The sequence below is a fragment of the Hemiscyllium ocellatum genome, chromosome 7 (genome assembly GCF_020745735.1).
Source record: "Hemiscyllium ocellatum isolate sHemOce1 chromosome 7, sHemOce1.pat.X.cur, whole genome shotgun sequence".
NCBI lineage: Eukaryota > Metazoa > Chordata > Chondrichthyes > Orectolobiformes > Hemiscylliidae > Hemiscyllium > Hemiscyllium ocellatum.
In genome coordinates, this window is record NC_083407.1 from 8,712,888 (window position 1) to 8,784,976 (window position 72,089).

General features: G+C 50.9%; 2 protein-coding genes across 3 annotated transcripts in view; one reads left to right on the forward strand and one right to left on the reverse strand.

Annotated features, from left to right (window-relative positions):
- The first annotated feature begins 37,196 nt into the window (after window positions 1-37,196).
- On the forward strand, window positions 37,197-52,708 carry LOC132817715 (tubulin alpha-4A chain-like). The gene is made up of 4 exons (XM_060828245.1): window positions 37,197-37,217; window positions 39,742-39,964; window positions 45,701-45,849; window positions 51,752-52,708. Exons 1-4 carry the CDS (start codon window positions 37,197-37,199, stop codon window positions 52,706-52,708), a joined length of 1,350 nt encoding a protein of 449 aa, XP_060684228.1.
- Window positions 52,709-62,631: 9,923 nt separating this feature from the next.
- LOC132817716 (tubulin alpha-4A chain-like) overlaps window positions 62,632-72,089 on the reverse strand; it is an 11,498-nt gene continuing 2,040 nt past the window's right edge. For both annotated transcript variants that reach the window (XM_060828246.1, XM_060828247.1), the window contains exons 2-4: window positions 66,115-66,337; window positions 64,847-64,995; window positions 62,632-63,674 (exon numbers count right to left, since the gene is read on the reverse strand). In XM_060828246.1, coding sequence (XP_060684229.1) covers window positions 62,700-63,674; window positions 64,847-64,995; window positions 66,115-66,337 — 1,347 coding nt within the window. In that variant the 3' untranslated portion in view covers window positions 62,632-62,699. The remainder of the gene's footprint in view (window positions 63,675-64,846; window positions 64,996-66,114; window positions 66,338-72,089) is intronic.

Consider the following 72,089-nt stretch of genomic DNA (forward strand, 5'->3'; position numbering starts at 1 on the left):
AAAGCGCAGCAGGTCAGGCAGCATCCAAGGAGCAGGAGAATCGACGTTTCTGGCATAAGCCCTTCTTCAGGAATCTGACAGACTGAGGCCAAGTCTCTTTCTGAAGGAGTGTTGGGTCAGCAAGCAGGACGTGATAAAGCTAAGTTCCTTTGATGATTCAGCAATCCTTTCAAAGCACAACAGGGACCAATATTCAATACACTTTTGGGAGTGACCGTACTCTCTGTGGGATTTGTAAATTCATAGAATGGCAGAAGAAAGCCATTCAGATGATTGTGACAGTACTGACCCTCTGAAATAATTATTCGATACCCCATCAATCCTTTCCTGATAGTCCTGTAATTTTTTTTTCCCCAGTTTAGGTACATATCCAGTTCCCTTCTGAAAATTACAGTTAGATCTGCTTCCACTGCCCCACTCACCAACATGCATTCCACATCCAGGCAAAAGATAAAGTCACCATAGTTCCACCAGGGCTAAGCTCTCATTAGAGAGATGATGGGTGGTGTTTCAGAAGAAGAGTCCTTTGTGGTAACCTCAGCTGGTGCAGGAATTGAGGCCATGCTGTTGGCATCACTTAGCATTACAAACCAGCTGTCCAGCCAACTGAGCTAACCGAATCCATTGGAATGACATATAAAACTTTACCCCATAAAAATATTTCTCCCTGCACTTTTTGCCAATTATCTTACATCTGTGTCCTCTGGTTACAGATAATTCTAACAATTTCTTAGAATCCCTACTGTGTGGAAACAGGCCGTTTGGCCCTTTGAGTCCACACGGACCCCTCTGGAGAACATCCCACCAAGACCAACTCTGTTACCAAGCCCTGCATTTCCTGTGGCTAATCCATCTAGCCTACACATCCCTGTGCACAACAGGCAATTTAACGTGGCCAATCCACCTAACCTGAGCATCTTTGGACTATGGGAGGGTATCAGAGCACCTGGAGGAAATGCATCCAGACACAGGAAAAATGTGCAACTCCACAACAGATGGTTGCCTGAGGCTGGAATTGAACCCAGGTCCCTGATGCTGAGAGGCAGCAGTGCTAACCATTGAGGCACTGTGACACCCTAGTTGACTTCCTACTGACTCTATTGAAACCCTCAGTTTTGAACTACTCTCAGTCTCCTCTGTTTCAAGAACAACAGTCCCAACTTTCAGAAATGTTTGACATTCTGATAACCTTTGGAATATTGTGTGCAATCCTGGTCTCCCTCCTATAGGAAGGATGTTGTGAAACTTGAAAGGGTTCAGAAAAGATTTATGATTAGATTAGATTCCCTACAGTGTGGAAACAGGCCCTTCAGCCCAACAAGTCCACACCGACCCTCCGAAGAGTAACCCATCCAGACCCATTTCCCTCTGATTAATGCACCTAACACTATGGCCAATTCACCTAACCTACACATCTTTGGACTGTGGGAGGAAACCAGAGCACCCGGAGGAAACCCGCGCAGACACAGGGAGAATGTGCAAACTCCACACAGACAGTCACCTGAGGCTGGAAGCAAACCTGGGACCCTTGTGCTGTGAGGCAGCAGTGCTAACCACTGAGCCACCACACCGCCAGAGTTGCCAGGGATGGAGGATTTCAGCTGTAGGGAGAGGCTGAACAGGCTGGGGCTGTTTTCCCTGGAATGTTGGAGGCTGAGGGGTGACCTTATAGAGGTTTATAAAATCATGAGGGGCACCGATAGGGTAAGTAGACAAGGTCTTTTCCCTGGGGTGGGGGAGTCCAGAACAAGAGGGCATAGGTTTAGGGTGAGAGGGGAAAGATATAAAAGGGACCTAAGAGGAAACTTTTTCACACAGAGGGTGGTATGTGTGTGGAATGAACTGCCAGAGGATGTGGTGGAGGCTGGTACAATTGCAACATTTATAGGGCATTAAAAGTTGCTAGCTGTAACGGGCTGCTCCTTTTTTGAGGTATTTTAGGTGTTGGGGGTGATTTTCTGGAATTTCAGGAGCAGTAATCACTGTTTTATTTGCTGCTGCATTGTCTTGGAACTTTGGAGCAAAAGAAGTCAAAACAACAGCAGTTTTAAAAGGGAAAAGGACAGACAAAGGAAGCCCATGGTGAGGTGGGTGTAGGAGAGAGAGAGAGAGAGAGAGAGAAACCCACATTGCTAACTGACACAGCAGTGAATCTGTGCAGTTACTGCCTTTGCTGCTTGAATTCACGTATCACTGGACATCGGAGTGTGTCTAGCAAAACTTAACAAACAGCAAAATTCACAACTGATCTCGGAGGAACCTGTTTGGGAGAAGTCACAGCACAGAAACAGATAAGTAAGTAGTTTTAAGTATAGCCTTGCTGTAAATCTTCAAGAGTGAGTATAGAGTCATAGAGATGTATAGCACGGAAACAGACCCTTTAGTCCACCCCGTCCATGCCAACCAGATATCCCAACCCAATCTAGTCCCACCTGCCAGCACCCGGCCCATATCCCTCCAAACCCTTCCTATTCATATACCCATCCAAATGCCTCTTAAACGTTGCAATTGTACCAGCCTCCACCACTTCCTCTAGCAGCTCATTCCACACACGTACCACCCTCTGTTTGAAAAAGTTGCCCTGTAGGTCTCTTTTATATCTTTCCCCTCTCACCCTAAACCTATGCCCTCTAGTTCTGGACTTCCCAACCCCAGGGAAAAGACTTTGCCTATTTACCCTATCCATGCCCCTCATAATTTTGTAAACCTCAATAAGGTCCTCAGCCAGCGATGCTCCAGGGAAATCAGCCCAGTCTGTTCAGCATTTATCTGAATTAAACTCCATCTGCCACTTCTCAGCCCATTGGCCCATCTGGTCAAGATCCTGCTGGAATGTGAGGTAACCCTCTTCGCTATCCACTACACCTCCAACTTTAGTGTCATCTGCAAACTTACTAACTGTCCCTCTTATGCTCACATCCAAATCATTTATGTAAATGACAAAAAGTAGTGGACCCAGCACAGATCCTTGTGGCACTCCACTGGTCACAGGCCTCCAGTCTGAAAAACAACCCTCCACCACCACCCTCTGACAGGCTCTTGAGGTACATTGGGTTCCAATCGATCGATTGTGTTAGGGGCCTTTAGTCATGGGTACAGACAGATGTTTCTGCAGCCAGCAACGAAAAATCAGAATGATGAGTTGCCTCCCTGGTGCCAGGGTCAAGGGTGTCTCAGAGAGGGTGCAGAATGTTCTCACGGTGGAGAGGGGCCACACATTGGAACCAACGACATAGAAAGGGAAAAGGTTGAGATTCTGAAGGGAGAGTGTAGAAAGTTAGACAGGAATTTAAAAAGGAGGTCCTCGAGGGTACTAATATCTGGATTACTCCCAATGCTACGAGCTAGTGAGGGTAGGAATAAGAAGGTAGAGAGATGAATGCATGGCTGAGGAGCTGGGGTATGGGAAAAGGATTTACACTTTTGGATCAATGGATTGCACCTAAATTGGAAGGTGACTAATATACTGGCAGGGAGATGTGCTACAGCTCCTCAGGAGGATTCAAATTAGTTGGGAGGAGTTGGGGGAGGTGGGGTTGTGGGGGGGTTGGGACCCAGGGGCATACTGAGGAAAGAGATAAATCTGAGACTGGTACAGTTGAGAAAAGAAACAAGTCGAACAGTCAGGGCAGGCAGGGACAAAGCAGAGAACAAGGTAGGACTGAAAAATTAAACTGCATTTACTTCAATGCAAGAGGCCTAACAGGGAAGGCAGATGAACTCAGGGCATGGTTAGGAACATGGGACTGAGATCTCATAGCAATTACGGAAACATGGCTCAGGGATGGACAGGACTGGCAACTTAATGTTCAAGGACACAAATACTACAGGAAGGATAGAAAGGGAGGCAAGAGGGGAGGGGGAGAGGCATTTTTGATAAGGAATAGCATTACAGCTGTGCAGAGGGAGGATATTCCTGGAAATACATCCAGGGAAGTTACTTGGGTTGAACTGAGAAATAAGAAAGGGAAGATCACCTTATTGGGATTGTATTATAGTCCGTAATTACACCGGCACCATTCCCCACTTCTTCCTCCGCTACATTGATGACTGCATTGGCGCCACCTCATGCTCCCGCGAGGAGGTTGAGCAATTCATCAACTTCACCAATACATTCCACCCTGACCTTAAATTTACCTGGACCATCTCTGACACCTCCCTCCCCTTTCTGGACCTCTCCATCTCCATTAATGATGACCGACTTGACATTGACATTTTTTACGAACCCACCGACTCCCACAGCTACCTGGATTACACCTCTTCCCACCCTACCTCCTGCAAAAATGCCATCCCGTATTCCCAATTCCTTCGCCTCCACCGTATCTGCTCCCAGGAGGACCAGTTCCATCGCAGAACTCCTTCTTTAGAGACCGCAATTTCCCTTTCCACGTGATTAAAGATGCCCTCCAACGCATCTGGATCAGTGGTGCTGGAAGAGCACAGCAGTTCAGACAGCATGCTGCCTGACCTGCTGTGCTCTTCCAGCACCACTGATCCAGAATCTGGTTTCCAGCATCTGCAGTCATTGTTTTTACCTCCAACGCATCTTGTCCACATCCCGCACCTCCGCCCTCAGACCCCACCCCTCCAACCGTAACAAGGACAGAACGCCCCTGGTGCTCACCTTCCACCCTACCAACCTTCGCATAAACCAAGTCATCAGCCGACATTTCCGCCACCTCCAAACGGACACCACCACCAGGGATATATTTCCCTCCCCACCACTTTCCACCTTCCGCAAAGACCGTTCCTTCCGTGACTACCTGGTCAGGTTCACGCCCCTCTACAACCCACCCTCCCATCCTGGCACTTTCCCCTGCCACCGCAGGAACTGTAAAACCTGTGTCCACACCTCCTCCCTCACCTCTATCCAAGGCCCTAAAGAAGCCTTCCACATCCATCAAAGTTTTACCTGCACATCCACTAATATCATTTATTGTATCTGTTGCTCCCGATGTAGTCTCCTCTTCATTGGGGAGACTGGGCGCCTCCTAGCAGAGCGTTTCAGGGAACATCTCTGGGACATCCGCACCATCAACCACACCGCCCCGTGGCCCAACATTTCAACTCCCCCTCCCACTCTGCCGAGGACATGGAGGTCCTGGGCCTCCTTCACCGCTGCTCCCTCACCACCAGACGCCTGGAGGAAGAACGCCTCATCTTCCACCTCGGAACACTTCAACCCCAGGGCATCAATGTGGACTTCAACAGTTTCCTCATTTCCCCTTCCCCCACCTCACCCTGGTTCCAAACTTCCAGTTCAGCACTGTCCCCATGACATGTCCAGACTTGTCCGACCTGCCTAGCTCCTTTTCCACCTATCCACTCCACCCTCTCCTCCCTGACCTATCACCTTCATCCCCTCCCCCACTCACCCATTGTACTCTATGCTACTTTCTCCCCACCCACACCCTCCTCTACCTTATCTCTCCACGCTTCAGGCTCTCTGCCTTTATTCGTGATGAAGGGCTTTTGCCTGAAACGTCGATTTCGCTGCTTGTTGCATGCTGCCTGAACTGCTGTGCTCTTCCAGCACCACTAATCCAAAATATATTATAGACCCCCCAATAGTCAGCAGAAAATTGAGAAACAAATTTGTAAGGAGATCTCAGCTATCTGTATGAATAATAGGGTGGTTATAATAGGGGATTTTAAGTTTCTAAACATAGACTGGGGCTGCCATCGTGTTAAGGGTTTAGACGGAGAGGAATTTATTAAGTGTGTACAAGAAAAGTTTCTGATTCAGTCCGCGGATGTATCTACTAATGAAGGTGCAAAACTTGTCCTATTCTTGGGAAATAAGGCAGGGCAGGTGACGGAGGTGTCAGTGGGGGAGAACTTTCGGGCCAGCGACCATAATTTTATAAGTTTTAAGATAGTGATGGAAAAGGTTACACCAGATCTAAAAGTTGAAGTTCTAAATTGGAGAAAGGCCAATTTTGACAGTATTAGGCAAGAACTTTCGAAAGCTGATTGGAGGCAGATGTTCACGGGTAAAGGGACGGCTGGAAAATGGGAAGCCTTCAGAAATGAGATAACGAGAATCCAGAGACAGTATATTCCTGTCAGGGTGAAAGGGAAGGCTGGTAGGTGCAGAAAATGTTGGATGACGAGATAAATTGAGTGTTTGGTTAAGAAAAAGAAGGAAACATATGTCAAGTATAGACAAGATAGATTGATTGAATTCTTAGAAGAGTATAATGGCAGTAGGAAGGAAATCAGGAGGGCACAAAGGGGACATGAGATAGCTTTGCTAAATAGGGTTAAGGAGAATCAGGTGTACCACAGAACTCTGTGGGAAGCTAGAGAAGTGATTGCTGGGCCCCTTACTGAGATATTTGTATCACAGGTGAGGTGCCAGAAGATTGGAGTTGGCGATCGTGGTGCCATTATTTAAGAAAGGTAGTAAAGACAAGCCAGGGAACTATAGACCAGTGAGCCTGACCTCGGTGGTGGGCAAGTTGTTGGAGAGAATCCTGAGGGACAGGATGTAGGTGTATTTGGAAAGGCAAGGACTGATTCGAGGTAGTCAACATGGCTTTGTGCGTGGGAAATCATGTCTCACAAGCTTGACTGAGTTTTTTAAAAAGTAACAAAGAGGATTGATGAGGGCAGAGCAGTGTGTATGTTATATATGGACTTAAATAAGGCGTTCAACAAGGTTCCCCATGGGAGACTGGGTAGCAAGGGTAGGACTCATGAAATGCAGCGAGAACTTACCATTTGGATACAGAACTGGCTCAAAGGTAGAAGACAGAGGATGGTTGTGGAGGGTTGTTTTTCAGATTGGAGGCCTGTGACCAGTGGAGTGCCACAAGGATTGGTGCTGGGTCCACTACTTTACGTCATTTATATAAATGATTTGGATATGATCATTGGAAGTATAGCTAGTAAGTTTGCAAATGACACCAAAGTTGGAGATGTAGTGGACAGCGAAGAAGATTACCTCAGATTACAACAGGATCTTGATCATATGGGTCAATGGGCTGAGGAGTGGCAGATGGAATTTAATTCAGATAAATGCGAGGTGCTGCGTTTTGGGAAAGCAAATTTTAGCAGGACTTATACACTTAATGGTAAGGTCCTAGGGAGTGTTGCTGAACAAAGAGACCTTGGAGTGCAGGTTCATAGCTCCTTGAAAGTGGAGTCGCAGGTAAATAGGATAGTGAAGAAGGCGTTTGGTATGCTTTCCATTATTGGTCAGAGTATTGAGTTCGGGAGTTGGGAGGTCATGTTACAGCTGGACAGGATGTTGGTTAGACCAGTTTTGGAATATTGCATGCAATTTTGATCTCTTTCCTATTGGAAGGATGTTGTGAAACTTGAAAAGATTTACGAGGATGTTGCCAGGGTTGGAGGATTTGAGCTACAGGGAGAGGCTGAACAGGCTGGGGCTGTTTTCCCTGAAGTGTCGAAGGCTGAGGGGTGACCTTATAGAGGTTTACAAAATCAAGAGGGGCATGGAGAGGGTAAATTGACATGGTCTTTTCCCTGGGGTGGCGGAACCCAGAATGAGAGGGCAACTTTTTCACACAGAGGATGGTGTGTGTATGGAATGAGCTGCCAGAGGAAGTGGTGGAGGGCGGTATAATTACAACATTTAAAAGGCATCTGGATGGGTATATAAATAGGAAGGGTTGAGAGGGATATGAGCCAAGTGCTGGCAAATGGGACTCAATTAGGTTAGGATATCTGGTCGGCATGGACGATTTGGACTGAAGGGTCTGTTTCTGTGGCTGTACATTTCTATGACCGTACGACTCTATGTAATTTCTCCTCAGCTCTGTTTTAAATCTGCTGCCCTTTATCCTAAAACTGTGACCTCTCGTTCTAGATAACCCCACAAGTGGAAACATCCTCTCTACATCTACTTTGTCAATCCCCTTTTGCATCATATTGCCCTCAATTAGATCTTCTCTCATTCTTCTTACCCTCCTGCAATGATTGGCTGAAACTGCTCAATTTCCTTTTGTAAGACAAGCCTTTCCTCTCTGGAATTAATTAGTGATCTTATTGATTGTTGTAAAAACTCTGTAAAGTTCACTTATCTGCCATCTGTACCAAGTGTGACCCACAGCAATGCGGATGACTCTCAACTCGCCTCAATTCCATTTCCTACCCTTTCCCCATTAACCCCTGGTTCCCTTATTAATTAAAATTACGTCTGTCTCACACTTGAAAGTACTGAATGAACCAACCTCGACAGTCCTCTGCGGTGAAGAATTCCACAGATTCCCTGTCCTTGGAGACAGGAAATTCCAACTTATCTCTGCCTTAAATGTGTGACTTCTTACTCTGAGATGATGTCCCTCTGCTCCTCGACTCTCCAACGCTGGGGTTGGCACATTGACTCACAGCACCAGGGACCCGGGTTCAATTCTCGCCTCAGGCGACTGTCTGTGTGGAGTTTGTACTTTCTCCCCGTGATGCGTGGGTTTCCTCCGGATGTTCCAGTTTCTTCTCACTGTCCAAAGATGTGCAGGTTAGGTGGATTGGCCTGGCTAAATTATCCATAGTATGCAAGCTGGTGAATTGGTTGTGGGTGGGCATAGAATGCTCTTTGGAGGGCCAATGTGGACTCGATGGGCTGAATGGCCTGCTTCTGCAATGTTGAGATTCCGTGGTTATACGACATGGGCAAATAATCTCTGTGCATCTACTGTCAAGTGCCCTAAGAATCTTGGATGTATCAATACCATCTCCTCTCATTCCTTTATATCACTGGGATGTGCTGACTGTTAGTCTCATTAAATTCTCCAGTGCTCTTCTTTTAGAACACAAAACTCTTCAGTTTTCTCATTCTGGCCACGTCCTTGATTTCTCTCAATTTCAGACATTTCTGAAACTTAACAGACTCATTCAGCAGAGAGGGAGACCATTCAGCCCCTCCTTCCTGTGCTGGTTATTTGAAACAGTTATCCAGTTAGCTTCCACCCCTGCTCTTCCCCTGCTTATAGAGTCACCCAATCATAGAGATGCACAGCATGGAAACAGACCTTTCGGTCCAACTCATCCAAGATGACCAGATATCCCAACCCAATCAAGTCCCACCTGCCAGCACCCGGCCCATGTCCCTCCAAACCCTTCCTATTCATATACCCATCCAGATGCCTTTTAAATGTTGCAGTTGTACCAGCCTCCACCACTCATTCCATACCCGTACCACCCTCTGTGTGAAAACGTTGCCCCTTAGGTCTCTTTTATATCTTTCCCCTCTCATCCTAAACCTATGTCCTCTTGTTCTGGACTCCCCCACCCCAGGGAAGAAACCTTGTCTATTTACCCTACCCATGCTCCTTATGATTCTATAATCCTCTATAAGGTCACCCCTCAGCCTCTGATGCTTCAAAGAGAAAAGGTCTCAATGTGGGAGCAGGACCTTCCTCCAGCCTTGCACATCACAGTAGGGCACATCTCGGGCACTCTGCCACCTGCTGGAAGCCAGCATTGAGTGTGCCACACTACAAGAACCTGCATTTATGTAGCCTTCACCGTGGTAAACACTCCAAAAACCTGGAATGAAACTGATTATCAAACAAAACTCGATGTGTAAGAAGAGCTTTAGACAGATTAGTGTAGGGAGTGACAAAGCAGTAATTAGGAGGCAGAGGCTAATGCTCCTGTGTTCAAGGTTCAAATCCCACCCCAGTAGCTGGTGGAATTTAAATACAATTCATGTATTTGGAATTTGAAGTTAGTGTCATGAATGGTGACCTTGAATCTATCACTGATTATCATAAGGCATCATCTGGATTGCCAATGACCATTCAGAAGAAAATCTGCTGCAATTAATAGATTGGAAGTAAAAGAACGAGGAGCAGGAGGAGGCCATTCGGCCCTTTGAGCCTCCACCGCCATTTCATATGATCATGGCTAATTCCATCTCGAACACAACTCTACTTTCCTACCTGCTGTGCAAAACCCTTTAGTCTATTCCTAATTAAAAACCACCCCCATCAGTTTACCCAATGGCCCGGTGTCCACCACATTCTGGGACAGTGAATTACACAGATCTACAAGCCTTTTACAGAAGTAATTTCTCATCAACTGCTACCACTTATTGTAAAACTATGATCTCTTAATCTAGATTGGTGGGACTCAAACCCACATCCACAGAACACCAGCCTGGGCTTCTGTCTAATACATCCACTGACATTCCATTAGACTATAAGAAATAGGAACAAAATCTGGCCATTCTGGTGACTGGCACCCTCCCACCGGCCACTGCCATCCCCACTCCGGCCACGGCCATTCCCACTCCGGCCACTGACATCCTCGCTCCGGCCAATGCCATCCTCACTCCGGCCACTAACATCCCCGCTCGGGCCACTGCCACCCCGGCTCTGGCCACTGACCTCCCCACTCCAGCCACTGCTATCCCCACTCCGGCCACTAACATTCCTACTCCGACCACTGACATCGCCACTCCGGCCACTGACGACCCCTGTCCGGCCACTGACATCCTCGCTCTGGCCACTGACCTCCCCACTCCGGCCACTGATGACCCCAGTCCGGCCACTGTCACCCCGATTCCGGCCACTGACCTCCCCACTCCGGCCAATGGCATCCCCACTCCCACCACTGACATTCCCACTCCGGCCAATGACGTCTCCAATCTGGCCACTGTTGGGCAGCATGGTGGCACAGTGGTTAGCACTGCTGCCTCACAGCGCCAGGGACCTGGGTTCAATTCCCGACTCAGGCGACTGACTGTGTGGAGTTTGCACGTTCTCCCCGTGTCTGTGTGGGTTTCCTCCGGGTGCTCCGGTTTCCTCCCACAGTCCAAAGATGTGCGGGTCAGGTGAATTGGCCATGCTAAATTGCCCGTAGTGTAAGGTAGGGGTAAATGTAGGGGTATGGGTGGGTTGCGCTTCGGCGGGTCGGTGTGGACTTGTTGGGCCGAAGGGCCTGTTTCCACACTGTAAGTAATCTAATCCCCACTCTGGCCACTGACATCCCCACTCCGGCAACTGACGTCCCCACTCCGGCCACTGCCATCTCTACTCCGACCATTGACATCTCCACTCCGGCCACTGATGTCCCCACTCTGGCCACTGCCATCCCCACTCCAGCCACTGACATTCCCACTCCAGCCAATGACGTCTCCAATCCGGCCACTGCCATCCCCAATTAAGCAACTGACATTCCCACTCCGGCCACTGCTATCCCCACTCTGGCCACTACCATTCCCACTGCGGCCACTGACATCTCCACTCCAGCTGCTGCCATCCCCACTCCGGCCACTGCCATCCCCACTCCGGCCACTGACATCCCCACTCCAGCCACTGATATCCCCACACCGGCCAATGACATCCCACGCCGGCCAATGACATCCCCACTCCGGCCACTGCCGTCCCCACTCTGGCCACTGACATTCCCACTCCGTCCGCTGCCATCCCCACTCCGGCCACTGCCATCCCCACTCTGAACACTGACATCCACACTCTGGCCACTGACATCCCCATTCCGGCAACTGACGTCCCCACTCCGGCCACTGACGTTCCCACTCCGGCCACTGACGTTCCCACTCCGGCCACTGTCATCTCACTCCGGCCACTGCCATCCCCACGCTGGCCACTAATGTTCTCACTCCGGCCACTGCCGTCCCCACTCCGGCCACTGACATTCCCACTCTGGCCGCTGCCATCCCCACTCCGGCCACTGACATCTCCACTCCGGCCACTGCCATTCCCACTCCGGCCACTGACATCCCCACTCCGGCCACTGCCATCCCCACTCCCGCCACTGACATTCCCACTCTGGCCGCTGCCATCCCCACTCCGGCCACTGACATTCCCACTCTGGCCACTGCCATCCCCACTCCCGCCACTGACATTCCCACTCCGGCCACTGCCATCCCACTCCGGCCACTGACATCCCCACTCCGGCCACTGCCATCCCCACTCTGGCCACTGACATCCCCACTCCGGCCACTGCCATTCCCACTCCGGCCAGTGACATCCCCACTCTGGTCACTGCCATCACAACTCCGGACACTGACGTCCCCACTCCAGCCACTGCCATCCCCAATCTGGCCACTGCCATCCCCAATCTGGCCATTGCCATACCCACACCGGCCACTGACGTCCCCACCCCGGCCACTGCCATCCCCACTCCAGCCACTGATATCCCCACTCCGGTCACTGACATTCCCAATCCGGCAACTGACATCCCCACTCCGGCCACTGCCATCCCCACTCCGGCCACTACCATTCCCACTCGGGCCAGTGACATCCCCACTCCGGCCACTGCCACCCTGAATCTGGCCACTGACATCCCCACTCCGGCAACTGCCATCCCTACTCCAGCCAGTGACATCTCCAATTAAGCAACTGACATTCCCACTCCGGCCACTGCTATTCCCACTCTGGCCACTACCATTCCCACTCCGGCCAGTGACATCCCAACTGCAGCCACTGACATCCCCACTCCGGCCACTGCCATCCCCACTCCGCCCACTGCCATCCCCACTCCGGCCACTGCCATCCCCACTCTAGCCACTAACATCCCTACTCCGGCCACTGAAGTCCCAACTCCGGCCACTGCCATCCCTACTCCGGCCACTGATATCTCCACTCCGTCCACTGCCATCTCCACTCCAGCCACTGACGTTCCCACTCCAGCCACTGCCATCCCCACTCCGGCCACTGACATTCCCACTCCGGCCACTGCCATCCCCACTCCGGCCACTGACATTCCCACTCCGGCCACTGACATCCCCACTCTGGCCACTGCCATCCCCACTCCCGCCACTGACATTCCCACTCCCGCCACTGACATTCCCACTCCGGCCAATGACGTCTCCAATCTGGCCACTGCCATCCCCACTCTGGCCACTGACATCTCCACTCCGGCCACTGCCATCCCCACTCTGGCAACTGACATTCCCACTCCCGCCACTGACATTCCCACTCCGGCCAATGACGTCTCCAATCTGGCCACTGCCATCCCCACTCTGGCAACTGACATCCCCACTCCGGCCACTGCCATTCCCACTCCGGCCACTGCCATCCCCACTCCGCCCACTGCCATCCCCACTCCGGCCACTAACATCCCTACTCCGGCCACTGAAGTCCCAACTCCGGCCACTAACATCCCTACTCCGGCCACTAATGTTCTCACTCCGGCCACTGCCATCCCTACTCCGGCCACTGACATTCCCACTCCGGCCACTGCTATCCCCACTCTGGCCACTACCATTCCCACTGCGGCCACTGACATCTCCACTCCGGCTGCTGCCATCCCCACTCCGGCCACTGCCATCCCCACTCCGGCCACTGACATCCCCACTCCAGCCACTGACATTCCCACTCCGTCCGCTGCCATCCCCACTCTGGCCACTGCCATCCCCACTCCCGCCACTGACATTCCCACTCCGGCCACTGCCATTCCCACTCCGGCCACTGACGTCCCCACTCCGGCCACTGCCATTCCCACTCCGGCCACTGACATCCCCACTCCGGCCACTGCCATCCCCACTCTGGCCACTGACATCCCCACTCCGGCCACTGCCATTCCCACTCCGGCCAGTGACATCCCCACTCCAGCCAGTGACGACCCCACTCTGGTCACTGCCATCACAACTCCGGACACTGACGTCCCCACTCCAGCCACTGCCATCCCCAATCTGGCCACTGCCATCCCCAATCTGGCCATTGCCATACCCACACCGGCCACTGACGTCCCCACCCCGGCCACTGCCATCCCCACTCCGGCCACTACCATTCCCACTCGGGCCAGTGACATCCCCACTCCGGACAATGACATCCCCACTCCGGCCACTGCCACCCTGAATCTGGCCACTGACATCCCCACTCCGGCAACTGACGTCCCCACTCCGGCCACTGCCATCTCTACTCCGGCCATTGACATCTCCACTCCGGCCACTGCCATCCCCACTCCAGCCACTGACATTCCCACTCCGGCCAGTGACATCCCAACTGCAGCCACTGACATCCCCACTCCGGCCACTGCCATCCCCACTCCGCCCACTGCCATCCCCACTCCGGCCACTGCCATCCCCACTCTAGCCACTAACATCCCTACTCCGGCCACTGAAGTCCCAACTCTAGCCACTAACATCCCTACTCCGGCCACTGAAGTCCCAACTCCGGCCACTGCCATCCCTACTCCGTCCACTGCCATCTCCACTCCAGCCACTGACGTTCCCACTCCAGCCACTGCCATCCCCACTCCGGCCACTGACATTCCCACTCCGGCCACTGCCATCCCCACTCCGGCCACTGCCATCCCCACTCCGGCCACTGCCATCCCCACTCTGGCCACTGCCATCCCCACTCCCGCCACTGACATTCCCACTCCCGCCACTGACATTCCCACTCCGGCCAATGACGTCTCCAATCTGGCCACTGCCATCCCCACTCTGGCCACTGACATCTCCACTCCGGCCACTGCCATCCCCACTCTGGCAACTGACATCCCCACTCCGGCCACTGCCATTCCCACTCCGGCCACTGCCATCCCCACTCCGCCCACTGCCATCCCCACTCCGGCCACTAACATCCCTACTCCGGCCACTGAAGTCCCAACTCCGGCCACTGCCATCCCTACTCCGGCCACTGACATCCCCACTCTGGCCACTGCCATCCCTACTCCGGCCACTGCCATCCCCACTCTGGCCACTAACATCCCTACTCCGGCCACTGAAGTCCCAACTCCGGCCACTGCCATCCCTACTCCGGCCACTGACATCTCCACTGCGGCCACTGCCATCCCCAATCCGGCAACTGCCATCCCCACTCGGGCCAGTGACATCCCCACTCCGGACAATGACATCCCCACTCCGGCCACTGCCACCCTGAATCTGGCCACTGACATCCCCACTCCGGCAACTGACGTCCCCACTCCGGCCACTGCCATCTCTACTCCGGCCGCTGACGTTCCCACTCCAGCCAGTGACATCTCCAATTAAGCAACTGACATTCCCACTCCGGCCACTACCATTCCCACTCCGGCCAGTGACATCCCAACTGCAGCCACTGACATCCCCACTCCGCCCACTGCCATCCCCACTCTAGCCACTAACATCCCTACTCCGGCCACTGAAGTCCCAACTCCGGCCACTGCCATCCCTACTCCGGCCACTGATATCTCCACTCCGTCCACTGCCATCTCCACTCCAGCCACTGACGTTCCCACTCCAGCCAGAGACATCTCCACTCCGGCCACTGCCATCCCCACTCCGGCCACTGCCATCCCCACTCCGGCAACTGACGTCATAACTCCGGCCACTGACATCCCACTCCGGCCACTGACATCCCACTCCGGCTACTGCCATCCCCACGCTGGCCGCTAACATTCCCACTCCGGCCACTAATGTTCTCACTCCGGCCACTGCCGTCCCCACTCCGGCTACTGCCATCCCCACTCCGGCCGCTAACATTCCCACTCCGGCCACTAATGTTCTCACTCCGGCCACTGACATCCCCAATCCAGCAACTGACATCCCCACTCCGGCCAATGACATCCCCACTCCGGCCACTGACATTCCCACTCCGGCCGCTGCCATCCCCACTCCGGCCATTTGTGTCCCCACACCGGCCACTGACGTCCCCACTCCGGCCACTGACATCCCACTCCGGCCACTGCCATCCCCACTACGCCCACTGCCATCCCCACTCCGGCCACTGCCATCCCCACTCTAGCCACTAACATCCCTACTCGGGCCACTGAAGTCCCAACTCCGGCCACTGCCATCCCTACTCCGGCCACTGATATCTCCACTCCGTCCACTGCCATCTCCACTCCAGCCACTGACGTTCCCACTCCAGCCAGTGACATCTCCACTCCGGCCACTGCCATCCCCACTCCGCCCACTGCCATCCCCACTCCGGCAACTGACGTCATAACTCCGGCCACTGACATCCCACTCCGGCTACTGCCGTCCCCACTCCGGCCACTGACATTCCCACTCCGGTCGCTGCCATCCCCACTCCGGCCATTGACGTCCCCACTCCGGCCACTGACATCCCCACTCCGGCCACTGACATCCCACTCCGGCCACTGCCATCCCCACTCCGGCCACTGCCATCCCCACACCGGCCAATGACATCCCCACTCCGGCCACTAACATTCCCACTCCGGCCACTAATGTTCTCACTCCGGCCACTGCCGTCCCCACTTTGGCCAGTGACATCCCCAATCCGGCCACTGACAACTCCACTCTGACCACTGACGTCCCCACTCCAGCCACTGACATTCCCACTCCGGCCGCCGTCATCCCCACTCCGGCCACTGCCATCCCACTCCGGCCACTGCCATCCCCACTCCGGCCACTGCCATCCCACTCTGGCCACTGCCATCCCCAATCCAGCAACTGACATCCCCACTCTGGCCACTGACATCCCACTCCGGCCACTGCCATCCCCACTCCGCCCACTGCCATCCCCACTCCGGCCACTGCCATCCCCACTCTAGCCACTAACATCCCTACTCCGGCCACTGAAGTCCCAACTCCGGCCACTGCCATCCCTACTCCGTCCACTGCCATCTCCACTCCAGCCACTGCCATCCCCACTCCGGCCACTGCCATCCCACTCCGGCCACTGACATCTCCACTCTGGCCACTACCATCCCCACTCCGGCCAGTGACATCCCAACTGCAGCCACTGACGTCCCCACTCCGGCCAATGACATCCCCACTCCGGCCACTGCCATCCCCACTCCGGCCACTGCCATCCCCACTCCGCCCACTGCCATCCCCACTCCGGCCACTGCCATCCCCACTCTAGCCACTAACATCCCTACTCCGGCCACTGAAGTCCCAACTCCGGCCACTGCCATCCCTACTCCGGCCACTGATATCTCCACTCCATCCACTGCCATCTCCACTCCAGCCACTGACGTTCCCACTCCAGCCAGTGACATCTCCACTCCGGCCGCTGCCATCCCCACTCCGGCCACTGACATCCCCACTCCGGCAACTGACATCCCCACTCCGGCCATTTGTGTCCCCACACCGGCCACTGACGTTCCCACTCCAGCCAGTGACATCTCCACTCCGGCCACTGCCATCCCCACTCCGCCCACTGCCATCCCCACTCCGCCCACTGCCATCCCCACTCCGGCAACTGACGTCATAACTCCGGCCACTGACATCCCACTCCGGCCACTGCCATCCCACTCCGGCCACTGCCATCCCTACTCCGGCCACTGATATCTCCACTCCGTCCACTGCCATCTCCACTCCAGCCACTGACGTTCCCACTCCGGCAACTGACGTCATAACTCCGGCCACTGACATCCCACTCCGGCTACTGCCATCCCCACGCTGGCCGCTAACATTCCCACTCCGGCCACTAATGTTCTCACTCCGGCCACTGCCGTCCCCACTCCGGCCACTGACATTCCCACTCCGGCCGCTGCCATCCCCACTCCGGCCATTGACGTCCCCACTCCGGCCACTGACATCCCACTCCGGCCACTGACATCCCACTCCGGCTACTGCCATCCCCAGGCTGGCCGCTAACATTCCCACTCCGGCCACTAATGTTCTCACTCCGGCCACTGCTGTCCCCACTCCGGCCACTGACATTCCCACTCCGGTCGCTGCCATCCCCACTCCGGCCATTGACGTCCCCACTCCGGCCACTGACATCCCCACTCCGGCCACTGACATCCCACTCCGGCCACTGCCATCCCCACTCCGGCCACTGCCATCCCCACTCCGGCCACTGACATCCCCACACCGGCCAATGACATCCCCACTCCGGCCACTAACATTCCCACTCCGGCCACTAATGTTCTCACTCCGGCCACTGCCGTCCCCACTTTGGCCAGTGACATCCCCAATCCGGCCACTGACAACTCCACTCTGACCACTGACGTCCCCACTCCAGCCACTGACATTCCCACTCCGGCCGCCGTCATCCCCACTCCGGCCACTGCCATCCCACTCCGGCCACTGCCATCCCCACTCCGGCCACTGCCATCCCCACTCCGGCCACTGACATCCCCACTCCGGCCACTGCCATCCCCACTCTAGCCACTAACATCCCTACTCCGGCCACTGAAGTCCCAACTCCGGCCACTGCCATCCCCACTCCGCCCACTGCCATCCCCACTCCGGCCACTGCCATCCCCACTCTAGCCACTAACATCCCTACTCCGGCCACTGAAGTCCCAACTCCGGCCACTGCCATCCCTACTCCGTCCACTGCCATCTCCACTCCAGCCACTGACGTTCCCACTCCAGCCAGTGACATCCCCACTCCGGCCACTGCCATCCCCACTCCGGCCACTGCCATCCCCACTCCGGCAACTGACGTCATAACTCCGGCCACTGACATCCCACTCCGGCCACTGACATCCCACTCTGGCTACTGCCATCCCCACGCTGGCCGCTAACATTCCCACTCCGGCCACTAATGTTCTCACTCCGGCCACTGCCGTCCCCACTCCGGCCACTGACATTCCCACTCCGGTCGCTGCCATCCCCACTCCGGCCACTGACATTCCCACTCTGGCCACTGACATCCCCAATCCAGCAACTGACATCCCCACTCCGGCCACTACCATCCCCACACCGGCCACTGACATCCCCACTCCGGCCACTACCATCCCCACACCGGCCAATGACATCCCCACTCCGGCCACTGACATTCCCACTCCGGCCGCTGCCATCCCCACTCCGGCCATTTGTGTCCCCACACCGGCCACTGACGTCCCCACTCCGGCCACTGACATCCCACTCCAGCCACTGCCATCCCCACTACGCCCACTGCCATACCCACTCCGGCCACTGCCATCCCCACTACGCCCACTGACATCCCCACTCCGGCCATTTGTGTCCCCACACCGGCCACTGACGTTCCCACTCCAGCCAGTGACATCTCCACTCCGGCCACTGCCATCCCCACTCCGCCCACTGCCATCCCCACTCCGCCCACTGCCATCCCCACTCCGGCAACTGACGTCATAACTCCGGCCACTGACATCCCACTCCGGCCACTGCCATCCCACTCCGGCCACTGCCATCCCTACTCCGGCCACTGATATCTCCACTCCGTCCACTGCCATCTCCACTCCAGCCACTGACGTTCCCACTCCGGCAACTGACGTCATAACTCCGGCCACTGACATCCCACTCCGGCTACTGCCATCCCCACGCTGGCCGCTAACATTCCCACTCCGGCCACTAATGTTCTCACTCCGGCCACTGCCGTCCCCACTCCGGCCACTGACATTCCCACTCCGGCCGCTGCCATCCCCACTCCGGCCATTGACGTCCCCACTCCGGCCACTGACATCCCACTCCGGCCACTGACATCCCACTCCGGCTACTGCCATCCCCAGGCTGGCCGCTAACATTCCCACTCCGGCCACTAATGTTCTCACTCCGGCCACTGCTGTCCCCACTCCGGCCACTGACATTCCCACTCCGGTCGCTGCCATCCCCACTCCGGCCATTGACGTCCCCACTCCGGCCACTGACATCCCCACTCCGGCCACTGACATCCCACTCCGGCCACTGCCATCCCCACTCCGGCCACTGCCATCCCCACTCCGGCCACTGACATCCCCACACCGGCCAATGACATCCCCACTCCGGCCACTAACATTCCCACTCCGGCCACTAATGTTCTCACTCCGGCCACTGCCGTCCCCACTTTGGCCAGTGACATCCCCAATCCGGCCACTGACAACTCCACTCTGACCACTGACGTCCCCACTCCAGCCACTGACATTCCCACTCCGGCCGCCGTCATCCCCACTCCGGCCACTGCCATCCCACTCCGGCCACTGCCATCCCCACTCCGGCCACTGCCATCCCCACTCCGGCCACTGACATCCCCACTCTAGCCACTAACATCCCTACTCCGGCCACTGAAGTCCCAACTCCGGCCACTGCCATCCCCACTCCGCCCACTGCCATCCCCACTCCGGCCACTGCCATCCCCACTCTAGCCACTAACATCCCTACTCCGGCCACTGAAGTCCCAACTCCGGCCACTGCCATCCCTACTCCGTCCACTGCCATCTCCACTCCAGCCACTGACGTTCCCACTCCAGCCAGTGACATCCCCACTCCGGCCACTGCCATCCCCACTCCGGCCACTGCCATCCCCACTCCGGCAACTGACGTCATAACTCCGGCCACTGACATCCCACTCCGGCCACTGACATCCCACTCTGGCTACTGCCATCCCCACGCTGGCCGCTAACATTCCCACTCCGGCCACTAATGTTCTCACTCCGGCCACTGCCGTCCCCACTCCGGCCACTGACATTCCCACTCCGGTCGCTGCCATCCCCACTCCGGCCACTGACATTCCCACTCTGGCCACTGACATCCCCAATCCAGCAACTGACATCCCCACTCCGGCCACTACCATCCCCACACCGGCCACTGACATCCCCACTCCGGCCACTACCATCCCCACACCGGCCAATGACATCCCCACTCCGGCCACTGACATTCCCACTCCGGCCGCTGCCATCCCCACTCCGGCCATTTGTGTCCCCACACCGGCCACTGACGTCCCCACTCCGGCCGCTGCCATCCCCACTCCGGCCATTGACGTCCCCACTCCGGCCACTGACATCCCACTCCGGCCACTGACATCCCACTCCGGCTACTGCCATCCCCAGGCTGGCCGCTAACATTCCCACTCCGGCCACTAATGTTCTCACTCCGGCCACTGCTGTCCCCACTCCGGCCACTGACATTCCCACTCCGGTCGCTGCCATCCCCACTCCGGCCATTGACGTCCCCACTCCGGCCACTGACATCCCCACTCCGGCCACTGACATCCCACTCCGGCCACTGCCATCCCCACTCCGGCCACTGCCATCCCCACTCCGGCCACTGACATCCCCACACCGGCCAATGACATCCCCACTCCGGCCACTAACATTCCCACTCCGGCCACTAATGTTCTCACTCCGGCCACTGCCGTCCCCACTTTGGCCAGTGACATCCCCAATCCGGCCACTGACAACTCCACTCTGACCACTGACGTCCCCACTCCAGCCACTGACATTCCCACTCCGGCCGCCGTCATCCCCACTCCGGCCACTGCCATCCCACTCCGGCCACTGCCATCCCCACTCCGGCCACTGCCATCCCCACTCCGGCCACTGACATCCCCACTCCGGCCACTGCCATCCCCACTCTAGCCACTAACATCCCTACTCCGGCCACTGAAGTCCCAACTCCGGCCACTGCCATCCCCACTCCGGCCACTGCCATCCCCACTCTAGCCACTAACATCCCTACTCCGGCCACTGAAGTCCCAACTCCGGCCACTGCCATCCCTACTCCGTCCACTGCCATCTCCACTCCAGCCACTGACGTTCCCACTCCAGCCAGTGACATCCCCACTCCGGCCACTGCCATCCCCACTCCGGCCACTGCCATCCCCACTCCGGCAACTGACGTCATAACTCCGGCCACTGACATCCCACTCCGGCCACTGACATCCCACTCTGGCTACTGCCATCCCCACGCTGGCCGCTAACATTCCCACTCCGGCCACTAATGTTCTCACTCCGGCCACTGCCGTCCCCACTCCGGCCACTGACATTCCCACTCCGGTCGCTGCCATCCCCACTCCGGCCACTGACATTCCCACTCTGGCCACTGACATCCCCAATCCAGCAACTGACATCCCCACTCCGGCCACTACCATCCCCACACCGGCCACTGACATCCCCACTCCGGCCACTACCATCCCCACACCGGCCAATGACATCCCCACTCCGGCCACTGACATTCCCACTCCGGCCGCTGCCATCCCCACTCCGGCCATTTGTGTCCCCACACCGGCCACTGACGTCCCCACTCCGGCCACTGACATCCCACTCCAGCCACTGCCATCCCCACTACGCCCACTGCCATACCCACTCCGGCCACTGCCATCCCCACTACGCCCACTGCCATCCCCACTCCGGCCACTGCCATCCCCACTCTAGCCACTAACATCCCTACTCGGGCCACTGAAGTCCCAACTCCGGCCACTGCCATCTCCACTCCAGCCACTGCCATCTCCACTCCAGCCACTGCCATCCCCACTCCGGCCAGTGACATCTCCACTCCGGCCCCTGCCATCCCCACTCCGGCAACTGACGTCATAACTCCGGCCACTGACATCCCACTCCGGCTACTGCCATCCCCACGCTGGCCGCTAACATTCCCACTCCGGCCACTAATGTTCTCACTCCGGCCACTGCCGTCCCCACTCCGGCCACTGACATTCCCACTCCGGCCGCTGCCATCCCCACTCCGGCCATTGACGTCCCCACTCCGGCCACTGACATTCCCACTCCGGCCGCTGCCATCCCCACTCCGGCCATTGACGTCCCCACTCCGGCCACTGACATCCCCACTCCGGCCACTAACATTCCCACTCCGGCCACTAATGTTCTCACTCCGGCCACTGCCGTCCCCACTTTGGCCAGTGACATCCCCAATCCGGCCACTGACAACTCCACTCTGACCACTGACGTCCCCACTCCAGCCACTGACATTCCCACTCTGGCCGCCGTCATCCCCACTCCGGCCACTGCCATCCCACTCCGGCCACTGCCATCCCCACTCCGGCCACTGCCATCCCACTCCGGCCACTGCCATCCCCAATCCAGCCACTGCCATCCCCACTCCAGCCAGTGACATCCCCACTCCGGCCACTGCCATCCCCACTCCGGCAACTGACGTCATAACTCCGGCCACTGACATCCCACTCCGGCCACTGACATTCCCACTCCGGCCACTAATGTTCTCACTCCGGCCACTGCCGTCCCCACTCCGGTCGCTGCCATCCCCACTCCGGCCATTGACGTCCCCACTCCGGCCATTGACGTCCCCACTCCGGCCACTGACATCTCCACTGCGGCCACTGACATCCCCACTCCGGCCACTGCCATCCCCACTCCGGCCACTACCATTCCCACTCGGGCCAGTGACATCCCCACTCCGGACAATGACATCCCCACTCCGGCCACTGCCACCCTGAATCTGGCCACTGACATCCCCACTCCGGCAACTGACGTCCCCACTCCGGCCACTGCCATCTCTACTCCGGCCATTGACATCTCCACTCCGGCCACTGATGTCCCCACTCTGGCCACTACCATCCCCACTCCGGCCAGTGACATTCCCACTCCGGCTACTACAAATCCCCACTCTAGCCACTAACATCCCTACTCCGGCCACTGAAGTCCCAACTCCGGCCACTGCCATCCCTACTCCGGCCAGTGACATCTCCACTCCGGCCACTGCCATCCCCACTCCGGCCACTGACGTCATAACTCCGGCCACTGACATCCCACTCCGGCTACTGCCATCCCCACGCTGGCCGCTAACATTCCCACTCCGGCCACTAATGTTCTCACTCCGGCCACTGCCGTCCCCACTCCGGCCACTGACATCCCCACACCGGCCAATGACATCCCCACTCCAGCAACTGACATTCCCACTCCGGCCGCTGCCATCCCCACTCCGGCCATTTGCGTCCCCACACCGGCCACTGACGTCCCCACTCCGGCCACTGACATCCCACTCCGGCCACTGCCATCCCCACTACGCCCACTGCCATCCCCACTCCAGCCACTAACATCCCTACTCCGGCCACTGAAGTCCCAACTCCGGCCACTGCCATCCCCACTCCGGCCACTGACATCCCACTCCAGCCACTGACATCCCACTCCGGCCACTGCCATCCCCACGCTGGCCGCTAACATTCCCACTCCGGCCACTAATGTTCTCACTCCGGCCACTGCCGTCCCCACTCCAGCCACTGACATTCCCACTCCGGCCGCTGCCATCCCCACTCCGGCCACTGCCGTCCCCACTCCGGCCACTGACATCCCACTCCGGCCGCTGCCATCCCCACTCCGGCCATTGACGTCCCCACTCCGGCCACTGACATCCCCACTCCGGCCACTGACATCTCACTCCGGCCACTGACATCTCACTCCGGCCACTGCCATCCCCACTCCAGCAACTGACATCCCCACTCCGGCCACTGACATCCCACTCCGGCCGCTGCCATCCCCACTCCGGCCATTGACGTCCCCACTCCGGCCACTGACATCCCCACTCCGGCCACTGACATCTCACTCCGGCCACTGACATCTCACTCTGGCCACTGCCATCCCCATTCCGGCCACTGATATCCCCACTCCGGCCACTGCCATCCTCAATCCGGCCACTGCCATCCCCACTCCGGCCACTGCCATCCCCACTCTGGCCACTGCCATCCCCATTCCGGCCACTGATGTCCCCACTCCGGCCATTGCCATCCCCACTCCGACCACTGACATCCTTGCTCCGGCCGCTGCCATCCCCACTCCGGCCACTGCCATCCCCACTCCGGCCACTGACATCCCCACTCCGGCCACTGACATCTCACTCCGGCCACTGCCATCCCCACTCCAGCAACTGACATCCCCACTCCGGCCACTGCCATCCCCACTCCGGCCACTGACATCCCCAATCCAGCAACTGACATCCCCACTCCGGCCACTGCTATCCCCACTCCGGCCACTGCCATCCCCACTCCGGCCACTGCCATCCTCAATCCGGCCACTGCCATCCCCACTCCGGCCACTGCCATCCCCACTCTGGCCACTGCCATCCCCATTCCGGCCACTGCCATCCCCACTCCGGCCACTGCCATCCTCAATCCGGCCACTGCCATCCCCACTCCGGCCAATGACATCCCACTCCGGCCACTAACATTCCCACTCCGGCCACTAACGTTCTCACTCCGGCTACTGCGGTCCCCACTCTGGCCACTGACATTCCCACTCCGGCCACTGACATCCCCATTCCAGCCACTGCCATCCCCACTCCGGCCATTGACGTCCCCACTCCGGCCACTGACATCCCCACTCCGGCCACTGCCATCCTTAATCCGGCCACTGCCGTCCCCACTCCGGCCACTGACATCCCCACTCTGGCCACTGCCATTCACACTCTGCCCCCTGACGTCCCCGCTCAGGCCACTGACGTCCCCGCTCAGGCCACTGCCATCCCCTCCCCGGCCACTGCCATCCCCACACTGGCCACTGACATCTCCACGCCGGCCACTGCCATCCCCACACTGGCCACTGACGTCCCCGCTCAGGCCACTGCCATCCTCGCTCCGGCCACTGCCATCCTCAATCCGGCGACTGCCATCCCCACTCCGGCCACTAACATTCCCACTCCGGCCACTAATGTTCTCACTCCGGCCACTGCCGTCCCCACTTTGGCCAGTGACATCCCCAATCCGGCCACTGACAACTCCACTCTGACCACTGACGTCCCCACTCCGGCCGCCGTCATCCCCACTCCGGCCACTGACATCCCCACTCCAGCCACTGACATCCTCATTCCAGCCACTGACATCCCCACTCCGGCCACTGCCATCCTCAATCCGGCCACTGCCATCCCCACTCCAGCCACTGACATCCCACCCTGGCCACTGCCATCCCCACTCTGGTCACTAACATTCACACTCCGGCCACTGACGTGCCACTCCGGCCACTGACATCTCACTCTAGACACGGGCATTCCCACTCTGGCCACTGACATCCCCACTCCGGACACTGACATCCCCACTCCGGCCACTGCCATCCCCACACTGGCCACTGACGTCCCCGCTCAGGCCACTGCCGTCCGCTCTCCGGCCACTGCCATCCCCACTCCGGCCGCTTCCATCCCCAGTCCGGCCACTGCCATCCCCACACTGGCCACTGACGTCCCCGCTCAGGCCACTGCCGTCCGCTCTCCGGCCACTGACATTCCCACTCCGGCCGCTTCCATCCCCAGTCCGGCCACTGACATCCCCATTCCGGCCACTGACATCCCACTCTGGCCACTGCCATCCCCATTCCGGCCACTGATATCCCCACTCCGGCCACTGCCATCCTCAATCCGGCCACTGCCATCCCCACTCCGGCCACTGCCATCCCCACTCTGGCCACTAACATTCCCATTCTGGCCACTGATGTCCCCACTCCGGCCATTGCCATCCCCACTCCGGCCACTGCCATCCTCAATCCGGCCATTGCCATCCCCACTCCGGCCACTGCCATACCCACTCTGGCCACTAACATACTCGCTCTGGCCGCTGCCATCCCCGCTCCAGCCATTGCCATCCCCACTCCGGCCAATGACATCCCCGCTCTGGCCACTGACTTCCTCACTCCAGCCACTGCCATCCCCACTCCGACCACTGCCATCCCCTCTCCAGCTGCTGCCATCACCACTCTGGCCACTGACGTCACCACTCCGGCCACTGATGTCTCCACTCCGACTACTGACATCCTTTCTCCGGCCACTGACGTCCTCACTCCGGCCACTGCCATTCACACTCCGGCCACTGCCATCCCCACTCCGGCCACTGACATTCCACTCCAGCCACTGCCATCCCCACTCCGGCCACTGACTTCCTCACTCCGGCCACTGCCATCACCACTACGGCCACTGCCATCCCCACTCCGGCCACTAACATTCTCGCTCTGGCCACTACCATCCACACTCCAGCCACTGCCATCCCCACTCTGGCCAATGACATCCCCACTGCGGCCACTGACATTGCACTCCAGCCACTGCCATCCCCGCTCCGGCCACTGACTTCCTCACTCCGGCCACTGCCATCCCCCCTCCGGCCGCTTCCATCCCCACTCCGGCCACTGACGTCCCCACTCTGGCCACTGCCATCCCCATTCCGGCCACTGATATCCCCACTCCGGCCACTGCCATCCTCAATCCGGCCACTGCCATCCCCACTCCGGCCACTGACATCCCACTCCGGCCACTGCCATCCCCACTCTGGCCACTAACATTCCCATTCCGGCCACTGATGTCCCCACTCCGGCCATTGCCATCCCCACTCTGACCACTGACATCCTTGCTCCGGCCACTGCCATCCTCAATCCGGCCATTGCCATCCCCACTCCGGCCACTGACATCCCCGCTCAGGCCACTGCCGTCCCCTCTCCGGCCACTGCCATCCCCATTCCGGCCACTGCCATCCCCTCTCCGGCCACTGCCATCCCCACTCCGGCCACTGCCATCCCCACTCCGGCCACTGACAACCCCACTCCGGCCATTGACGTCCCCACTCCGGCCACTGCCATCCCCACTCCGGCCACTGACAACCCCACTCCGGCCATTGACGTCCCCACTCCGGCCACTGCCATCCCCACTCCGGCCACGGACAATCCCACTCCGGCCACTGCCATCCCCGCTACAGCCACTGCCATCCCCACTCCGGCCACTGACATCCCCATTCCGGCCACTGACATCCTCGCTCCAGCCACTGCCATCCTCTGTCCGGCCACTAACATCCTCGCTCCGGCCACTGCCATCCCCACTCCGGCCACTGCCATCCCCACTCCGGCCACTGACATCCCCGCTCCGGCCACTGACTTCCTCACTCCGGCCACTGCCATCCCCCCTCCGGCCGCTTCCATCCCCACTCCGGCCACTGACGTCCCCACTCTGGCCACTGCCATCCCACTCTGGCCACTGCCATCCCCATTCCGGCCACTGATATCCCCACTCCGGCCACTGCCATCCTCAATCCGGCCACTGCCATCCCCACTCCGGCCACTGACATCCCACTCCGGCCACTGCCATCCCCACTCTGGCCACTAACATTCCCATTCCGGCCACTGCCATCCTCAATCCGGCCATTGCCATCCCCACTCCGGCCACTGACATCCCCGCTCAGGCCACTGCCGTCCCCTCTCCGGCCACTGCCATCCCCATTCCGGCCACTGCCATCCCCACTCCGGCCATTGACGTCCCCACTCCGGCCACTGCCATCCCCACTCCGGCCACTGACAATCCCACTCCGGCCACTGCCATCCCCGCTACAGCCACTGACATCCCCATTCCGGCCACTGACATCCTCGCTCCAGCCACTGCCATCCTCTGTCCGGCCACTGCCATCCCCACTCCGGCCACTGCCATCCCCACTCCGGCCACTGACATCCTTGCTCCGGCCTCTGACATCCCCACTCCGGCCACTGCCATCCCCACTCCGGCCACTGACATCCCCGCTCCGGCCACTGCCATCCCCACTCCGGCTACTGACAATCCCACTCCGGCCACTGTCATCCTCGCTCCGGCCACTGCCATACCCACTCTGGCCACTAACATACTCGCTCTGGCCGCTGCCATCCCCGCTCCAGCCACTGCCATCCCCACTCCGGCCAATGACATCCCCGCTCTGGCCACTGACTTCCTCACTCCGACCACTGCCATCCCCTCTCCAGCTGCTGCCATCACCACTCCGGCCACTGACTTCCTCACTCTGGCCACTGATGTCACCACTCCGGCCACTGATGTCACCACTCCGGCCACTAACATCCTCGCTCCGGCCACTGCCATCCCCTCTCCAGCCACTGCCATCCCCACTCTGGCCAATGACATCCCCACTCCGGCCACTGACATTCCACTCCAGCCACTGCCATCCCCACTCCGGCCACTGACTTCCTCACTCCGGCCACTGCCATCCCCACTCCGGCCATGACATCCCCACACCGGCCACTGATATTCCCACTCCAGCCACTGTCATCCCCACTCCGGCCATGACATCCCCACTCCGGCCACAGCCATCCCCACTCCGGCCACTGACGTTCCCACTCTGGCCACTGCCATCCCCACTCCGGCCATGACATCCCCACTCCGGCCACTGTTATCCCCACTCCGGCCACTGCCATCCCCACTCCGGCCACAGCCATCCCCACTCCGGCCACTGCCATCCCCACTCTGGCCACTGCCATCCCCAATCCGGCCACAGATATCCCCACTCTGGCCACTGCCATCCCCACTCCGGCCACTGCCATCCCCACTCTGGCCACTGACAACCCCACTCCGGCCATTGACGTCCCCACTCCGGCCACTGCCATCCCCACTCCGGCCACTGCCATCCCCACTCCGGCCACTGACAACCCCACTCCGGCCATTGACGTCCCCACTCCGGCCACTGCCATCCCCACTCCGGCCACGGACAATCCCACTCCGGCCACTGCCATCCCCACTCCGGCCACGGACAATCCCACTCCGGCCACTGACATCCCCATTCCGGCCACTGACATCCTCGCTCCAGCCACTGCCATCCTCTGTCCGGCCACTAACATCCTCGCTCCGGCCACTGCCATCCCCACTCCGGCCACTGCCATCCCCACTCCGGCCACTGACATCCCCGCTCCGGCCACTGACTTCCTCACTCCGGCCACTGCCATCCCCCCTCCGGCCGCTTCCATCCCCACTCCGGCCACTGACGTCCCCACTCTGGCCACTGCCATCCCACTCCGGCCACTGCCATCCCCATTCCGGCCACTGATATCCCCACTCCGGCCACTGCCATCCTCAATCCGGCCACAGCCATCCCCACTCCGGCCACTGCCATCCCCACTCTGGCCACTAACATTCCCATTCCAGCCACTGCCATCCTCAATCCGGCCACTGCCATCCCCACTCCGGCCACTGCCATCCCCACTCTGGCCACTGCCATCCCCATTCCGGCCACTGATGTCCCCACTCCGGCCATTGCCATCCCCACTCCGACCACTGACATCCTTGCTCCGGCCGCTGCCATCCCCACTCCGGCCACTGCCATCCCCACTCCGGCCACTGACATCCCCACTCTGGCCACTGACATCTCACTCCGGCCACTGCCATCCCCACTCCAGCAACTGACATCCCCACTCCGGCCACTGCCATCCCCACTCCGGCCACTGACATCCCCAATCCAGCAACTGACATCCCCACTCCGGCCACTGCTATCCCCACTCCGGCCACTGCCATCCCCACTCCGGCCACTGCCATCCTCAATCCGGCCACTGCCATCCCCACTCCGGCCACTGCCATCCCCACTCTGGCCACTGCCATCCCCATTCCGGCCACTGCCATCCCCACTCCGGCCACTGCCATCCCCACTCTGGCCACTAACATTCCCATTCCAGCCACTGCCATCCTCAATCCGGCCATTGCCATCCCCACTCCGGCCACTGCCATCCTCAATCCGGCCACTGCCATCCCCACTCCGGCCACTGCCATCCCCACTCTGGCCACTGCCATCCTCAATCCGGCCACAGCCATCCCCACTCCGGCCACTGCCATCCCCACTCTGGCCACTAACATTCCCATTCCAGCCACTGCCATCCTCAATCCGGCCATTGCCATCCCCACTCCGGCCACTGACATCCCCGCTCAGGCCACTGCCGTCCCCTCTCCGGCCACTGCCATCCCCACTCCGGCCACTGACAATCCCACTCCGGCCACTGCCATCCCCGCTACAGCCACTGACATCCCCATTCCGGCCACTGACATCCTCGCTCCAGCCACTGCCATCCTCTGTCCGGCCACTAACATCCTTGCTCTGGCCACTGCCATCCCCACTCCGGCCACTGCCATCCCCACTCTGGCCACTGCTATCCCCACTCCGGCCACTGCCATCCCCGCTTCGGCCACTGCCATCCCCACTCCGGCCACTGACATCCTTGCTCCGGCCTCTGACATCCCCACTCCGGCCACTGCCATCCCCACTCCGGCCACTGTCATCCTCGCTCCGGCCACTGCCATACCCACTCTGGCCACTAACATACTCGCTCTGGCCGCTGCCATCCCCACTCCGGCCAATGACATCCCCGCTCTGGCCACTGACTTCCTCACTCCAGCCACTGCCATCCCCACTCCAGCCACTGCCATCCCCGCTCCGACCACTGCCATCCCCTCTCCAGCTGCTGCCATCACCACTCCGGCCACTGACTTCCTCACTCTGGCCACTGATGTCACCACTCCGGCCACTGATGTCACCACTCCGGCCACTAACATCCTCGCTCCGGCCACTGCCATCCCCTCTCCAGCCACTGCCATCCCCACACCGGCCACTGACATCCCCACTCCGGCCACAGCCATCCCCACTCCGGCCACTGACGTCCCCACTCCAGCCACTGACATCCTTGCTCCGGCCACTGATGTCCACACTCTGGCCACTGCCATCCCCACTCCGGCCATGACATCCCCACTCCGGCCACTGTTATCCCCACTCCGGCCACTGCCATCCCCACTCTGGCCACTGCCATCCCCAATCCGGCCACAGATATCCACACTCTGGCCACTGCCATCCCCACTCCGGCCATGACATCCCCACTCCGGCCACAGATATCCCCACTCCGGCCACTATCATCCCCACTCCGGCCACTTACATCCCCACTCTGACCACTGCCATCCCCACTCTGGCCACTGATGTCCCCACTCCGGCCACTTACATCCCCACTCTGACCACTGCCATCCCGACTCCGGCCCCTGCCATCCCCACTTCTGCCACTGACATCCCCACTCTGGCCACTTACATCCCCACTCCGGCCAGTGACGTCCCCACTCTGGCCTCTGCCATCCCCACTCCGGCCACTGCCATCCCCACTTCGGCCACTGACGTCCCCACTCAGGCCACTATCATCCCCACTCCGGCCACTGCCATCCCCACTCTGGCCTCTGCCATCCCCACTCCGGCCACTGCCATCCCCACCACGGCCACTGCCATCCCCACTCCGGCCACTATCATCTCCACTCCGGCCACTGACAATCCCACTCCGGCCACTGCCATCCTCGCTCCGGCCACTAGCATCCCCACCCCGGCCACTGCTGTCCCCACTCTGGCCACTGACATCCCCACTCTGACCACTATCATCCGCACTCCGGCCACTGCTACCCCCACTCCAGTCACTATCATCCCCACTCCGGCCACTGCCATCCCCACTCTGGCCACTGCCATCCCCACTCCGGCCACTGCCATCCCCACACCGGCCACTGCCATCCCCACTCCGGCCACTACCATCCCCACTCCGGCCACTGCTATCCCCAGTCCGGCCACTGCTATCCCCAGTCCGGCCACTGCCATCCCCACTCCGGCCACTGCCATCCCCAGTCCGGCCACTGCTATCCCCAGTCCGGCCACTGCCATCCCCACTCCGGCCACTACCATCCCCAGTTCAGCCACTATCATCCGTGTTCCAGCTGCAAGAATTCCCACTCCATCCACACAGTTACGGTTGTGGAAGTTATGAGGAATGATGTGAAAATATTAGTAGAATTGAAGTCTGAATCTGAAATTAAAAAATTAATCATTAGGAAACCAGATCAGAAATGTTGCTGGTGTCTAAAAGAATAGATAGCGTAGTTAAATCTTCCAGATAACTACGGAAGTGACCTATTAAAGGCTCAAATTAATTTGCTTGAGTAGGCCAGGAAAGAAAGGTTTTGAGTGTTTACGGTGATCATATACATGAATATAGAGCAAGTGTACCTACAAACCCAACCCGAGAAATGGCTAAAGGGGAGGGAAGACATTATATTCATAATGGACAATGACATTTTTGTACTGACGTGCAGAAGCTTGTGATACCAAAACTGATGAGACTCAAGATTCAATCTTGATTAGCACAAAGTTAATGCAGGAACAAACCTGGACGCTTGTCTATTCCAATATTGGAGGACTGTATTCAAAGAACTGGATATGTACAATTTGGCACCAAAACTAACTTGCTAAAAGAATATTGCTTGACAGAGCAAAGAATTATCAACTTTTGTAATGTCAAATGGACTTTATCAAGGCAAGGTTTGGAATGAAAATGCACCAGTAATATTCCAGTGATTAACCAACAAAGTGACACTGATGTGTATGTAGATAACTTAGTTGTCTGAAGCCAAATGAGGGAAAAAAAATTTACATTACTGAACTGAACTGTTTGTTTGATGCCAACGAGCCAATTTTGCTATTAACCTCTCAAAAATAAATTTGTCAAAGCAAAATGGATTTATTTAAGCCATACTGTGGGACAAGGCCAAGTAGTGCTTAGAGAGGGGAAAGTGACGGCTGTTTGTGACTTTTCTGTGCCTAGAATGGAATGTAAAAAAATTGCGATGTATTAGCACAAGTGGATGTCACCAAATCTTTGTTCCAAACTTTAGCATTGTCGTGGCTGCTTTGGTAAACTGGTTAAAGAAGAGCAGAAAACTTGAATCGACACAAAGACATCAGAGTGCCTTTGACAATCTGAAAGCTGTATTGTACTGACAACTGCACCAGGTTTAGTAACACTGAATTCAGAGCTGTCATTCATACTGGTTGTTCATCTTACGTTTAGATTAGAGTGGTGCTGGAAAAGCACAGCAGGTCAGGCAGCATCCGAGGAGCAGGAAAATCGATGTTCAGGAATGAAGGGCTTTTGCCCAAAACGCCGATTTTCCTGCTCCATGGATACTGCCTGATCAGCTGTGCTTTTCCAGCACCACTCTAATCTAGACCCTGATTTCCAGCATCTTCACTTTTGCCTGACTGTTCATCCTGTCAGGCCAGATTTCATTTTGGGAGATAACTTGTTCTTTAGAACTATCACTTGGGATCACAACACTTGGAACAGAATCTTGAAGAACACGTCAACACTGCAGTGGGACAAGTGTCCCAAATAGGAGACAAGTATCTGTGGGACAAAGGACATTGGACTTTTCTTGAAGAATTAATACCATCACCTAACGCAGGTGTTAATGATTGAGAAGAAGAGAAAAGAAAGAAAACTCACCAACTTTTCATGAGTGTTTCCATACCAAGTCAGAGGCTTTCCTGACCCACCTACTAACTGAGATGGGTGAGTGCCGAACCAGAGGATACAGCTTAAAAATACGGGGTAGATCATTTAGGACAGAGATGAGGTGAAACTTCTTCACCCAGAGAGTGGTGGCTGTGTGGAATGCTCTTCCCCAGAGGGCAGTGGAGGCCCGGTCTCTGGATTCATTTAAGAAAGAGTTGGATAGAGCTCTCAAAGATAGTGGAATCAAGGGTTATGGAGATAAGGCAGGAAGCGGATACTGATTAGGAATGATCAGCCATGATCACATTGAATGGCGGTGCAGGTACGAAGGGCTGAATGGCCTACTCCTGCACCTATTGTCTATTGTCTATAAGTCAAAGTCTTGGGGATAAGTGGGAGATGAAAATGTGTTGCTGGTTAAAGCACAGCAGGTTAGGCAGCATCAAAGGAACAGGAAATTCGACGTATCGGGCCAGAGCCCTTCCTGATGAAGGGCTCTGGCCCGATACGTCGAATTTCCTGTTCCTTTGATGCTGCCTAACCTGCTGTGCTTTAACCAGCAACACATTTTCAGCTCTGATCTCCAGCATCTGCAGACCTCACTTTTTATTCTACGATAAGTGGGAGATATAAGGAAAAGGAAATGCGCAGTAAAACTTGCCAAAAGATGTAATCTAGGTGACCCATTTGAGAATATATATATATATATATATATATATATACAGATGTTAATCAATATTTATGCAGGGCAAGCAAAGTTTGAGGAGCAGTGTTGTATGAGAACATCAGAACCCTTGTGATTGACAATGATGGAGCTGTTCCTCATCCACATCAAGAGCACACCGTGGGCAGAGTTAAAGAAAGCAGATGGTGGCTTGCCCAGAAAGCTGAACATTTAGGCACATGAATGCGCTGCTCTCTCATCAATGAGCAAGATAACTGATATAGTCTGAGGGCCTCAGCACCTCAGATGGGGGGAGCGGTTTAGAAAGAGAGTCTTTCACTGTGACCTCACCCAGTGCAGGAATTGAACCCCCTCTGCACTGCAAGCTGGCTATCCAGCCAACTGACCCTGTAAACAGTGTTAGAAAGGAGCACAAGCCTGAAAGCAGTATGGAGGGATTGTATGATGAGCAAAGGTTAAACAGGTTGGGACCCTAGTCGCTGAAATGTAGAAGAATGAGAGATGATCTCATTGAAATATATTGGATTCTTAACGGGCTTGACAGGGTCAGTGCTGAGAGGATGTTCCCCTCATGGGAAAGTCTAGGTCCAGAGGGTATCGCTTCAGAATAAAGGGACACCAATTTAAGACTGAGATAAGGATGAATTTCTTCTCTCAGAGAGTTGTGTCTTTGGAATTCCTTGCCACAGAGAACCGCAGGGGGGATGTGGTGGGGAGAGTCCTTGTGTATATTTAAGGCTAAGATAGATTCTTGAATCGGGGAATTGAGAGTTCTGGGGAAAAGACAGGAAAGCAGAATTGAAGATGATCAGATCAGCTCCTACTGAATGGTGGAGCAGGTTAGAAGGGCTGAATGGCCAACTCTTTTTCCTATTTCGTATGGCTTTATGGGGCTCTGCTGAATATTCAATGAGGGTGGGAGCAGGTAATATTGTCAAAGTCAGCCCCAATTGCTCAGTTTTCACTGGACTAACCATCTTGTTGTTAGTCTGTGAGTGTTGTTTCTGCGTATTTAGCTATTAAAACCTCTTGCCCACCACAGCTGCAAGTTATTAATATTATAGACAATAAATAATAGGTGCAGGAGTAGGCCATTCTGCCCTTCGAGCCTGCACCACCATTCAATATGATCATGGCTGATCATCCTTAATCAGTATCCTGTTCCTGCCTTATCTCCCTAACCCCTGATTCCACTATCCTTGAGAGTTCTATCCAACTCTTTCTTAAATGAATCCAGAAACTGGGCCTCCACTGCCCTCTGGGGCAGAGCATTCCACACACCCACCACTCTCTGGGTGAAGAAGTTTCTCCTCATCTCTGTCCTAAATGGCCTACCCCTTATTTTTAAGCTGTGTCCTCTGGTTTGGCACTCACCCATCGGCAGAAACATGTTTCCTGCCTCCAGAGTGTCCAATCCTTTAATAATCTTATATGTCTCAATCAGATCCCCTCTCAATATTGCAGGGAGAGCATCAATCATATGGAATCTCAATGGACAATGGGACCAAGCGACTGTCTCCAGAGCTTAAATAAATGGGAAATATAAACATATATATATAGGAGCAAGAGATAGCCCTTCAACCCTGCTTCGCCATTCACTAAGATCATGGCTAATCTGATTGCTGCACACTCTGACCTCTGCCCCATATCCTTTTGTGTGTCGGGAATCTATCCACCTCTGCATTTAAAGTATTCAATGGCTGAACTTTTAGCACAGCCTGAGGAGGAGAGTTCCAAACGTTCACGGTCCTCTGTGAGAAAACATTTTGCCTAATCTTTGTCTTAAAAGGATAATCCCTTATTTTGAAAGTGAGTCAAGTTGGTAGAGGGAGAAAGAAATGTGGAGGGGAGAGAAAGATGGGTTTAAGAGAGAAAATGAGAGAGATAGGAAGATAAGAAAAAAAGTTACAATTTGGTATTTCTCAGATGTCACAAAACAGTTTACAATCTGAAGAAAGGAATTTCACACTTATCATAGAATCCCCTGTAGTGTGGAAGCAGACCATTCAGCCCATCAAGTCGACACCAGCCCTCTGAAGAGCATCACACCCAGATCTATTCCCCTACCCTATCCCTGGAGCTCTGCCTTATGGGCAGCATGGTGGCTCAGTGGTTAGCACTACAGCCTGACAGCACCAAGGTCCCAGGTTCGATTCCAGCCTCAGGCAACTGTCTGTGTGGAGTTTGCACATTCTCCCCGTGTCTGTGTGGGTTTCCTCCCACAGTCCCAAGATGTGCAGATCAGGTGAATTGGCCATAGAATTAGGTGCATTAGTCAGAGGGGATTGGGTCTGGGTAGGTTACTCTGCGGAGGGTCGGTGTAGACTGTTTGGGCCCAAAGGCCTGCTCCCACACTGTAGGGAATAAAATCTAATCTAATCTTACCCATATATCTCCTTGGACTGTAGGAGGAAATGTGCAAACTCCACACAGCCAGTTGCTCGAGGGGCAGAATCAAATCCGGGTCCCTGGCGCTGTGACGCTGCAGTGTTAACCACAGATCCACCATGCTTATAATTTCTCATTTCTGGGGCTAGAGAGGTTAGTGAATAGTTCATAGTTATTACACCCTTTCTTAGGGAGCTTATGGTATTCGTGAATAGATTTAGGTTCCTATGGTAGGTTTACTGCTTGATTCATGTACAAAATCCAACAACTTCATCAAATTCACAGGGAGACCGAGTCTGAGACATTGTTTTCATGAGGCTAGTGGTGAAACATCGCATTTCCCAGCAACTTATTTGCAATTGATGGAATGCTTCTTCCATTTGAAACTATTAGATTAGATTAGATTCCCTACAGTGTGGAAACAGGCCCTTTGGCCCAACAAGTCCACACCTCACAGCGCCAGAGACCCGGGTTCAATTCCCACCTCAGGCAACTGTCTGTGTGTGGAGTTTGCACATTCTCCCCGTGTCTGCGTGGGCTTCCTCCTGTTTCCTCCCACAGTCCAAAGATGTGCAGGTCAGGTGAACTGGCCATGCTAAATTGCTAGTGTTAGGTGAAGGGGTAAACGTAGGGGAATGGGTCTGGGTGGGTGGTGGGTCGGTGTGGACTTGTTGGGCAGAAGGCCCTGTTTCCACACTGTAAGTAATCTAATCCTGCCATGGCAGATGGTGGAAATTGGATTCAATAATGATCTGGAATTCAGAGTCTAATGGTGATTATGAAACCACTCTTGGGGAAAGCCTTATCTGGTTCACTAATGTCCTTTAGGGAAGGAAACTGCCATCTTTACATGGTCTAGCCTACATGTGACTCCAGACCCACAGCCAATGGGGTTGACTCTTAACTGCCCTCTTGGGTAATAAATGCTGGCTTGACCAGTGATGCCCTCATCCCATGGATAATAAAAAAAACGTTTAATTTGTGATTATTTATGAGGGGAAATTATCGAACAACTGGCACTATCGGACTGAAGTACAGACAGAAATGGAGGAAATTAAACTTTAAATAGATCTGTACTTTCTAATTTAAAAAAATCTAATTGCATATCTAGTTGTACTTTTTTTATGGCTGAGGGGGATGGTGGTTTTTCCTTTTTATTAAGGATAATAATTCCGCTAATTGACTTAATTTATTTTAACCGATCCCCCACATGAATTGTCAGCAGCTGTATAAATAGGCTAAAGGGAAGCAGAGAAACTACTCCAGATATTTCTTGGGTTTGTTTTCATGGTGAGGTGGTTATTCTTTGCATAATTTTTTTTGTGAAAAGTTGGAACTGGGAGAAAGCAGGAAGAAGGGGCATTTAAAATGGTGAGTAAACTAAAAGCGTGTCTCATACCTTTTGAAGTTGTGTGACCAATTTCTTTTTTTTTTAATCTAAAAAATGTGGATCAGAGACTGTTCTATGATGATTCTCATCTTGGTCTGAGTAATGTGCCCTGATTTTTTTAAAATGAGTTATCTGTAGGGGGGAGTTGTAGGGGGGAGTTGAGGTGAAGTGTAGGTATGAGGTTGAACTGTCTGGGGATTAATTCTGGGAAAGATGGATAGAATATTTTTTTTAAATCTCAAAATTGTAGTGTATTCTTCCCAATGACTGCCTCTGCCTCTGGTTAACCCAGGTCCTGCAGTTTGAGAAGCTGCCTGCCAAATTCATCTCGGAGGTTAAACCTTTGCTACCCAGCTCTTTATCCTTCAATTTAATGGCTGCAAGTCTATCCCGGTGGAAGAGATTGTTAACTCTTCACAAATTAAATCTGGAAGTTTCTCTCACCAGTGTGGAGAGAGTGTGGAACCCATGACTACTTGGGCTGGGAGAGGTATATCTAATAAGGGAGTGGAATCCAGGTCAGACCCTCTGCTCAATCATCGAGATGTACAGCATGGAAACAGACCCTTCGGTCCAACCTGTCCATGCCGACCAGATATCCCAACCCAATCTAGTCCCACCTGCCAGCACCCGTCCCATATCCCTCCAAACCCTTCCTATTCATATACCCATCCAAATGCCCCTTAAATGTTGCAATTGTACCAGTCTCCACCACTTCCTCTGGCAGCTCATTCCATACATGAACCACTCTCTGTGTGACAAAGTTGCCCGTTAGGTCTCTTTTATATTGTTCCCCTCTCACCCTAAACTTATGCCCTCCAGTTCTGGACTCCCCAGGGAAAAGACTTTGTCTATTTATCCTAACCATACCCCTCATAATTTTGTAAACCTCACCCCTCAGCCTCCGACGCTCCAGGGAAAATAACCTCAGCCTATTCAGCCTCTCCCTATAGCTCAGATCCTCCCACCCTGGCAACATCCTTGTAAATCTTTTCTGAAACCTTTCAAGTTTCACAACATCTTTCCAATAGGAAGGAGACCAGAATTGTACACAATATTCCAACAGTGGTCTAACCAATGTCCTGTACAGCCGAAACATGACCTCCCGACTCCTGTACTCAATACTCTGACCGATAAAGGAAAGCATACCAAATGCCTTCTGGCCCATCTGGTCAAGATCCTGTTGTAATCTGAGGTAACCCTCCAGTGTGTCCTGCTGAAAATAGAAAATAGTGTAAGCAGGGCTAGTAGGCTATAAGAATACCAATTGGCCTATCAGTGCAAAAAAATGAGATTTACTCCATTATTCCATCATGGAATCTGGGTGATGCTGTCTGTCCTGCCACGTTTCATCTAAAAGACAAAACAGATCCACAATGTAGTTAACTTGGGTCATGTGTAGGCCAGACCAAGTAAAGACAGCCGATTTCCTTCCCCTAAAGGGCATTAGTGAGCCAGATTTTTTTTATTTCCAATAGCTTCATGGTCTCTAGATTCTTAATTCCAGGTTCTTTCTTGAACTAATTTTACCATCTGCCTTGTCAGGACTTGAACCTAGCTCCCAGAACACACTCACGGTTACTAGTCCAGTGACAATAGGGGAGGCAGTGATCTCGCACTCAGATTCCATGCTAGTGCGCAAACTTCTCGATGGAAATGTCCATGCAATCAATTGTTCCAGCTCCCCCAATGCACTTCTAACAGTTCACTTCCTCTCCTACAGCGTGAATGTATCTCCGTCCATGTTGGCCAGGCTGGTGTCCAGATGGGCAATGCTTGCTGGGAGCTGTACTGTTTGGAACATGAAATCGAGTCTGATGGACTCAGACCTGATGAGAAAAATGCAAGTGAGGCTGATGATTCTGTTGACACCTTCTTCTGTGAGACAAGAGCTGGGAAATACGTACCCAGGGCAATCTTTGTGGATTTGGAGCCAACTGTGATCGGTAATCATGACACTTAAACCTTCCTTTAAGTTTTTATCTTGCAGAAACAACCGTGAGCCTTCCAAAAACTATGTTGCGATAGTACTTTGTTCAAGGTAAAGACTTTCTCCCTTATCAATGATTTGCTGTAACTGGAAATTAAATTGAATTTATTGTCACGTGTACCGAGGCAGTGAGAAGCTTTGTCGTGCGAGCTGAGGTGATTGCTTGCTTTTTTTTAAAAAAAGGCAACGATGGATCTAACTATTCTAGACAGGAAACTAATTTCCTAACTATTGTAACTATATATCTCTGACACTCCTAATGTCATGGATACCTTTTTAAGTGGAAGGGATGCAACTATTGGAACTAACTGGCTCAAAGGTAGAAGACAGAGGGTGGTGGTGGAGGGTTGTTTCTCAGACTGGAGGCCTGTGACCAGTGGAGTGCCACAAGGATCAGTGCTGGGTCCTCTACTTTTTGTCATTTACATAAATGATTTGGATGTGAGCATAAGAGGTACAGTTAGTAAGTTTGCAGATAACACCAAAATTGGAGGTGTAATGGACAGCGAAGAAGGTTACCTCAGATTACAACAGGATCTGGACCAGATGGGCCAATGGGCTGAGAAGTGGCAGATGGAGTTTAATTCAGATAAATGCGAGGTGCTGCATTTTGGGAAAGCAAATCTTAGCAGGACTTATACAATTAATGGTAAGGTCTTGGGGAGTGTTGCTGAACAAACAGACCTTGGAGTGCAGGTTCATAGCTCCATGAAAGTGGAGTCACAGGTAGATAGGATAGCGAAGAAGGCATTTGGTATGCTTTCCTTTATCGGTCAGAGTATTGAGTACAGGAGTTGGGAGGTCATGTTGTGGCTGTACAGGACATTGGTTAGGCCACTGTTGGAATATTGCATGCAATTCTGGTCTCCTTTCTATCGAAAAGGTGTTGTGAAACTTGAAAGGGTTCAGAAAAGATTTACAAGGATGTTGCCAGGGTTGGAGGATCTGAGCTGTAGGGAGAGGCTGAACAGGTCGGACTGTTTTCCCTGGAGCGTCGGAGGCTGAGGGGTGACCTTATAGAGGTTTACAAAATCATGAGGGACACGGATAGGATAAATAGACAAAGTTTTTCCCTGGGGTCGGGAAGTCCAGAACTAGAGGGCATAGGTTTAGGGTGAGAGGGCAAAGATATAAAAGAGACCCAAGGGGCAACTTTTTCTCGCAGAGGGTGGTACGGGTATGGAATGAGCTGCCAGAGGATGTGGTGGAGGCTGGTACAATTACAACATTTAAGAGGCGTTTGGATGGGTATATGAATAGGAAGGGTTTGGAGGGATATGGGCCGGGTGCTGGCAGGTGGGACTAGATTGGGTTGGGATACCTGGTCGGCATGGACGGGTTGAACCGAAGGGTCTGTTTCCCTGCTGTACATCTCTATGACTCTATAACTTACTGGGCTGTATACTCTGCCTTGTTTGTAAAATGAGTAATGGGGTTTGAGATGATGCAAAGAGTTAATGGTGTAAATAAACTTTAAATTAGTTAGGCTGCACCTGTATTGGGAGCCTCTTTATACAAAAGGTAATGGAAGGGGTGACTCAGTGGTTAATGCTGCTGCTCCCACAGCACCAGGGACATAGGTTCAAAGCCAGCCTTGAATGAGTCTCTGTGGAATTTACAGGTTTTCAGTGTCTAGGCTTCTGGATGATCTAATTCTCTACCATAATCCAAAGATGTGCAGGTTAGGTGGGTTGGCCATCACAAACGATGGGTGATGAGGTGGGAGCTGGTACTGGGTGGGATCTTTGCAGTGCAGACTTAATGGGCTGAATGGCCTCTTCCTACACTATAGATATTCTAAATGTACAAGCCCCTGCTGAGGCTGGGGCGGGGGGGGGGCTAATAGAAAAGTTCATAACTGGGATTACTCTTTAGATGTCTAGAGTAGAGTGGGGCTGGAAAAGCACAGCAAGTCAGGCAGCATCCGAGGGGCAGGAAAATCGACGTTTCAGGCAAAAGCCCTTCATCAGGAATACGCTTTAGATCCACCACTAAGATGGGTAAACACAAGCCCACTTTTACTCATGAAATTGAAACAGGCTGATTGGCCATCTCCTGCTTTATAATAGCCCGGGATTTAGGACCATCAGTGGTCTAACCTTTTTTAACCCAAGAAATCTCTGTCATACAGGTGATCGATGAAGAAATATCCGATGCATGTAAGAATGGCACAGCCAAAGTCCTGGTTATTTAAAATGCACATTGAATAGGCAAATCATCTCAGTAGAGGCAGTTTTTAGGAGTTCATATAACTTAGTGATAACTCTTCTGAACAGTATGTCACCAAACTTACAAGGGAGCGTGTAATCTTAGATCTGTATAATGAGACAGATAAAATTAATGAACTTGTAGTTAAGGATTCTCTTAGAAAAAGTGATCACAGTATGATCGAATTTCAGATACAAATGGAGGGTAAAATAACATAAAACCAGGGTGTTATGCTTAAACAAGGAGACTATAAATGGATGAGGAAGGAGTTGGCTAAATTACACTGGGACACAAGTTATATGGTGGAACAGTGGAGACTTTCAAAGAGATTTTTCAGTGCTCAAGGAAAGGATAGTAAGAGTAGGAAGAGCCACCCTTGGATAACCAAGGAAATAAAGGAAGGCTTCCAATTAAAAGCTCAGGCTTACAAAGTACCCAAGAGTAGTGGGAAACAGGAAGACTGGGAAAACTTTAAAAAGCAACAAAGAATCATGAAGCAAGAAATAAAGGAAAGATAATTTGCTTTCATAATCTAGCTCCGAATATAAAAACAGGTCAGAAAAGTTCCTATAAATATAGGAAAAGGCTGGCTAAAGTGGACGCAGGTCCCTTGCAGAAAGAAAAAGGGAATTAATATTGGGTAGTGCTGAAATGGCTGAGGCCTTGAATAACTATTTTGTGTCAGTCTTCCCAGTGGACGATGTGTCTAACATGCCAAAGAATGATGTTAAGGAGACGATGGGAAGTGAGGACCTCAATTAAATTGTTATCACTAATGGGATAGTGCTGAGCAAAACTGAGCGTCTAAGGGTCGATAAGTCCCCTGGTCCTGATGGAATGTATCTCAGGGTGCTGAAAGAAACGGTGGAAGTTATAGTAGGTGCATTAGTGATAATTTGCTAAAATTCACTGGACTCCAGACAGGTCCAGGTGGATTGAAAGACCGTGGATGTCATGCTGCTGTTTAAAAAGGGTGTAGACAAAAGGCAGGTAACTATAGGCCTGTTATCTTAACATCTGTAGTCAGGAAAATGCTGGAGGCTATCATTAAAGAAGAAATAGTGAGACATCTGCATGGAAAAGGTTCCATCAGGCAGACACAGCATGGATTCAGGAAGGGAAGGTTGTGTTTGACAAACTTACTGGAGTTCTTTGAGGGTGGAGCAAACAAGGTGGATGGAGGGGAGCAGGTGGATGCTATGTACTTAGATTTCCAGAAGGCGTTCGATAAGGTGCCACATACAAGACTCATCCATAAGATAAGAATGCATAGAGTTGCAGGGAATGTACTAGCATGGATAGAGGACTGGTCCACCAATTGAAAGCAGAGTTGGGATAAATGGGTGTTTCTCTGGTTGGAGATCAGAGGTGAGTGGGGTGCCGCAGGGGTCAGTGTTGGGCCCACGATTGTTCATGATATATAAATGATTTGGGAGAGGAGGCCAAGTGTAACATCCAAGTTTGCTGATGACATTAAATTGTGTGGAAGGCAAACTGTGCGGATGATGTGGAGGGGCTGCAGAGACTTAGATAGGTTAAATGAGTGGGTAAGGGTCTGGCACTTGGAGTACAATGTTGGTAAATGAGGTTATCCACTTTGGAAGTAAATGTAGTAAACGGTATTATTTAAATGGTGAAAGATTGCAGCATAATGCGGTGCAGAGGGACTTAGGAGTACTCACACATGAAACACTACAAGTTGATTTGCAGGTGCAACAGATAATCAGGAAGGCAAATGGAATGTTGGCTTTTATTGATGGAGGGGTTGAATTGAAGAGCAGGGAGGTTCTGCTCCAAGTCTACAAGGTGTTGGTGAGGTTCTGGTCTCCTTACTTGAGAAGGGATACACTGGTGCAGAGGAGGGTCACCAGGTTGATTCCAGGGATGAGGGGGTTACCCTGTAAGGAAAGGTTGAGCCACCTGGGACTGTACTTGCTAGAATTTGAAGATTGCCAGGGGATCTTTCCTCTCCCTTTCATCGGGATATGTCTCTAAGATGGAGTGGGTGGGACTAGGACTAGGGGACATGGCCTCAAGATTAGGGGGAGTAGATTTAGGACAGATGAGGAGGAACTGTTTTTCCCAGAGAGTAGTGAATCTATTAAAATCTCTGCCCAAGGAAACACAGGCAGTTTAATTAAATATATTCAAGGCAAGTTGAATGGGTTTTTGAATGGAATAGGAATGAAGGGTTATGAGGATAATGCAGGTAGGAGGAGATGAGACGGTTGATAGATTAGCCATGATTGATGGAGCAGGCTTGATGGGCCAAATGGCCTACATCTGTTGATACAAAACTATAAATACCTAGACTTCTGTCACTCTGGACATGTTCATTTCAATCTAATGGTAACAGTGAATACAATTCCCAATACAATGTGAATAATCAAAGCTTTTGTTTTTCATTCATTGGGTGGTTTGCAAGAATGCTGTTCATCTGGTCAAGAATTGCCCTGTGAAACCTGTCAATCTGCCTATTTAACGTTACCTGGTTTAACTTAAACCATGGCAACTGCAATCAGTCTAAAACTATTGCATTCTTCATGGCAAACCACCCCCCCAACCCCTCAGTTGTTCAAATTCCAACAAAGCAGTGTTCTCTTGTACAGTATAAAATATAGCTCTCCTTGTATTGATATTCCTGAGCCTTGCACTCATCAGGTCAAAGCTTTGCTGAAATCTCCTCTTTTCTCAGAAAGAGGCTTGAGAGTTGACACTTATAGAGGCCAATAAAATCATGAGGGGCATGGATAAGGTAAATCTTCGAGGAGAAAGTGAGGTCTGCAGATGCTGGAGATCAGAGCGGAAAATGTGTTGCTGGAAAAGCGCAGCAGGTCAGGCAGCATCCAAGGAGCAGGAAATTCGACGTTTCGGGCATGATTCCTGAAGAAGGGCTTATGCCCGAAACGTCGAATCTCCTGTTCCTTGGATGCTGCCTGACCTGCTGCGCTTTTCCAGCAACACATTTTCAGCATGGATAAGGTAAATACCAAGTATTTTCCCTGGGGTTGAGTGCCCAGAACTAGAGGTCATAGGTTTAGGGTGAGAGGGGAAAAATATAAGAGACCTAAGGGGCAACTTTTTCACAGAGAGGGTGGTAAGTGTACCTAATGAGTTACCAGAGGAAGTGGTGGAGGCTGGTACAATTACAGCATTTAAAAGGTTAAAAAAAATCACATCAGGTTATAGTCCAACAGGTTTATTTCAACCCACTGGTCCTTCATCAGTTGGTTGTGAATTTTTAACTTTGTACACCCCAGTCCATCACCTGCACCTCCAAATCAAAAGACATCTGGATGGATATATGAATAGGAAAGATTTAGAGGAATATGGGCCAAGTGCTGGCAAATGGGACTAGATTAATTTCAGATATCTGGTTGGCATGGATGAGTTGGACCAAAGGGTTTGTTTCGTGTTGTACATCTCTCTCTAAGATGAGTGACCAGCAAAAGACCAGATCAGGATTGCAATTTATTTTTTGTAGATGAGGTCCGGACTGGCACTTATCACCAGCTGTTCCACCCTGAGCAGCTCATCACCGGGAAGGAAGATGCTGCCAACAACTACGCCCGTGGGCACTACACCATCGGCAAGGAGCTGATCGACCCAGTCTTGGACCGCATTTGCAAGTTGGTATGAGTGTGTGCATATGCATGAGAACTTTCTCCCACATATGAAAGTGATTTGGGAAAGCTGTTTAGAAATCTGAGGTGCAGTAGCCCAGTCTGCTCATTCCCACTGCTGCACACCCCTTCCCTGACCACCCAGCCCCTTTTCACCCCACTGCAATATTAGTGAGCTGCTTTGATGGGTTAAAGTGTCTCCCATCATTCATGGCCTATAGCATTGCCTAGACCAGCATTTATTGCCCAAGGTAAAAACCAGGACTGCAGATGCTGGAAACCAGATTCTAGATTAGAGTGGTGCTGGAAAAGCACAGCAGTTCCGGCAGCATCCGAGGAGCAGGAAAAAATCGATGTTTCGGGCAAAAGCCCTTCATCAGGAAGCACAGGCCAAATGCTGGAAGGGTTGAAAACAGCCAACTACATTGTCGTGTGTTTGGAGACCAATTTCCTTCCTTGAAGGGCATTTGTGGAATTAAGGGTTTTTGCCAGATTTGTGACATCAAATACCAAAAAACAACTTCACCTCCCCCACCCACCACCACCGGATAGTTAGTCCACACATTTATTTGGAAACACTAGTTTTCGGAGCGCTGCTCCTTCATCATCAGGTGGTTGTGGAGGTAAAGGTCATGCTCACAGAATTTATAGCCAAAGGAGTCCAGTGTCAGGGAGATGTGATACAGTCAGCAATCGTAGATTGTTGATAAAGGAGGAGCCATTGTCATTCAGAACAGATTACTGCAAGGAAGTGTTACTGAACAAACAGGAACACTACAGGCAACTACCAGCCGCTCTGACCAAACAGCACACCTGTGAACAAAACCATTGATCAGGACTTTGGATCCAGTCCTTCAGAGTTCCCTACGCACCCTCATCCCATGTACTTCTCACATAGGGGACTTCTACTGCCTTCTGAAAATACAAAGCCAACACACCAGGATGCCCCATCGTATCAGGCAATGGGACCCTGTGTCAGAACCTCTCTGGCTATGTTGAAGGCATCTTGAAACCTACTGTACAGGGGATCCCTAGCTTCTGTTGCAGCATTACAGATTTCAGACAGAAACTAGAACCCATGGGCCAGTCGGATCAGGAACATTCCTCATCCCAATGGATGTGTCAGCACTCTACACCAACATCCCCCATGATGATGGCAACAGCATCAGTACTCAACACCAACCTCCCATCTCTGAGCACCGTGCTACAACCCATCCACTTTAACCTCGATCACAACATCTTCACCTTTGACAGCCAGTTCTTCTTCCAGACACCAGAACAGCCATGGGGACCAAATTTGCACCCCAATATGCCAACATTTTCATTCACAAGTTTGAACAAGACTTCTTTTCTGCACAGGTCCTCCAACCAGCACTATACACCAGGTGTATTGACATTTTCTTCCTCTGGACCCATGGTGAGGAGTCACTGAAACAACTACACAGTGATATCAATGAGTTTCATCCCACCATTAAACTTACCATGGGCTTTTTTACAAAGTATCTGTCTCATTCTTGGACGCATCCATCTCCAAGGATGGGCACCTCCCTTTACCGCAAACCCACAGCTAACCTCACGATGCTACACCTTTTCTCCTGCTTTCACCTGCAACATCAAAACAGCCATCCCTGACAGACAAGCCCTATGCATACACAGGATCTGTTCAGATGGGGAGGAATGTGATGGGCACTTGGAAGTACTCAAGTGTGCCCTCATAAGAACAGGATATGACGCTCAACTTATCAACCACCAGTTCTGATGTGCCACAGCGAGAAACCATAATGACCTCCTCCAGGAGACTGACATGTGCTGCAACTTATAGGGTACCCTACATTGTCCAGTACTTCCCAAGAACTGAATAACTACGCCATGTTCTTCACAGCCTGCAACACATTATCAATGAGGATAAGCACCTCACCAAGACCTTCCAAATGCCTCCACTTCACTTATTAAACAGATCATTGTTTGCAGCAAATTGCCTGATTTTCAGGACAACAACACTGTACAACCCTATCACAGCAGCCGTTGCAAGCTGTGTCTGAGTAGTGACATGGGTAACACCATTTACACGTGGAGGCACCTCCCATGCACTCAGCAAGTACTCCTATGACTCGACCAACATTGTCTATCTGATATCCTGAAGGCAAGGATGCCCTGAGGCACGGTACATTGAGACTGAGCAGATACTATGACAACAGATGAACGGACACTGCAGAACAGTCAACAGCCAGGAGTTTTCCCTCCCAGTTGGAGAACACTTCAGTGGTCCAGGACACTTGGCCTTGGACCTTCGGGTGACCATCCCTCAAGGCGGTCTGCGGGACAGACAGCAACACAGAGTGGCTGAGCAGAGGCTGATAGCAAAGTTCAGTATCTGAGGATGGCCTCAACTGGGACCTTGGGTTCATATCACACCATAGGTGACCCCAATGCATGACACACCCTACCCCGCGCACTCTCCAACACATGCACCCTCTCACACATAAACCATCATGCTGTGTGTGTCTTTATATAAACACAATCACATGCACTTACACCCATATGACTCAATCTGTCACTCCTCCGTGTGCACACATAGAAGCTTATGGGGTGAATTTGATTTTGCAGAATTACATTTTATTTTGCTCAAAAACTGCGTAAATCCGTATAAAACTATACAGAGGACACAGACAGACGTCACAACTATTGCTTAAAATAGCTGAGTTCTGGAAAATTCCTATCAAAGAACCGAAACCAGCGTATCCCATGACAAAAGATGTAAGTTTTAATCTAAGATTGTTTACCGTCCCACATTTCCATGACACTGGAATCCTTTCGCTATAAATTCTGCGAGCATGAACTTAACCTCCACAACCTGGTCACATATACCCTAGAACTCTGGGAAGCTAGGGAAGTGATTGCTGAGCCTCTTACTGAGATATTTGTATCATCGATAGTCACAGGTGAGGTGCTGGAAGACTGGAGGTTGGCTAATGTGGTGCCACTGTTCAAGAAGGGTGGTAAGGACAAGCCAGGGAACTATAGACCGGTGAGCCTGATGTTCATGGTGGACAAGTCATTGGAGGGACAGAATGTACATGTATTTGGAAAGGCAAGGACTGATTAGGAATAGTCAACATGGTTTTGTGCGTGGGAAATCATGTCTCACAAACTTGATTGAGGTTTTTGAAGAAGTAACAAAGAGGATTGATGAGGGCAGAGTGATAGATGTGATCTATATGGGCTTCAGTAAGGCATTCGACAAGGCTTCCCAGAGGAGACTGGTTAGCAAGGTTAGATCTCACGGAATACAGGGAGAACTAACTATTTGGATAAAGAACTGGCTCAAAGGTAGTAGACAGAGGGTGGTGGTGGAGGGTTGTTTTTCAGACTGGAGGCCTGTGACCAGTGGAGTGCCACAAGGATCAGTGCTGGGCCACTACTTTTCTTCATTTATATAAACGATTTGGATGTGAGCACAAGAGGTACAGTTAGTAAGTTTGCAGATGACACCAAAATTGGAGGTGTAGTGGACAGCGAATCAGGTTACCTCAAATTATAATTAGATCTTGATCAGATGGGCCAATGGGCTGAGAAGTGGCAGATGGAGTTTAATTCAGATAAATGCGAGGTGCTACATTTTGGGAAAGCAAATCTTAGTAGGACTTATGCACTTAATGGCAAGGTCCTGGGAAGTGTTGCTGAACAAAGAGACCTTGGAGTGCAGGTCATAGCTCCTTGAAAGTGGAGTCGCAGGTAGATAGGATAATGAAGAAGGCACTTGGTATGCTTTCCTTTATTGGTCAGAATATTGAGTACAGGAGTTGGGAGGTCATGTTGTGGCTGTACAGGACATTGGTTAGGCCACTGTTGGAATATTGCGTGAAATTCTGGTCTCCTTCCTACTGGAAAGATCTTGTGAAACTTGAAAGGTTCAGAAATAGATTTACAAGGGTTGGAGGATTTGAGCTACAGGGAGAGGCTGAACAGGCTGGGGTTGTTTTCCCTGGAGGCTGAGGAGTGACCTTTATAGAGGTTTACAAAACCATGAGGGGCATGGGTAGGATAAATAAACAAAGTCTTTTCCCTGGGGTGTGGGAGTCCAGAACTAGAGGGCATAGGTTTAGGGTGAGAGGGGAAAGATATGAAAGACACCTAAGGGGCAACATTTTTCACACAGAGGGTGGTACGTGTATGGAATGAGCTGCCAGAGGAAGTGGTGGAGGCTGGTACAATTGCAACATTTAAAAGGCATTTGGATGGGTATATGAATAGGAAGAGTTTGGAGGGATATAGGCCAAGTGCTGACAGGTGGGACTAGATTGGGTTGGGATATCTGGTTGGCATGTACGGGTTGGACCGAAAGGACTGTTTCTGTACTGTACGTCTGTATGACTCTATAACCAACCAATAAAGGAGCCGCGCTCTGAAAGCTAGTGCTTCCAAATAAACCTGTTGGACTATAACCTGGCATTGTGTGATTTTTAACTTTATCTACCCTATTCCAATACCAGCACCACCAAGCCATGACCCATCACATCTGTATACTGGATGTCCCCATACCATTAGCCTGGTGGTCTGCTTTATTAGACTTTGTGATATTGCCATAGCACCATCGCCTCCTCTCTGAATGGAAGTCCTGTTCCTTCCTTGACTTGTAGTTGAAATGTCTAACCATAACCCAAACCTTTTTCTCAATTTTTGCTTTCTGTGAATTTCCTTTTAACAATTGTTGATTGTTAAATCTGTCAACTCAGTGGCACTTCTTTCAGCTGCGAGGAGACTAAGATCCAGAGTTCTTCCCTAAACCATTCTTCTGCTTGACCTGTCTCCCCTTCATCTCTTTAAAACCTACTTTGTAAATTTGTCATCTCAAACATTAATTTCTTATTTGCTAGATAAGGGTACTATATAATACAAGATGGTAGGACATGTGTGCAACTTAACTCTGGTCTACAGCTTTTTAGTTCTAGCAATCTATGCTGACAAATTGTCACAAATCACAAGCATTGCATTTTTCTCACTTTCAGCCCCACTGCAGTAAGCTTGTCTCTGCAGACAGATCTTGAGATTATAAGATGCAGGTGGTGGTGTTTCCTCTCGCAGCCTAGCTTCGAGCGACGATATTCCCATTCTTTCAGGGTCACTGTGGGTGGCACGGTGGCACAGTGGTTAGCACTGCTGCCTCACAGAGCCTGAGAGCCGGGTTCAATTCCCGACTCAGGCGACTGACTGTGTGGAGTTTGCACGTTCTCCCCGTGTCTGCGTGGGTTTCCTCCGGGTGCTCTGGTTTCCTCCCACAAGATGTGCGGGCCAAGTGAATTGGCCATGCTAAATTGCCCGTAGTGTTAGGTAAGGGGTAAATGTAGGGGTATGGGTTGGTTGCGCTTCGGCGGGTCGGTGTGGACTTGTTGGGCCGAAGGGCCTGTTTCCACACTGTAAGTAATCTAATCTAATTGTACTGGGTCAAAGTCTTGGAGCACCCTCACATCATTGTGGGAGCCCCTACATCATGCAGTGTTTTAAGAAGGTAGCTCACCAACTCTTTTCCCCCCACCCCCGTTCAACTAGAGATATTTGGTAATAAGTGCAAAGCCTATGTCCCATAAGTAAATTGGGTGAGGGGGCGGCGGTGGTGGGGGTGGAAATTGATGCAAGTTACAATGATGATAAAAATCAGACAGATCCCAGCTGAGTTAAGCTAACCATAGCTAGTAAGACCAGATGGTGGAGAGCCCACAAAGCCTATGTCCTCCAAGTCTTTATTGGATCAACATCTCAATTTAACCATATGATTTTCCAATTTAAATTTGGGGATCTATTAGGAATGATACATCGTTGATAAGTCAAGTCTCAGGATTAACCTTCCTGATGAAAAAGGACTTCAAGAGACAAGTAACTCTTGTTTGACAGCAATTATTTTTCTCTTCCAGGCTGACCAATGCGCAGGTCTTCAAGGTTTCCTGGTTTTCCATAGTTTTGGTGGAGGCACTGGCTCAGGATTCACCTCCCTGCTGATGGAACGTCTCTCAGTCGACTACGGCAAGAAGTCCAAGCTGGAGTTTTCCGTCTACCCAGCTCCCAGGATCTCCACCGCTGTGGTGGAACCCTACAACTCCATCCTGACCACTCACACCACACTGGAACACACTGATTGTTCCTTCATGGTGGACAACGAGGCCATCTATGACATCTGCCACAAAAACCTGGACATTGAGCATCCAGGCTACATCAACCTGAACCGTCTGATCGGGCAAATTGTGTCCTCAATCACAGCTTCCCTCCGTTTTGATGGGGCCCTCAATGTTGACTTGGCAGAATTCCAAACTAACTTGGTGCCATACCCTCGTATCCATTTCCCTCTGGCTACCTACGCCCCAGTCATCTCGGCTGAGAAAGCTTACCATGAGCAGCTCTCTGTGGCTGAAATCACCGGTGCCTGCTTTGAGCCAGCAAACCAGATGGTCAAGTGTGACCCTCGCCACGGCAAGTACATGGCTTGCTGCCTGCTCTACCGTGGTGATGTGGTGCCAAAAGACGTCAATGTTGCCATTGCCACCGTGAAGACCAGGCGTTCCATCCAGTTTGTGGACTGGTGCCCAACTGGCTTCAAGGTTGGCATCAACTACCAGCCCCCTACAGTGGTGCCTGGTGGGGACTTGGCCAAGGTGCAGCGAGCTGTGTGTATGCTGAGCAACACCACGGCCATCGCTGAAGCCTGGGCTCGACTCAATCACAAGTTTGATCTGATGTATGCCAAGCGCGCCTTTGTGCATTGGTACGTGGGTGAGGGGATGGAGGAAGGGGAATTCTCAGAGGCCCGTGAAGACATGGCTGCCTTGGAGAAAGATTACGAAGAGGTAGGGAATGATAGTATAACTGACGACTAGGAAGAAGTTTGAATTCTATTAAACTCTTGAGTTTGATCTTTGTGAAATGGCAAAGAGGTAGAACAAAGTGTGTTTTGAATGAATTCCACATGTATTGGAAGCAGGTCTCTCAAATGTAAAAGACATTTCTCTTTGTTTCCTGTCTGAAATTATTAGGTGCAATTTCTTTACTAAATATCAATCAACTGATGCTGTTTTATCCTTAAATTTGATACCAGTTTCAATTTCAGAGGGTCTTGTATTTGTGCCGGTGGTTCCAAATTTGTAATCGTTATGATGTCTCTACTTGTAGCTCCTTCAGTCTGGATTTCCCCACCATGAACTACTTCTAACCAATCACTAAGAATAGTTTCTATTAATAACTTAACACGTGTAACCTGTTGATGCAATTGGACTTGAATTTGGTAGCATCTGTACTGCAGCCTCCACGGCTGCTCTATCCTTCTGAATGTATATTGCAATTGTCTTCGACCTAGAAATAATCATGTTGCCATTCTTGCATGTGTACAGTAGGAAGGGGTGACAGTGTTCAGAACTAATGAGCCCATCTACAATAGCTTATTTGATTCCCATTAAATGTTTTTGGAATGTCACCTCCAATATTTAATGGGAGCCAAATGAATAGCTTTAATTTTCAACCGAGTGCAATATGAATATTAAGACTTGGCGACACAGTGGCTCAGTGGTTAGCACTGCTGCCTCACAGCACAGGGACCCAGGTTCAATTCCAGCCTCTGATGACTGCGTGGAGTTTGCATATTCTCCCCATGTCTGCATGGGTTTCCTCTGGGAGCTCTGGTTTCCTCCCACAGTCCAACGAGGTGCATGTTAGGGTGAATTGGCCAAGGGAAATTGCCCATAGTGTTTAGGGATGTATAGGTTAGGTGTTTTAGTCAGGGGTGAATATAGAGTAGAGTAGTGGGTCTGTTTGGGTTACTCTTTGCAGGGTCGGTGTGGACTTAGGCCCACTGGCCTGTTTCTGAACGGTAAGGATTCTACCTTACACAAAGGGAGGAAGTGTCTAAGCTACCTTCCAACCCATGTGCAGTGTAGCAACTTTTTGTTTGAAGGTGTGGTCACTATTGAGCTCTGGAGATGAGTCGATCTCCAATATAATGCTAACAATGGAGAGGAAATAAAATTGCAACATGGAAATAATGGCCCATTATTTCCAACAAGGCTAACAATTCTCCTTTATTGCTAATTTGGGTAGGATTTATATGGAAAAAGTGAGGACTGCAGATGCTGGAGATCAGAGCTGAAAATGTGTTGCTGGAAAAGCGCAGCAGGTCAGGCAGCATCCAAGGAACAGGAGATTCGACGTTTCGGGCATAAGCCCTTCTTCTGCTGCGCTTTTCCAGCAACACATTTTCGGCTAGGATTTATATGGCTCATCCAGTCTGTGCTTGAATTTAAGACTTTTTTTTAAAAGATCTGGATGTGCCGTTTTAAAACAAACGCACCTTTAGCCAAGAGGGTTTAAATTTTGCTTCCGCTACATTGGCAGGAAAGGAGCTTTTTGTTCTTCAGGGAGATGTAGGTTTTTATCAAACAAGGGAGTGAAATATTGAGGTAGGCAAGAAAAAATGTTTGAGACCGCTAATCCGAGCAAAGGGCTGAATGGCCTCACTTGTTCCTTGTTTGTATTTGTAATGTACACAGGATCAATCCAGGAATGGAAATGTATCACTGCTGTAGTTCTGATTATTCACATTGCAGTCAATGAATGGTAGATAATTCTCTCAAGCAGCTGCAAATGTGTTGCTGGTCAAAGCACAGCAGGCCAGGCAGCATCTCAGGAATAGAGAATTCGACGTTTCGAGCATAAGCCCTTCATCAGGAATGATGAAGGGCTTATGCTCGAAACGTCGAATTCTCTATTCCTGAGATGCTGCCTGGCCTGCTGTGCTTTGACCAGCAACACATTTGCAGCTGTGATCTCCAGCATCTGCAGACCTCATTTTTTACTCGAAGAATTCTCTCAAGCAGGCCAGGCTAGTGTTTATAATCTACTTTCATTTCTACTTCCTCACCCACCATAGTTCTCTCCTCCCTCTTTCTTCAATTATCCTTGAAATATCTACACTTCTGCTCTAATTGTACCATGTGCCAGTCCACTCCAGTCTCTAATCTGTAAAGAGTGTCTGCAGTACCTACATTTACATGTTTTATACTCTCCACACAGTTCTGAAAATGTGTTGCTGGAAAAGCGCAGCAGGTCAGGCAGCATCCAAGGAATAGGAAATTCAACGTTTTGGGCCAGAGCCCTTCATCAGGAATGAGGAGAGTGTGCCAGGCAGGCTAAGATAAAAGGTAGGGAGGAGGGACCTGGGGGAGGGGCGATGGAGATGTGATAGGTGGAAGGAGGTCAAGGTGAGGGTGATAGGCCGGAGTGGGGTGGGGGCGGAGAGGTCAGGAAGAAAATTGTAGGTTAGGAGGGCGGTGCTGAGTTCGAGGGAACCGACTGAGACAAGGTGGGGGAGGGGAAATGAGGAAACTGGAGAAATCTGAGTTCATCCCTTGTGGTTGGAGGGTTCCCAGGCGGAAGATGAGGCGCTCTTCCTCCAACCGTCGTGTTGTTATGTTCTGGCGATGGAGGAGTCCAAGGACCTGCATGTCCTCGGTGGAGTGGAAGGGAGAGTTAAAGTGTTGAGCCACGGGGTGGATACTCTCCACTCAGTTCCCCTGGTCCCGAAAAAAGATCTCAACACTTGGCTAATACTATGTTCTCTTTTTCACTTGAAGGAAAGGCTACAGCATGGAGGCCATTCAGCTCTGAGTCAGGATTTACCCATGTGTATTAATACTTCCACGCACTCTCAAACAGCAGCAAGAGGTCACATAACCCTCTCCTACATGGTAGGTTAGTGACCTAACTCTAGATACTCAGCCTCAGAGTATCCCAGCCTTCCCAGTCCTATCTCTGTAACCCTGCACCTATTATGGCCAATCCACCTGGCATACACATCCCTGGACGTTCTGTACAATTCGGGGGAGGTGAAGCCTTAGTGGAATTACCTGAGTTTCTAGAATAACAGTACCGTGATGGTGGTGATATGGGGCCTGGGCTTCAAATCCTGCTGTGGTAGATGGTGGAATGTGAATTCCATGGAAATCTGGAAGTAATGGTCTAAATGATAACCATGAATCTATTGCTGCTTGTTAGAAAAATCCATCTGATTCACTCATGTCCTTTTAGGGAAGGAAACGGCCATCCTTACCTGATCTGGCCTACACGTGATTTCAGACCCACAGTAATGGGGTTGACTCTTAACTGCCCTCTGGGCAATTAGGGATGGGTCAAAAATGCTGACCTGGCCAGTGATATCCTCATCCTGCGAATGCTAATGTTGTTTCATAGCCGATGCCCTAAGTATGCATCTTTGGGCATTATTAGAGTGGTGCTGGAAAAGCACAGCAGGTCAAGCAGCATCCGAGGAGCAGGCTAATCGATGTGTCAGGCCAAAGCCCTTAATCAGGAATCGTGAATTCCTGATGAAGGGCTCCGGCCCAAAATGTCGATTTTCCTGCTCCTCGAATGCTGCCTGACCTGCTGTGCTTTTCCAGCACCACTCTAATCTTGACTCTAATCTCCAGCATCTGCAGTCCTCACTTTCACCATCTTTTGACATTAACCAGGTTTCTTCATTAAGCACAGGACGACTGATTTATTAACAAGCGTAATCATCTCTGAATCTTCAGTGGATAATCAGTCGAATTGAATATCGCAGAAAGCAACGGGGAAATGTACATTTTTTTTTCTTCTAAATAAGCATACAGTAGTAAAGGAATGAATTTCTCTCCACGACTGAAGGAAACACACTTCAGGCCAATACGTCTCATTTCTTTGAAGACAGCAATGATACGGTATGGAATACTCAGATGATCGTCAGTATGTTGAGGTGAGTGTCACCAAACATTGACAGTTGGTTTTAGAATCTTTACAAACACAGCTTCCTGAGGAAACCTGAAGTTTGCTTTGGAGCTTTTTGAGAGAATGATTACATTTCTGCACAGGACTCACAACATGGGTGCATCCAGAAACAGGAAAGCTGAGCTAGGAAGCTCCTTTCCTTCAGCAGGTTAGTTACCAACCATTCCAAACAATTCCAAACGGTATCCCGACATTCAGAATCTCAGTCATAGGAGCAATCAGTGGCTTTCCCTGAAGGGAATTCATGCAACAAAATCACTCCATTATCTGGAATCATGTGCTTCCCAAAAAAAAAGCCTTGTTTAAAAACGAAAAGAACTCCAATGTGTTTTGTCATTGACCTTTATGCTCAGTTGGCTGGACAGCTGGTTTGTGATACAGCATCACCAACGTCAGTGGGAAATTGAGAAACAAATCTGTCAGGAGATCTCAGTTATCTGTAAGAATAATAGGGTGGTTATGGTAGGGGATTTTAACTTTCCAAACATAGACTGGGACTGACATAGTGTTTAGGGTTCAGATGGAGAGGAATTTGTTGAGTGTGTAGAAGACAATTTTCTGATTCAGTATGTGGGTGTACCTACTAGAGAAGGTGCAAAACCTGACCTACTCTTGGGAAATAAGGCAGGGTAGGTGACTGCGATGTCAATGGGGGAGCACTTTGGGATCAGTGATCACAATTCTATTAGTTTTAAAATAGCGATGGAAAAGGATAGACATGATCTAAAAGTTGAAGTTCTAAATTGGAGGCAGGCTAATTTTGAGTGTATTAGGCAAGAACTTTCAAGATTACAGTGGTGCTGGAAATGCACAGCAGGTCAGGCAGCATCTGAGGAGCAGGAAAGTCGACAGGGGTCATTCCTGATGAAGGATCTTTGCCTGAAACATCGATTTTCCTGCTCCTTGGATGCTGCCTGACCTGCTGTGCTTTTCCAGCACCACTCTAATCTTGACTCTAATCTCCAGCATCTGCAGTCCTCACTTTCCCCCAAGAACTTTCAAAAGTTGATTGGGGTGGCTGGAAAATGGGAAGTCTTCAGAAATGAGATAACAAGGATCCATAAACAGTCTGTTCATGTTATGGTGAAGGGGAAGGCTGGTAGGTGCAGGGAATGCTGGATGACGAAAAAAATTGAGAGTTTGGTTAAAAAAAAGCATATGTCAGGTATAGACAGCAGAGATCAAGTAAATCCTTAGATTATAAAGGAAGTAGGTATATACTTAAGAGGGAAATCAGGGGGGCAAAAAGGGGACATGAGATAGCTTTGGCAAATAGAATTAAGGAGAATCCAAAAAGATTTTACAAATACATTAAGGATAAAAGGGTAACTAGGGAGAGAATAGGTTCCCTTAAAGATCAGCAAGGCAGCCTTTGTGTGGAGCTGCAGGAGATGGGGAGACACTAAATGAGTATTTTGTATCAATGTTTACTGTGGAAAAGGGTATGGAAGAGACAGAATGTGGTGAAATACAGATAAGTCAGATGACACCAGATTACAATCTAACAGGATTTAGAGTCATAGAGATGTACAACATGGAAACAGACCCTTCACTCCATACATCTTCGTCAGGTTAAGTGAGAACAAAGCACACAGGCACAGAATTTATAGGCAGAGGGGACAGAGGATCAAAAAATCACACAATACTGTGAGTGGAGTGTCGCCAGGCTGAATAATAGGTCTCTGCAGCTGATCAAGAACATCAGCTGGTGTGAGTACAGTGTCACCATCTGAGTAACAAGTGAAGGGGTGACCTATAATATGATTAAATGAGGGAGTGCTGGGAACAAACCAAATGATTGGAATAACATGATAGGTAGGTGAGTCCCACGCCGAGGGTCTAACCAAAGTAACAACAATCCAAAACTGTACAAACTAATGAAAGTAAAGATATCATAGCAATTTATCAAGGTGGTGGTATTAAAACACGACAGGAAAGAAGATTTTACAGGTACAGGACAGTGTGGTGAGATCACATGTAGCGAAACATGAACCCAAGGTCATGATTGAGACCATTCTCATGGGTACGGAACGTGGCTATCAGTTTCTGCTTGGCGAGTCTGTGTTGGTGTGTATCCTGAAGGCAGCCTTGAAGGATGCTTACCCAAAGATCGAAGTCTGAATGTCCCTGACCTCTGATGTGTTCCCTGACTGACAGGGAACATTCCTATCTGAAGGTTGGCTAACGTGGTGCCACTATTTAAGAAAGGTGGTAAGGAAAAACCAGGGAACTATGGAACGGTGAGACTGACATAAGTGTTGTTGGAGGAAATCCTGAGGGACAGGATTTACATGTATTTGGAAAGGCAAAGACTAATTAGGGATAGTCTACATGGCTTGTGTGTGGGAAATCATGTGTTACAAGCTTGATTTGAGCTTTTTGAAGAAGTAACAAAGAGGATTAATAAGGGTAGAGCGGTAGATGTGATCTATATGGACTTCAGTAAGGCGTTCGACAAGGTTCCTCATGGTACACTGGTTAGCAAGGTTAGATCACATGGAATACAGGGAGAACGAGCCACTTGGATACAGAACTGGCTCTAAGGTAGGAGACACAGAGTGGTGCTGGAGGGTTTTTTTTTCAGACTGGAGGCCTGTGAACAATGGAGTTTCACAAGGAATGGTGTTGGGTCTACTGCTTTTCATCATTTATATAAACGATTTTGGTGTGAACATAGAAGGTATGGTTAGTAAGTGTGTAGATGACACCAAAATTAGAGGTGTAGCGGACAGCAAAGAAGATTACCCCAGAGTACAACGGGATCCTGAACAGATGGACCAATGGGCCAAGAACTGGCAGATGGAGTTCAATTTAGATAAGTGTGAGGTACTGCATTTTGGAAAGGCAAATTAGGGCAGGACTTGTACAGTTAATGGTAAGGTCCTGGGAAATGTTGCTGAACAAAGAGACATTGGCGGGCAATTTCATAGCTCCTTGAAAGCGGAGTCACAGGTGTAAAGGATAGCGAAGAAGTCGTTTGGTACGCTTTCCCTTATTGGTCAGAGTATTGAGTATAGGAGTTGGGAGATCATGTTGCAAATGTACAGAACATTGGTTAGGCCACTGTTGGAAAAATGTGTGCAATTCTGGTCTCCCTCCTATAGGAAGTATGCTGTGAAACTTAAAAGTGTTAGAAAGGATTTACAAGGATGTTGCCAGGGTTGAAGATTTGAGCTATAGGGAGGGGCTGAATAGGCTGGGGCTGCTTTCCCTGGAGCATTGTGGGCTGAGGGGTTACCTTATAGAGATTTATAAATCATGAGCGACATGGATAGTGTGACTAGACAAGGGTGTTTTCCCTGGGGTGGGGGAGTTCAGAACTAGAGGGCATTGGTTTAGGGTGAGTGGGGAAAGATATAAAAGGGATCTAAGGGGCAACCTTTTCATGCAGAGGGTGGTATGTGTATGGAATGAGGTGCCAGAGGATGTGGTGGAGGCCGGTACAATTACACCATTTAAAAAGAATAGTAAGGGTTCACAGGGATACAGACTGGATGCTGGCAAATGAGACTAGGTTAACTTAGGGTACCTGGTCAGCATGGACGAGTTGGACCGAAGGGTTTGTTTCCGTGCTGTACATCTCTCTGACTCCAAGTCCATAAATAAAACTAAACATGAAAACTGTAATAAAGTTTCTGTAGCATGAGGAACAAGAGAAGGTCACTCAGCCCTCTGAGTTTGCTCTGTCATTCAGTAACACCATGGCTAATCTGTTTTTAGCCCAAACTCCACAAATGATTGGATAGTCAATAAGACAATTGATAAAATGGTGAGCAACTGGAGATACCAATATTGGTCAGGAATCCAGGCATAACTTCCCTGCATCTGCTGGAGAGGGTGGATAGGCCATTGGAGGTGGCATCTTTCATTTGAGACCTTAAACCAACATTAGAGTGGTGCTGGAAAAGCACTGCAGGTCAGGCAGCATCCGAGGAGCAGGAAAATCGTGATGAAGGGCTCTTGCCTGAAACGTCAATTTTCCTGCTCTTTGGATGCTGCCTGACCTGCAGTGCTTTTCCAGCACCACTCTAATCTTGACTCTGATCTCCAGCATCTGCAGTAACCACCTCTGCCACCTTAAACCAACAGTGCAGCACTCACTCAGTGCCCCCATTATGACCCTGTGTTCAAAGTCTCTGGTCAGTTGGAAGGGCCTGCGCCCAATGTGTCGACCTGTGGGTTTAACCTTGTGGATTGCTGGTGTGTGAGGAAGGAGTGCCACCTAACTGAAGGCTACCCTGACCCAGTTTTGCCTCTCAGTATCCAATCCCCCCATCCCCCACACTGTCATAAATGTAATACTACCCCCAATCCCCAAACCCTAGCAAAGCCCTCACAGGGTCTGCTACCTCAGGATATCCCACGTTTACCTGGGTTCCAGGGCAGCCACTGTTCCCCTTTCTCCCGAGACCCTCTGTAGCAGTGGTCAATGACCCTGATATTTATGGGCGGCACGGTGGCACAGTGGTTCGCAATGCTGCCTCACAGCGCCAGAGACCCGGGTTCAATTCCTGCCTCAGGTGACTCTCTGTGTGGAGTTTGCTCATTCTCCCCGTGTCTGCGTGGGTTTCCTCCGGGTGCTCCGGTTTCCTCCCACAGTCCAAAGATGTGCAGGTTAGGTGAATTGGCCATGCTAAATTGCCCGTAGTGTTAGGTGAAGGGGTAAATGTAGGGGAATGGGTCTGGATGGGTTGCGTTTCGGCGGGTCGGTGTGGACTTGTTGGACCGAAGGGCCTGTTTCCACACTGTAAGTAATCTAATCTATTGTGCAGCCTGCTATTGGTTGGTAGATCATGGATATATCTGACAGGCCGAAACCTTACATCATAAAAACTAGGAACAGGAGTTGGCCCCTTAGCTCCTTGGGTCTGCTTCACAGGGAGAAGGCAGGAGAACATATCAGCCATGATCGGATGGTGGAGCAAACTTGATGGGCCAAATGGCCTAATTCGGCTCCTTTACCTTATGGTTGTTTGCTCTGCCTTGGCTGCTCCAGTTACTCCACACCGCCAGCTAACCTGGTAACCTTCCACCCCTCGAGCATTGCAGAAATCTCCAGCAAGATTGAAAGATTCTGCTTCTTTCACCTTTTGAAGAATCGAGGTTCAAAGAGTCACTGAGACAGAAACTAATTAATGGGCCATTGCTAAAAAAAAACTCGGAAGAGCTGCTGGGAGGTAGATTAGAGTTAGGATTTCTTAAGAGACAATCACATTTTTCACTCTAATATTTATTTGCTAACAAGGTATCTGTTATGAAATCTTCACATTTATTAGATCTTGTAGACTTGAGTTTGACAACTTGTGGGTAGCTGATGTCTTCTTTTAAAGAGGTCAATGAAATGAGAGAGGAACTTATTTTTAACAGAACATTTCTTGGTAACTACATGTTTCGTGATAACTGTCGTTTTGTGGAAATCCCTGCCTGAGTTTATAATTTTCTAGGAGAAAGTGAGGACTGCAGATGCTGGAGATCAGAGCTGAAAATGTGTTGCTGGAAAAGCGCAGCAGGTCAGGCAGCATCCAAGGAGCAGGAGAGTCGACGTTTCGGGCCAGAGCCCTTCTTCAGGAATGAGGAAGGTGTTTCCTCATTCCTGAAGAAGGGCTCATGACCAAAACGTCGACTCTCCTGCTCCTTGGATGCTGCCTGACCTGCTGTGCTTTTCCAGCAACACATTTTCAGCTCTGAGTTTACAATTACCAAGTACCAATTCCTGTTTTGAATACAGTACTTCTGGTTGCTTCATTGACATAAACTGTGGCTACAGGATGACAGCAAGAACACCAAAACAAAAACCCAAGTCCACTGCAACGTCCCCCTTCATAATTAGAAGAGTCAAAGATTTCTCCAAATCATCTTGCAACCTTTATTTTGATTAGGTAAAAACAGAGGAGAGTTCCCAAATAATCAACTCGAATCTAAAAGCCCAGAGTGTTTAAAAGGTCCATTTCTCAAATAGCGGACGCCAATGAAATTCAGAACGCTATCGTCCAGAAAAGAACAGATTTTAATTGTGTCAAACAAAGATGAAAAGATTTGCCCCGAGCGGATTAGAATTCAGAATCCCTCATTTTCCTCATCATCAGCTGTGCTCTCTGCACCAACCTCTTCGTAATCTTTCTCCAAAGCAGCGAGGTCTTCACGGGCCTCCGAGAACTCCCCTTCCTCCATCCCCTCACCCACGTACCAATGCACAAAGGCGCGCTTGGCGTACATCAGATCAAACTTGTGATTGAGTCGAGCCCAGGCTTCAGCGATGGCCGTGGTGTTGCTCAGCATACACACAGCTCGCTGCACCTTGGCCAAGTCCCCACCAGGCACCACTGTAGGGGGCTGGTAGTTGATGCCAACCTTGAAGCCAGTTGGGCACCAGTCCACAAACTGGATGGAACGCCTGGTCTTAATGTTGGCAATGGCAACATTGACGTCTTTTGGCACCACATCACCACGGTAGAGCAGGCAGCAAGCCATGTACTTGCCGTGGCGAGGGTCACACTTGACCATCTGGTTTGCTGGCTCAAAGCAGGCACCGGTGATCTCGGTCACCGACAGCTGCTCATGGTAAGCTTTCTCAGCCGAGATGACTGGGGCGTAGGTAGCCAGAGGGAAATGGATACGAGGGTATGGCACCAAGTTAGTTTGGAATTCTGTCAGGTCAACATTGAGGGCCCCATCAAAACGGAGGGAAGCTGTGATTGATGACACAATTTGCCCGATCAGACGGTTCAGGTTGATGTAGCCTGGACGCTCAATGTCCAGGTTTTTGTGGCAGATGTCATAGATGGCCTCGTTGTCCACCATGAAGGAACAATCAGTGTGTTCCAGTGTGGTGTGAGTGGTCAGGATGGAGTTGTAGGGTTCCACCACAGCGGTGGAGATCCTGGGAGCTGGGTAGACAGAAAACTCCAGCTTGGACTTCTTGCCGTAGTCGACTGAGAGACGTTCCATCAGCAGGGAGGTGAATCCTGAGCCAGTGCCTCCACCAAAACTATGGAAAACCAGGAAACCTTGAAGACCTGTGCATTGGTCAGCCTAAGTGAGGAAATGAGAAAGTAGAGAAATGTAGTTTTCCAAACAGAACAAACGTTACATTATCCGGCCGTTCGGTTTTGGACATTAATTCAGTGACTTTCCCAACAGGAATGCTTGTTGTGTTAATAGAGTATAATATATTGTCAGTGAGATTTTTGATTCTGAGGAAGAGATAAAAGAGTTTTTGATTTTCGGTTCCATGAAGGGGACTTTTTTTTTTGAAGGGTCAGAAACCTTTTCAAAACAACATGATAACTTGCTGGAGAAACTCAGCAGGTCTGGCGGCATCTCATCATTCTGAAGAAGGTTTACTGGACCTAAAATGTTAACTTTGCTTTCTCTCCACAGATGCTCCCAGACATACTGAGCTTTTCCAGCAATTTCTGATTTTGTTTTGATTTCTAGCGTTTGCAGCTTTAGGTCAATAGGTATGAGGCTGGAAAAGCAGATTAGACAGCTTCGAAGGAGCAGGAACGTCAATGTTTCAGTCTGAAATCCTGCGTCCTGACTCTCCTGCCCCTCGGATGCTGTCTGACCTGCTGTGCTTTTCCAGCTCCACATCTATTGACTCTGGCCTCCAGCATCTGCAGTCCTCGCTGTCTCCCAGTCAGCATGTTCTTTGTTTTTTTAAACTTTTGATCCAAAGTTAAAAGCATTGGGTCAAAGCAGCAGGGTTGGAGGATCTGAGCTACAGGGAGAGGCTGAACAGGCTGGGGCTGTTTTCCCTGGAGCGTCGGAAGCCGAGGGGTGACCTGATAGAGGTTTATAGAATTGTGAGGGGCGTGGATAAGATAAATAGACACAGTCTCTTCCCTGGAGTGGGGGAATCCAGAACTAGAGGACATAGGTTTACAGTGAGAGGGGAAAGATATAAAAGAGACTTAAGGGGCAACTTTTTCACGCAGAGGGTGGTACATGTATAGAATGAGCTGCCAGAGGAAGTGGTGGAGGCTGGTACAATTACAACATTTAAAAGGCATTTGGATGGGTATATGAATAGGAAGGGTTTAGAGAGATATGGACCAGGTGCTGGCTAGTGGGACTAGATTGGATTGGGATATCTGGTCGGCATGGACGGGTTGGACCGAAGGGTTTGTTTCTGTGCTGTACGTCTCTATGACTGTGACTCTAAATGATGTGACAAGCTGAGTTTTAAATATCGACATCCTTACCAACTTGTTAAGTCTAGCTAAGACTGGGTCGATCAGCTCCTTGCCAATGGTGTAGTGCCCACGGGCGTAGTTGTTGGCAGCATCTTCCTTCCCGGTGATGAGCTGCTCAGGGTGGAACAGCTGACGATAGGGACCAGTCCGGACCTCATCTAGAACAGGAGCAATGCAACAAGTTACAATGGCCGCTGCATCTGTGCACTCAGGTGGAGAGAGTGAAGAAACTGAGTCTGTTCCCCTCAGGGCAGCGGGAGTTAAGGAGAGATTGAACAGAGGCATTCAAAATCAGGTGAAACCATTTCCACTCGGAAGTCAGTCAGTAAGCAGAGAGAGTATCAGCAAAAATGAAGATAAGATGAGAGGAATAATTGTGTGCAGGGAGATGTTGTGCTCTGGAATAGCGGCTTGAAGAAAGCAGACTCAATTCAACTTTTAATTTCAAAAGGATGGTTTATCATCAGGATATGGCAACGTGCTGGGAGTGGAGCTAATTGGAGAAATCTTTCAAAGAGACTGTACAGACTAGAGAGGCTGAATGGCCTCCCCTGTGCTGTTTCATTCCACATTGCCCTACAGCAATTTTGCTGCATTTTACTTCATCCCAATTCGATCTACTTGTACCCGGGTGGGGGAAGAATTTAAAATGGATCAAATTAGTTTCCATCTCCAACCACATCCCTTTTGTTTTGAGCCAGTTTCAACGTTTGATGTTTAACCTCAGTGCTAAGGGTATACTAACTACTGTTTGGGATTAATTGTGGACATGGATCAAGCCTTTGATGGTTGTTTATGCCAATCTCCCTTTCTGCTTTGAAGAGGAAGATACCCATTTCCTGCTCCTGGGATGTGTCTGTGAGTCAAACATGAGCAGAATTTCAGAGAAGGAATATTTCTGGTGAAGACTCAGGAATCTTGCAGCGAGTGTTGGAATAATAGGGGTGTTATTTCTCTGCTGACTGTTTGAAAGAAAAATCCTAATTCGTCCCTCAGTTTTGCCCATAACCCAGCAAACCTTTATCCCTTCGGTATCCAATTTTTCCATTGGAAGTTCCTTACTAAATCTGCTCCTAATTCCCTAGTAGGCAGCACCTTCCAGATCACAGCAAAGCACGGGTGTAACCTCCAGTCAAGTGTTGTATAGGTCAATGTGGAGAAAGTGAGGTCTGCAGATGCTGGAGATCAGAGCTGAAAATGTGTTGCTGGAAAAGTGCAGCAGGTCAGGTGGGAGCGGGAGAATCAACGTTTCGGGCACGAGCCCTGCTTCCCCTTACCGATCACAGTTGGCTCCAGGTCCAGAAAGATTGCCCGGGGGACATGTTTCCCAGTTTGTGTCTCACAGAAGAAGGTGTCAAAGGAGTCGTCGGCCTCGCTTGCATTTTTCACATCAGGTCTGTGCCCATCAAGCTGGATACCATGTTCCAAACAGTACAGCTCCCAGCAAGCATTGCCCATCTGGACACCAGCCTGGCCAACATGGATGGAGATACATTCACGCTGCAAGAAGCATGATGAACAATTAGTGAAACTTGGGATAGGCCCACAATAACCTTAGGGAGGAAATTCCAGGATTTTGACTCAACATTCCAAACAGACCAGGACTGCCGTAATGTTAAAAGTTTATATGGAGACGAATTTGATGTACCGACTAGAGAAGATGCAATATCTTGGGAAATAAGGCAGGGTATGTGACTAAGATGTCAGTGGGGGAACACTTTGGGGCCAATGACCATAATTCTATTAGATTTTAAAAAGTGATGGAAAAGGATAGACCGGATCTAAAAGTTGAAGTTGCAAATTGGATGAAGGCCAGTTTTGATGGTATTAGGCAAGAATTTTCAAAAGTTGCTAGGTAAGGGGATGGCTGGAAAATGGGAAACCTTCAAAAATGAAATAACGAGAATCCAGAGACAATATATTCCTGTCAGGGTGAAAGGAAAGGCTGGCAGGTGTAGGGAATGCTGAATGACTAGAGAAATTCAGGTTTTGATTAAGAAAAAGAAGGGAGCATATGCCAGGTATAGACAGGATAGATCAAGTGAATCCTTAGAAGAGTATAAAGGCAGTAGGAGTATACTTAAGAGGGAAATCAGGAGGACAAAAAGGGGACATGAGGTAGTTTGACAAATAGAGTTAAGGAGAATCCAAACGGTTTTTATAAATACATTAAGGACAAAAGGGTAACTAGGGAGAGAATAGAGTCCCTTAAAGGCTGCCTGTGTGGAACCACAGGGGAGATATGACAGAAATATTTTGCATCAGTGTTTACTGTAGAGAAGGACATGGACGATTGAGAACGTGGGAAAATAAATAGTGACATCTTGAAAAATGTCCATATTACAGAGGAGGAGGTGCTGTGTATGTCTTAAAATGCATTATGGTGGATAAATCCCTGGGATCTGATCAGGTGAACCTTAGAACTCTATGGGAAGCTAGGGAAGTGATTGCTGGGTCCCTTGCTGAGATATTTGCATCATCAATAGCCAGAGGTGAGGTGCTAGAACACTGGACGTTTAACCATGGTGTCACTATTTAAGAAAGGTGGTAAGGAAAACCAGGGAACTATAGACATCAATGTTGGGCAAGTTGTCGGAGGGAATCCTGAGAGACAGGATTTACATGTTTTTGGAAATGCAAGCACTGATTAGAGATAATCAATATGGCTTTGTGCATGGGAAGTCATTTCTCACTATCTTGATTGAGTTTTTCGAGGAAGTAACAAAGAGGATTGATGAGGGCAGAGCGGTAAATGTGATCTATATGGACTTCAGTAAGGCGTTTGACAAGGTTCCTTATGGTAGACTGATTAGCAAGGTTAGGTCAAATGAAATACAGGGAGTACTAGCCATTTGGATACAGAACTAGCTCGAAGGTAGAAGACAGAGGGTGGTGGTGGAGGGTTGTTTTTCAGACTGGAGGCCTGTGACCAGTGGAGTGCCACAAGGATCGGTTCTGGGTCCTCTACTTTTTGTCATTTATATAAATGATTTGGATGTGAGCATAAGAGGTACAGTTAGTAAGTTTGCAGATGACACCAAAATTGGAGGTGTAGTGGACAGCGAAGAAGATTACCTCAGATTACAATAGGATCTGGACCAGATGAGCCAATGTGCGAAGGAGTGGCAGATGGTGTTTAATTTAGATAAATGTGAGGTGCTGTATTTTAGAAAGGCAAATCAGGGCAGGACTTATACACTTATAAATACATTAAGGACAAAAGGGTGACTAGGAAGAGAAAAGGATCCCTTAGAGATCTGCATGGCTGCCCATGTGTGTCTGGGGAGTGCTGCTGAACAACGAGACGAGTTCATAGTTCTTTAAATTGGAGTCGCATGTAGATTGGATACTGAAGGAGGTGTTTGGTATGCTTTCCTTTACTAGTTATTGCATTGAGTTTAGGGGTTGGGAGGTCATGTTTGTGGCTATACAGGACATTGGTTAGGCTACTTTTGGAATATTGTGCGCAATTCTGGTCTCTGTTATAGGAAGAATGTTGTGAAACTTGAAAGGGTTCAGAAAAGATTTACTGGATTTGATGGGTTTGAGCTATAGGGAGAGGCTGAACAGGCTGGGGCCATTTTCCCTGGAGCATCAGAGGCTGAGGGGTGACCTTGTAGAAGTTTTTAAAAGCATGAGGGGCATGGATAGGATAAATAGACAAGGTCTTTTCCCTGGGGTGGGAGAGTCCAGAACTAGAGGGCATAGGTTTAAGGTGAGTGGGGAAACGTTTAAAAGAGACCTAAGGAGCAACTCTTTTTAATGCAGAGGGTGGTGCAGATATGGAATGAGCTGCCAGAGGAAGTGGTGGAATCTGGTACAATGACAACATTTAAAAGGCATCCGGATGGATATATGAATAGGAAGGGGTTTGAGGGATATGGGCCAAATACTGGCAGGTGGGACTAGATTAATTTAGGATATTTGGTTGGCATGGGTGAGTTGGACCAAAGGGTCTGTTTCCGTGCTGTCCAGCTCTATGACTCTATGACTCTGAAGGAATGGCAACCTATTTCCAAGTCAGGACAGTGAGTGATTTGTAGGGGAACTTTCCGGGGGTGGTGTTCCCATGTATCTACTGCCCTTGTCCTTCTACATGGAAGTAGTCATGGGTTTGGAAGGTGCTGTCTTGGGTGAATTTCTGCAGTGCACCTTGTTGATACTGAGCGTCGGTGGCGGAGGGAGTGGACGTTTGTGAATGTGGTGCCAGTCAAGCGGCTGCTTTGTCCCGGATGGTGTCAAGCTTCTTGAATGTTATTGGAGCTGTACCCATCCAGGCCAGTGGATTATTCCATCACACTCCTATTTTTCTTAAAAATAATTTGTGGGGTACAGGTAATCATTTATCATCCTTCACAATTGGTCAGAGGGCAGTTATGGATCAATCACATTGTTGTGGGACACACCTAGTCAGACTGGGTAAGGACGGGAGGTTTCCTTCCCTAAAGAAGTAAATTAGAGAACCAGCAAGTGTTTTTTACAGTGAGAATAGGCAATAGTTTTACGGTCATCATTTGGCGAGCTGGTAGTCCAGATTCATATTAAATGCAAATGTCACCATCTGCCATAGTGGGATTCAAACCCATGTGCCCAGAGTCTTAAACAAACACAGTACACTGGAGAAACTCAGCAGGTCTGGCAGCAGCTGTAGAGAGAGAAACACAGCTAACGTTTCGAGTCCAGTATGACTCCTCTCAGTTAGCATGGGTTTCTGGATCACTGGAGCCATGACATTATTGCAAACACCAACCATCTTGTGGGGAGTCAGGAGGTGAGTTACTTGCTGCAGGATTCCTAGCCTCTGACTTGCTCTTGTAGCTACAGTGTTTACATGGCTAAGCACATGGATGATTTTGGGATAGTGTAGGGGGGCAAGCTGAGAATAGTTCACAGGTCAGTGCAACATTGAGGGCTGAAGGGCCTGTTCTGCATTGTATTGTTCTATGTTCTATGGCTAGTTCAGCTCAGTTTCTGGTCAATGGTAACCACCAGAATGTTGACAGAGGAGGCTTCAGTGATGGTAATGCCATTGAATGTAAAAGGTGATAGGCATAAAGTCATAGAGTCCTACAGCATGGAGGCCCAAACTAGCCCATGCCAACCAAACCATCCATCCACACTAACCCCATTTCCCTGCATTTGGCCCACATCATTCTAAACCTTTCCTACCCATTTATAAACCTTTCCTATCTAGGTAACAGTTACATTATCTTTTGACTGATGTTGTAGTGTGTGCAACCAGATGAGGTGTGGTATTGCAGTGAGGAGGATGGAGAAGAGTTTTGCTGCAATTACATTGACTTGATTGACTCCATAAAACCCAGTCAAGAATGGATGTAAGGTGGTCACACTTAGAGATAATTGTCCCTGCACCTGTATTTACAGAAGCTAGACTGGTAGTCTCTAAAGTCCCAGGGAGCTGTGGTGAATGTTATATTTGGTTATGCTCTAAATAGTCTATTTTCTTCCAAGATGATGAGAGTTGAGTCTTAAAGATAGCTGAAATAACTCCAATGAGGCTGGTATCCTGTCACCAAGCCACTTTTTATTTACATTGGTCAGTTTTTGATCACGCTCCCTCAGAGCCAGCTCTCAGAGTGAACAAAACCTCTGACACTTTGGTTTATATATTTTTTTCCAGGTGACCCGTTCCTTATTAGGAATCAGGGCAGTGTCAGGAGACACTTTACTGGCGGAGAAATCATCCACAAGCCCCTCAGATGTTTCTATACAGAACATTCCAGAGGTAGTGGGTCCTTCAAAACCACCATCTAACTTTTGGAAATACACAATGAGTGGTTTTACCAGCCACTGGCAAGAAGATCCTGGATATGTCTGACCCCTCCAGACCACAAGCAGTCCAATGGTTATCCAGCCAAACCATCAGGGCCAAAAGACTCCACTGCCAAGCAGGATCCTTCCACCCGTAAGATAGCTGGTATCCCGTCTCCAAGTCACCCTATAGTCACATGTGGAGAGTCCTTGACACTGATCCAACTCCCTCAGAGCCAGCTCTCAGTATGAACAGAACCTCTGACACTCCTGTTTACTTTTTTTTTCAAGATTTTATTACAGTAGCGCCTCGACATAGGAACGACCCCGTTCACGAACAAATCGGTTTACATAAAATTTTGCTTCAATGAACATACGAAATTCAACATACGAGCGAGGGTACGAACGAAGGTATGAACGCAAAAAACCCGTGTGCGACCACGTGGTTTCATTGTTCTGCTTTGCCACGCGCGCTTTGAACGCAAAAGCTCTCGGGCCCCGCATGATCTCATTCAGTTCGTCTTCGGCGCGCGCGCTGTGAACGTCGTTCGTTGCTACGTCCAAGCATTCTTACACTTTTTTTTGGTTTTTTTTGCATTAAATTAGCCCTCATTATGGCTCCCAAGAAAGTGAAAAGTGGTAGTGATAGTGGTATTAAGAAGCCTAAATGTATTACTGTGGAAGAAGGAAATAATAGCTGAAACACGAGGATGGTGCTCGTGTATCTGATCTGGCTAAGCAGTACAACATGGTGAAACAGATCAATTGGAATTACATTAATTCAAATGGGAAAAATTGATTCAGTTTGCAAACCTTTCGGTTCGCGAATGGGGTCCTGGAACGGATTAAGTTCATAAGTATTTTCCATTTGGGTGGTACAGCCATTAAGCAACAATGTCCTTCTCCCTGGGGAAAGCCAGAATACCCAAGTGACGTCAGGCTTTATACGGCTAATCTGGCTTCCCCCAGGAAGAAGACTTCACTTGGATTAAAAAAATGACCAATGTGGGAGACAAAAGGGACAGAAGTGAATCATCGAGGGGCCCAGAATCAGTTTGGACTGACTCTGGGAAGACTGAATTACTGCTTAAGCAATGTATGAAATATCCTCGGGGGGTGAGTTTACCAGTTGCGTTAAATGTTCTGTAGTTTAATGTGTCAGGTGCCCACAATAATATCGTTTAGTCAAAAGTGTTTTTAATCTGTTTGTTACAGTAAAATTATTAAAATGTGAACTCTCGCATTATTCTTTCAGCTATCAAGTGGATGTTACAATTTCTTTGTTTTTAGTAACCAGTCTCTATGGGGACGGTATAATCGACAACAGATTGTTGTGCAATATCTTTTTATGCAAAAGTTATTTTGCATATAAGATGGTGATGATACATATTAGCCTCTTTGTAAACAATTGAAACAAATGGTTTAAAGGTCATTGACTTCTTGACAGACATGTAAAGGTGGTAAAGAGAGAGAGAGACAG

Bases quoted from the DNA above. Each gene is read 5' to 3' on its own strand.
- LOC132817715 (XM_060828245.1), top strand. From the start codon at position 37,197: ATGTGCAGGTCAGGTGAACTG. The intron at 37,218-39,741 runs GCCATGCTAAAT...CCTCTCCTACAG, and splicing joins TGTGCAGGTCAGGTGAACTG to CGTGAATGTATCTCCGTCCA. The intron at 45,850-51,751 runs GTATGAGTGTGT...TTTCTCTTCCAG, and splicing joins TGGACCGCATTTGCAAGTTG to GCTGACCAATGCGCAGGTCT.